General features: G+C 36.3%; 1 pseudogene; it reads right to left on the bottom strand.

Moving 5' to 3' along the window:
• Positions 1-40,060: 40,060 nt before the first annotated feature.
• On the bottom strand, positions 40,061-41,828 carry LOC139046415 (tigger transposable element-derived protein 1-like; annotated as a pseudogene).
• Positions 41,829-72,089: the final 30,261 nt, after the last annotated feature.

Here is a 72,089-nt window from a genome sequence, read left to right as displayed (position 1 = left end):
AAAAGACAAGGAGGATGAAAAGACTGGGAGTAAATATTTGTAAATCATACATTCTACAAAGGACTAGCATACAGAACAAACAAAGAAATCTCACAATGCTACAGTAAAAAAACTCAAACAATCCAATTAGAAGCCAGGCAAAAGACAAAATACATTGCACCAAAGAAGATACACAGGTGACAAATAAGCATGTGAAAAAGTGTTCAACACCATTTGCCATGAGGGAAATACAAACACAGCTCCTTTCTGCCAGTTTATCCATTTCTCCTGCATCTGTAGGTCTACACCCACAGTATTTCAGGAATATTTGTTGTCTAAAATAAATCTGAAAATAATTCAATTTTAGAAGAGGAAATTTTATATGATTGGTACATATTTAATCTCACCTGGACTAAGCAATATCCTAACAATAATGAGGTTTTAAAATTATGCCTTAATCTTTCAAAAAGATTTTCTTCCTTGCACCTATCTGAACGTCATGAGAAAAGGATTAGTTTTACAGACTTTAAACACAGCTTTCCTCTCATTTTTTACGTAAAATCAGCCGTGTCCTTTTTACTATAGCTATCCTAGTAAATGTGGTTTTAATTTGCATTTCTCTAATGACTGATGTTGAGTATCTTTGCATATGATTATTTACTATTCGTATATCTTCTTTGAAAAAATGTCTACTCAACTCCTTTGCCCATTTTAAATTGGGTTATTGGTATTTTTATTGCTGAATAGTAAGAGTTCTTTATACATTCTCGATACAAACCCCTTAGCAAATATATAATTTTAAAATATTTTCTTCCATTCTGTGGGTTATCGTGTCATTTTATTCATGGTGTTGTTTGCAGCACAAGAGTTTTTAATTTTGATAATGTCCAATTTATCTATTTTTCTCTTTTGTTGCTAGCTTTTTGGTGTTGTGGCTAAGAAATCATTGTCTAAAGCCTAAATCACAAAGATTGATTTCTACATTTTCTTCCAAGGGTTTCATAGTTTTAGCTCTTACATTTAGGTCTATGATCAATTTTGAGTTAATTTCTGTATATGGTACAAGGAAGGGGTCTAACTTTGTTCTTTTGTGTGCGCACATCTAATTGCCCAAGCACCTTGTGTCGAAAAAACTGCTCTTTCTCCCACTTACTTGTTCTGGGCACCTTTGTTACAAATTAGTTCATCATAAATCTGAGGCTTATTTCTGGATTCTCAATTCTATTCCATTGACCTGTGTCTCTATCCTTATGCCAGGACCACACTGTCTTGAAAATCTTTCAACTTTTAATAACCATTTTTCTCACAAGAGAAATGTGTGAGTGTATGTGAGAAAGAGAAAATGAGAGACACCTTATTAAAACCTCTAGGATGAGCAAGGAGAGCTTTGTTCCTCTTGAGGAAGAGGATTTCCCTAGAAATTCTGACATGTCAAGAACATTTGGAAAATAACATACACCATGTGCCCTAATGGGGCTGGAGTTTGGGGTGAGGGATAAATAATGCACATTAGCTGAATAAAAGTTCTAAGAAGTGTTTGGCTTTATTTGGCCAGAGTTTCCTAAGTTTATTTAGGCAAGGAAATTTTTGCTTTCTTTTTTACGTATAACATGTATTAATATTCCATAGAACAAACTTGCTGAAATTCTGATATAACCCATGCAGAGTGAGAATATACCAAAAATGAAGGCAGAACAAAGGCATCTGGCTTGGAAAGGTTTAAAATCCAGGGGTGGAACCTGTTGGGTCGTTTAATGGGGTAGCCTTGGAACTGAACACTGAATGATTCCTGCATGAAGGATTTTTAGGTATCAGAGATCATGAGAGTTATCTCTTCCTCCATTACGTCTTTGCTTTTATTTTCTTCTATTTATTTATTAAAAGATTTATTTCAAAATCTTTTCCAGAAAACTTTTCTTTATTAAATCCAATTTACTAGGAATGCCTTTTCCTGAATATCTACTGCGTACTGGGTATGATTCTGCATGTATTTTACTCTTTATGGTAATTCAGTAATGTAGGTGTTACGTCCATTTCACAAATGCAGAAATGGAGACTCCATGTGAGAGGCCCCAAGTTGCACAGTTAGAAATTGTTGAAGTTAGTCTTTTCAGATTCCAAAGTCTATATTAACAGCAATGACAAAAAGAAAGTAGTTTGGACAGTAGAAAAGCAATTGGTTTTCTATCATCAAAGAGCACCCAAGAAATTCTACCTGAACTCAGAAGCAAAGAAAAGAGAAGAGTATTACTGCTTTCATCACCAAGGAAATGTAAGAATGGCTTAATTCCACAGACAACATCTCTCACTCTGCCACATTCTATCTACAGCTGCTAGCAACATACCCACCACCCGCTCCTCTCTGCCTACCCAGTTCCTGCAGTTAATTCCTCCACAGCTTATGGTCATTTCCTCAAGAATATCTTCCCTACCTCTAAGTACCCTGCGCTTCCCCTTTACTTATCATGATTGTGATTCAGCTATTAATTATACCCTGCATCTCTGCAACTATGAGGTCACCTCTTTGCCTTGTCTTGCTCACTTCTGTGCCCTCAGTACCTATGGTACTCACTGCCTCAAGAGAAATTGAAGTAAATTTTAACTATGCACGATGATGGATGTGTTAACTAACCTTATTGTGGTAATCATTTTGCAACACACACATATATGAAATCATTCTGTTGCATACCTTAAACTTACCCAATGCTATATGTCAATTATATCTCAATAAATCTGGAAGAAGAAAAGAGAAGTTGAAGTAATTTTTGTTGGATGAATGGAAAAATTCATTTGAATTACACCATCCGCTCAAACATAGAGTTTTATTTATAGCCACTTTTGATTTACTACATTTGTAGTGGGAGGTGCATATAATCTTAAAAGGCAAATAATTATTTGAGCATTTTTACATTTTTATCAAACTTGATTGCAGATATATATTTCTCCCATCTCTTACTGCTTCCCTCCTTCTCTTCCTTTCTCTCTCTCTCTCTCTCCATCTCTCTGCCTACCGTTACTGGTTATAGTTCAGTTATATTATTGCATACTTGAAAGCTAGCTGGGCAAAGGGAAAGAGAATGCCCCTTTAATTCCAAAAGTAGATTAATCCACTCTGTAAACGTTTAAACTATGAATGTGTATCATATGTTCAAAATTCAGAGCTCACTGCGAAAATTTGCTCTGATCTGAGCAGTCATAATAAAGATATATTTTGTGTAATTGTGTATGCAGTACAGGAAAATATCTCTTCTGCTCTTTACCTCTTGCCCCACTTTCCAGTCTCCCACTCTAGGCAGGAGAGGAGCAAAGACACAGAAGCAACAGGATCCAATGTCATGTCATTGTTGTGCATAAAAGTCTGTCTGAGTATAAAGTATGGATTTTATTGTCCACAAAGTCTCAACCTTAGTTTTGAGATTGAGTTCTGTATATTTGAACATGCCATGTATGGATGAGTATGACTTCTTTCCTAGACCAGCTCACCATTGCTTAATGTGAACCTTAAATCAAGCCTTGTGGTACAGGTTGGTTATTTGCAGTATATTACAGACCTGCATTGATTAATTTCCTATCTGGGGCTCAATTCGACCAGTTCAATCTTACACACACTGTATAACATGACTACCGCAGCCAGGCTTAAAACATGCAATCTTCTTTTCAATTCTAATTTTAATCTTTTGTAATAGGCTATATGCATCTCATTTGTATTTATAAATGAGATCTGTGTGAGTTGGAAATAAAACTGCAAGCACATGTTAATCACATATGAAGGACTCCAGTACTGGGCATAAAAATATACCCACCTATGTTTGTAAGCCAAAAAAGAAAAAAAATACAAGGAAATGGGGGATCAGAGGTTCCGGCTACTCTCTTCTCCCCTGATTTGAACTGAGATTAAATATACTTAGGATAATTTACAGTAGGTGGCTTCTAAAATCTAAACCACATAAGCAAGTTTTACCATTGGTGAATAAATTATTTTTAACCCAGGGACAAGTGTATTTTTATTTTAAACAGAGAAAGATTGCAAATTGTTTCTACTTAACAGGCAAATATATACTCCCTCTTTAGGCTCCTAGGTCACAAAAGGTGGTTATCCTGTCACTACGGCTGATTTCTGAAAAGTGTGACATGCATTTAGTTGTCAGCTCCTATCAGCAGCGTTCAGGAATCAACATTACATCAGCAGCAAGACACAGCATTTTATGCTCTTTTTGAAGATAATTAGAGTTCCCTTTTGTTGCAAATAAGATGTAAAACAGCTATAACTGTGGCAGAACGTGATTAAAGTAACCTCTATAGAACCCCATTATTCTAGACAGATTCCTTCAGATGCATAATTTTCCCATTTTAAGAAAACATAATGCATGCATATAAAATTCAAATTGTCGAGACACCTCTAACAAAAATTAGTACTCTATTAAGGCATTCTTAGTAGCTGGTTAACATGTAAAACTCTTTAAGAGTATTTTAACATAATCATGAAATAATAGTATGTGTCACAAAAGGTAAACATTTTACGGTGAGAGGATTCTTCAGACAAGATCCATATATTTAACTTCCTTTTTTTACCTACAAAACTTTTGACAGATAACGTGTAAGAAGTTGTATCCCAAACATCCCAAACCCACAGAAATATGCATGCAGATTTTCATCATTGTGTGCTTTAATTCTAAGGTAGGTGGTTGGACACACACATAGACACACACGTGCATACCCATGTGCACAAACATACACACATACACACACCTTATTTGTTTAGGCACTTGTGTCATTTAATTTGAAACATTAGTTCTCCATATATCATTTTTAGCAGGTACTCTACAAAAGCCAAATATATCTAATTCAAATAAAACAGAAGATGTGCGCCAATATCTTATGTATCACAGGTTTTTTCTTAATAATTGCTTTTTAAAATACACAATTTTCCAATCCCTATAGTAAAACCTGGTTGTCAAATAGATATTTAAAATAACTCTCATCTCTCATTGCAGGTCTTGTCCCTTTCCTAACACAACCTGGGACACACACAGCCACCTACCAGACCCAGGGTCCTACAAAATAACTCAGGGCCTACTTGGCCATGGGCTGTTCCATTTATTTAACAAAATATAAATGCTGCTTGAAAAAGACACGTAAAGTGGTGATTAGTAAATTCCACCAAGATTGCCCATGCACTGACCATAACTTTTGCAGAATGGTTGTAATCATAAAATCAAATTCTTGGTTGACTCTGCTGGGAACCTCAACATCTACCGAAAATGTTATTAAAGAAGCTTAGAAATGAATAATCATTCTCAAGAACTCACAGCAGCCTTCACAGCATGTGAGTGGGAAAAATGGAGAAAGTTTTAAGGTGGGGGACTGATTGGGAGGCCAACAATCTCTGTCAAGAGAATGTATCATGCAAGGCTTCTCAGGAGAAAAAAATTTTCACCTGAAAAGAGAGAGCATTATGAACACTGTATAACTGCGGATTGCAGGACTATGATCTTATTAAGAACTAATGCTAATTGCACACTGTCTCCTGCTGAACTGGAGGCAAGTTTACCACTGGGTTTGTTAATTTACTCAGGACACCATTATCTTTGGTTAGACTTAATGTATCAGAGTAGAGGTCATTAACTGCTGAGCTCATGATTATCCAGCTTGAATTACCGACAGGATAACCAAAATAGATTTGTACTTTGACTTCATTTTTCTGGATGCAATTTTTTATTCAGCCGTTTTTAAATTTCTACTTTGAAACACTAATTAATATATTAGATGCATGTATATGTGTATATTCATGAGGTTTTAGTAGAGAATAGAGTCTAGCACAATGTTCGCAATGAAGATTGCCATTTTGGTTTGGTTTCTAGCGTTTCTGAATTGTAATGCAGTCACTCTATAAATAAAGGATCCAGCTTTCTCTTGCTGAGGTTGCAAATAAAGAAAGGTATGGGCATGTGGGAATTTTTAATCATAATAAAAATATATAATTATTATGGGAGCTGTCCATCGTCCATTAGCGTTCACATTGACTTGGACTGTTACATATTCAGAGTGAAGCCGCCCTGAATCTGTTTTCTCTGCTTTTGCAGACATTTTATTTCAACCGTCTATCAATCATAGCTCTAAAACTTATGTTCAATCCCAAGTAAACACTTTGTTGGAAAAGAAAAACCCCTACAAAATCCCACTGGTACATTTATTTTAGCTTACAGTTCAATAAAATCACTATGAGCATTCATAAAAAGAAATCTTGGAATTAAAAGTTAAACAGAAAAGTGCATTCTTAAAAATATTTGTGGTTTCTGGTTAAATAAACACATTTTCATAAAGCTGCATGTTCAATCTATTTTATATAAATGGAACAAATCAACCAAAAATTCATTTACAATTTTTATAGTCTGTACAAGCCAATTTCTAATAGCAGGGAACGCTTTTGTGTCTCTGCATGATATCTGCAGAAAGAGGTGAATTTTCATTTATTTAATGCAAATATCCATACAAGATAAACTCTTCAGGCATATGTGAAGTATGCCTCATGGCAGCTTTGTGGCAATAGGAAAATAACATGACATAATTGTACAATAAATTGAGTGCCACCACCTCAAAATTACCTGCAGCATAGTGTCGAGAATATAGAAAATACAGGAAGACTGAGGTGGTTTTTTTTTTTTTTTCCGCTAGTTTCTAAGCTCCTCTTCTTCCAAATGATTTAATTCTGATCTTATACAGCTGGACATTTATGACAATCTCATCTTTAGAACTGCAAAATTATTAAGGAGATCTTTTCTTAAAGCTTTGAATAATGAAAAGTGCATTGTTAGTTGATGGGCTAAAGCTTTCAACTACACAACACACTTTTAGCTAACAAAGTAAGAAGGGAAGAGGGGTAAAGATGTTCCTTTCCGACTTACTGCGTATGAAGAGTTGAGCTTTTATATCTTTTGCCTGAGGAGGCATTGTCTGGACTCATACTTTAATTACATTATTTTCCAGGCAAACTTAAATACCAACCTTTAAAGCGTAAGTATAATTTTAGATTTTCCATTGAAAATTCGTGTTGACACAATGACCCAGAAATCACTCCATATATAACAAAATATTCTGTCACCTGCTTTTACAATGCCTTTTGATGATGGGATTTTCAGCATAACAGGGTTTCTCTATCATAGGAGAGGATGTTAAGCAGTTTTACTGATTGAGTATATACAAATATTTATTAGGAAATTATGTTTTCAAGCTGGTGGAATCATATGTTTTCGTTTATTCCAGAGCTTGTTCTATTTAAGCACACACAGAGTGCAGACTGATAGCCCCAAGTCTAAACTGAGTTTCACTTATATCTTATACCTTTTCCAAGCCCAGCTTTTGATATTTTCAAACAAATTACATTTGTGGCTTCATCGGACAGGAATCCATCACGTTTAAAATAATGTGGAAATAGAGTGGCCCAGCCCACAATTAAGCCAACCTCTAAAATGCGCTCTGGATACACTCAAGTATTTGCAAAAAAAACAAAGTTTGAAATTATTCATTTAGAAAGGCTACCTCTGTTACACTAGCTAGCGGGGAATCGGTGAAAATAACCAGATTTTAAGAGACTAACCATTCTCCTAAGTTGGAAGAGTTATTGCTATTATTTATATATAATTGATTGATTAAAAATATCATTGGAATAATTTTATTAATTATTCCTTACAAAGATATTCAGAAATCCAAGCATACTGTTCTTGAAAATCAAATCTCAAATGAGCATTTTAATTAAAAAAGAATATTATGTTACATATGTGTCGGTAAGACTATAATTGATCTGAATTAAATCCTGGTGGGATGAAACTTCAGAAACGGAACTAATCTCTCATTCTCTTTCCCCCCACAGAGAACTTCACTATTTAAGTGTACCTTACTTCAGATGTTCAAATAGCGATAACGCCTCACCTGGACAATCTTCTCCTCACTGGTCTTCGGTGTAAAAACACTGAACTGATGCCAGAGTAATTATTTTAAAACACAAATTTGATCTTCTTACTCTGGTTTAAATCCTTCGCAGCTTTCAGGACAAAGTTGAAGCTTCAGAGCGCAGCACATGGACCCATCACCACAGGGCTGCTGCCAACCTTGTTAACCTCATGCTTTGATACTCCAAGTGGTCCTCTTAAACAGCGCATCTTTTCATATTTCTGATTTTCACAAATAGAACTTTCATCTGGCCAAATCTCACTTGTCCTCAAAACTCCAGAGATGTTGCCACCATCCATTGAAGTATCTTTCTCTCTCGAAGATACAAGCCTTTAGGGGCAGTGACCTTGAATTCCATGTCAAGAACAGATCCTAGAACACACCATATGGTCAATATTTGTTCGTTGAATAAACGAATGACGTATAAATATTCTCTATTGCCTTAAAGACTGCATAGCAAATATAGCAGAGGCCTTTTTATCTTACAAAACTGAAATCAGTGATTCTGTGGCTAAAGAAAAATGTCAGTTCTCCACTATTGCCAGTTTGAACTGAATTAAGAACTTAATGACAATTGTACATTAATCTCCGGGAAGAATCTAGGCTGGAAAACTATTTCTCCTCTCCATCCTTTAGAGTTGTTTTGCCCTCACATATTTTGATAGTAATTTTTTAGTGACTTTCTTTGTTGAATCTTCAAAGCATTCAACTTAGAAACAACAGCTCTCTTCTCTTATTCTTCGTTCACTAGTTTACTTAATATTTAATTAAATTATGTGATTACAAGAACAAGCGCAACTGACATAATCAGATTTGGGAGCAAACACAACTAACTGGCTCTTGGCAAACATACAATTCAACCAGTGGGAGAAGAAGTGTGTCAACATACTTGCCACAAGAGCTCGGAAGAAGATGCTATCAGTCAGTGGGTTTTGCAAAAGATGTGGAGAAAATCAGTTAATCCAGAGGTGATTATGGGGAATTAGGATAAAAGAACTTCTTCTTTAATAGAAGTGTTTGTTACTGATTTTAACATCCTGCCGTGTTTTGAAGTCAGTATTCTGAACATGAATTTCCATGTACAGAAGCAAAGTTCTAGCTGTGACAGGCAGAAGAGATGGAGCTGAACTGATTTTGACTCCAGAATATAGCCTGAACATCTCTGCTTTTTAATGTCTGATATTTACTAATTCTCCCCTCCAACTAGCAAATAAAGGAAAAATAGGGAACTTAGTTTCTCATAGAGTTTTTATTTTATTTTTCTTCCTAGTTCCTTCAATTTGAATAGACTGTAATAATGAAGATTAATATTCAAGAACAAACTCAGTTTCTGACTTCTGCATTATGGCAAACCAAAGGACTCAGGAAATAATGTTGTTTTCACTTAGGAGAAAATGGGGATGCCTTTTAAAATCTTTGTGTTAATCTGAACCATTTTTAACCAGGATGACTTAATTACATAGCCCAAAACAAGAAGGATGCAGAAGTCAGAGAATCAATTACAACTATAAAATACTGAGAATATACCTTATAGGTGGGAAACACTTTTTTTTTGTCATAGGGTCATCTCACATTCATGAAAAACTTAACCTCCCAGAAACGCAAGGATAGGGGTTGGTAGTGGGGGATGGGAGAGACCCAGCATTCTCTCTGGCAGAGGAAATAGTTATAGGAAATGGATGTGTGGCAGCCAGATGTTTCTAGTAAGTTCAACAATGCCCTAAGTACGCAGTTCCCTAAGTAATCTATAGAGACTGATTTTTAAAAATTGGTGTACTCCTTTTGAAATAATAAGCTTATCTCTTATTACTGTCACTTGATCTCAAAGCAATGGACACTTAGACATTTTCTTTTATTGTCGCTTATTTTCTGTCCACAAGTAACAGCTCTCCTGAAGTACCTACGTCAGAGATTCATGAAGGCTAAGTTTTGGTTTTGTTTATTTTTCTGTAATGTATACAAATGGTTGTATTAGAGTACATAAATTTCTTATATATGTATCATATATATCATATCACATACACTATAACATCTTTTATCTCAGAAAGCAAAATTATCCCAAAATTGAGCAACATATCAGATGTCATCAATATTCCTGAATTACTTGGCATTCCTAGACTACTCCGCCAATACCATCAAACAAATTTATTGTCACTCTCTACTCTGGAATTTTTCACTGATGGCCTAATATCCTTTTTTTCCATGATTCCACAAAACTACTAAATCGGGACTCATTTACTTCTTGAAACAAATGTCTTCAAATTTTCCTTTTGCCTTTGTCACTTTGTGATGAAGAACAGAGTGTCTTCCCCATGAAGAAAGTGTCTTGCTTACAGACTAAACTCTGCAATTATATTTACAGAGCATGCCAAGAATGGCTTTTAGTTTATTCCTGTATTGCATGCAGGGAATTGTGGCTGGGTATTTTTAGCCAGTAGCTGGCACTTGGGGTACAGTTTTCTCAAACCTCAGTGAGATGGGTATCTGGAGGGTATCTGAAGACTTCTTTGACATCACAGTCATTGGTCTTAGCAATGCTGTGCCTACCGCATGCTGTTAGACTGTGGACACTGATGCAAACAGAGGTTTCCCACCACTTCCCTCTTTTCTCTGCTGAAAGATTGCTGTTTCATGAAACCTCACTTTTGACTCGAAGGCTTAGGTATTTGACCCCTCACTGTTTCCTCTCTTACCCATTATGTTAGTCCCAGTCTTACAGTGGGAAACACCTGGAAGGTATTAGCATGGTTGTTAACAATAGAGAGGCAGGTGAAAAGCTGATTCCAGACAGGATCAGAAACACGAGTTTGAAGGGAAAAAAAGGAGTGTGCAGAGGACAAAAGAAGAGATGGGAGGAAAGAAAGGAAAGATCTGAACAATAGTGCTCTTTACCCCCCTTCCTCCTACAACTTCCCCATTTGTTGTCTCTCCTCTCCTCTCACCTCTTCCCACTCCCCACCACTCTCTATCTCCAAAAAACAGGGCTTCCAGGGTAGGTGTGGAGTCATAGCTTCTCTAGCCAGCTCCCCTGACAGCTTGCTTCAAAAGCTGGCACTTGGCATCAGAAATCACAACCAGTAGGATGGGGACTAAACACTACATACGTTCCTGGAAATCCCTCTCCCTTCCAATTACCCACCACAGAAGCAGCTGCACTGGATAGAGAAAGCAGGGGAAACATGGACCCAGCTAGGCACTGGCCTCAAACTATAGGCCAAGAAACCACCACAGAAAGCTGAAATAGACCTCCAATACCACAAACACCAGGATGCGTCTGCCATACATGACAGCACCCTAGCAACGGGTCTGATAGGGTTCGATTCCAATCTCTTTGTGGTCATTGGCAAGGTGAAGCATCAACCCAACTTGGCTGTCATTTCTTATAAGCTGCCAAGCCACCCAAATTTGTCTGGTTTTGAGTCACTGACCTGGTAAGAATTGGAAATGCTAACTTGACTTTCTCTGTTTTCAAAGAAATGATGTATCCCAGATGTGTGTGTAAAGAATGACCAGAAAAAGGGATAGTTAAGAACTTAAACCAAAATAAACAAACAAAATATATTACTGTGACAATGAAGGATTAGGAAGGTGGGAATATTATGAAATGTACACCCAGTTCGATAGGCACACTGGGAGTCTCCTGTAGTCTATGAGATTTGGCACTAAAAGTGACAGAAACCTTGTCACTGCTCATCATGGACAAATGTCAGAACTCCAGCCAAGCGACGCATGTGTGGATTGCTGCACACGTCAGTGATGGCACCCCCTCCAGCGGGAGGTGTCTACTACCTGCAGAGGAAGCCCTAGCCACTCACAGAATGTTTGTCCAAGAGGACAATAAAAAAGGATAGGGGCTATTTTGAAGTCAGAGGAGGGTGAACACAAAGGAAATCGCATCAACCTTGCCCCCAACACACATGCATGCACACACACCCCCTTTCTATCTCTTATTTAGTTTTTTCCTGTTGAGCTGTTCTCAACCTCCCCTTTTCCCTCTCTGCGCTTTCTGCCACCCTCCCTGGAGAAATTCCACCATACACAAACAAGGAGATATTAAACAAACGAATTGGTTCCAGGCGCCGTCACTAAATTGGGTATAAGTACCCACTTTTCTGACCCCATTCTGCATTTACCTAAGGAAGAACAGGCTTAATTGCCCCAATCCCACGGCTATGTTGACATATTTCCAAATGATTACATAACTTCCCTACATCCTTCGCTAGGAAGGAGTGTTTATCAAAAGCGTGGAAGCTGACAGGATGGCATTATTAGCACGGCTCTGAGCTGATAGCATTGCCGATTTGTTGAGGATGATTTTAGCTCTAGTCACTTACAGACGGGATGCTTCCTGACACATTGCCCTCACGAAGGTAGACTACATAATACGGGCAGGCAAATGGAATGATGGAGAGATTACAGTGACAAGAGCTATGGTGGGGGAGTCGGGACACATTCTGAAATTATTGGAGGGCTAATGATGAAAACATAACTTGGGGTTCACCTCTATTTGGGATTGTCTATTTATTTAAGATGCATATGTGAAAATGATGCATCAGGAGACTGAATTCCAATGACATTTCCTCTGGAGGCAGGAAAAATAATTTCAGTGTAACCAAACAGTTGTGGAGGAAGGAGAGGCAGGCTTCCTGTGATCGCCAATGCTGACACAGCCAAAGAGTAGGAAGCCTTAGCAAGGGAGTCTGCATCCTTCATAAGCACAGAGGCACAAAAGGCTTCGTGTCCGTCCCGTGATGTGTCCTGCATCCCAGCCTAAGCGCTTCAGTAATGTTGGATCAGTGTATATAGACATAATCAGAAATAGTTCTCAAAAAGAGCTCTAATAAAATACCTAATTAGTCCAGGTAAGACTGGACCACATAGAATGCGTCTTTATTTGGCAGATGAAGAATCAGTTTTTCTTTCACTGCCTTCTTTTGTCTTTTTTTTTTTTTTTCTGCTTTATCTCCCCAAACCCCCCTGTACACAGTCGTATATCTTAGTTGCATGTCCTTCTAGTTGTGGGATGTGGTACACCACCTCAACGTGGCCCGACGAGCGGCGCCATGTCCGCGCCCGGGATCCAAACCCTGGGCCGCCGCAGCGGAGCGCGCGAACCCAACCACTCGGCCACGGAGCCAGCCCCTTTCACTGCCTTCTTAACGACTGATTTGGCCAAATCTAAAGAGCTCCTTCCTAGCACCCCAGCAATGCTTTGGGTGGAGGATTGAGGGTGTGAGGCCAGCATTGTGGGGTTGGGATGCGTTTGAGTCAGTACCACCTCCCTGACCATCAGATGTATCATGTCAGTGGTGGCGGGGAGGTTGCCTAAGGGAGCGATGCCTGAAACAACCCTGCTTCTCGCTCTCGGTTACAGCGGCTGCAAACAGATTTGCCTGAATCTGCTGTAAGTTTCTGGAGAGGCCTCTACGGATCCCGCAGCAGTGTTGGCATTGGCGCTAGTGCATTCCACCGCACTGTCCCAGCCAACTCCCCTGCAGAACTGCAACGCACCCATTTTCCAAGTTTCCCTCTGTTCTAGGTCGTCTTTAGCTTCGGATTCCTTTGCTAGAAAGTCTGTGTTTATTGCCCGTTTCTTCCTCACCTCTTCCTCCCGTTTGTCCTCTCCAATTCTACCTTCTTAGGAGGAAGAGACGCAAAAGAGAAAGACTTTCAGAGCCTTCGATTTAAGAATATGCTTCTAAAGAAAAAGATTGTGCTGCTCTGTAATCCACAGCCCAGGCAGCCTAGAACAGCGCAGGCGGTCTCCAGGCTGCCTAAGGAACAACCAGGTCTGAATGGCAACTGTCCTGGTGTCATCTCGGTCATTTTTCACTACGTAGTGCTAATTGCTTCTTTTATTTCAGATTTGCATCAAGATTTTTTCTAAAAGACCCAAAGTACCTTTTAAAAATTTTTTTAAGATTTTTTTTTAATGATTGTCAACTCTAAAAACCACACAGTTGTCAAAGAACGTGAATAGGCTGTTATAAAAAGAAGTATAAACAGCTTATAGACATAGGAAAAGACGCTTTGGCTTTCATAATAAATTAAAGATATGCAAATTAAAACAGTAATGAGATACTATTTTCACATATTGGAATGGTAAATACATATAGCAAAACCAACAGTACACAGAGTTGATGTGGGGGTAGGGAAACTGACACTTTCATATAATGTTAATAAAAGAATAAATTGGTAGCATTTCTTGGAGGTTGACTGGGCAATGCAGATCAACACTTTAGTGCATATCCCATTTTCTCTTTAATAAACTTTACTTTTAGGGTAGTTTTAAGTTCACAGCAAAATTGAGCAGAAACTACAAAAAGTTCTCATATACCTCCTGGCCCCTGCCTCACTATCATCATCCTGCACCACCGTGCTACATTTGTTGCAATCCACGAAACTGTGGCGACACATCATTGTTATGCAAAGTTTATGGTTTATATTAGAGTTCTCTCTTGATTTTGCACATTCATGAGTTTTTGCAGATGTATAATGACACGTCTTCACCGTTGTAGTGTCGTGCAGAAGAGTTTCACGGCCCTAAAAATCTTTTGTGCTCTTCCCATACATCCCTCCACCCTAACCCCTGGCAACCACTGATTCTTTTACTGTCTCCATAGTTGTGCCTTTCTAGAACATCATGTAATTGGAATCACATAATATGGAGCCCTTCCTATTGATTTCCTTCATTTGCATATTCTTTTAGCAATATGCATTTAAGTTTCCTCCATGTCTTTTCGTGACTTGATAGGTCATTTTTTTTTAGCATAGAATAATATTGCATTGTCTGGATGTACCATAATTTATCCATTCACTTACCAAAGGACATCTTGATTACTTCCAAGCTTTGGCACTTATGAGTAAAGCTGCTATAAACTTCTGTGTGCAGGCTTTCGTGTGGACATGTTTTCAACTCATTTGAGTAACTATCAAGGAGCACAATTGCTGGATTATATGGTAAGAATACATTTAGTTTTGTAAGAAACTGCCAAACTGTCTTCCAAAATGGTTGTACCAGTTTGAATCGCACCAGCAATGAATGAGAGTTCCTGTTGCTCCACATCCTCACCAGAACTCAACGTTGTCAGAGTTTTGGATTCTGATCATTCTAAAGGTGTGTAGTAATATCTCATTGTTGTTTTAATTTGCAATTCTCTGGTGACATATGATGTTGAACCAAAGCACTTTTTACATGCATTCATTAATCAAGTGATACCTTTGAGTGAAAAATTAACTCTGGAAATATGATGAGCTGAAAAATAACATGGACACATTTTGAAATAAACCATCTTCCCATAAGGAATAGACACTGTTACAACATCCCAAAGAACATGAAATATACATATCCTGGTAAGTTTTTGTTCAATACCACCCAGATCAGTGTTTTTCAAACATTTTTGACCATCACATGTAACAAGAAAAGCATTTTACTTTGATGGCAAATATATACACACAAGCCAGCACTATTGGTTTAATGGTTAGGATTCAGTGCTCTCATTTCCACGGCCCGGGTTTGTTTCCAGTCAGGGAGCCATACCACCCATCTGTCAGTTGTCATACTGTGGCAGCTGCAAGTTGCTGAAAGCTATGCTACCAATATTTCAAATACCAGCAGGTTACCCATGGTGGACAGGTTTCAGCGGAGCTTCCAGACTCAGACAGACTTGGAAGAAGAATCTAACCACCCACTTCTTAAAAAGTTGGCCAGGAAAACCCAAGAACAGCAGTGGAGTACTGTCTGATATAATGTCAGAAGATGAGAGGATGCCCCAAAGACCAAACAGTGTTCCGCTGTACTGAACAACATAGGTTACTAGGAGTCAGAATGGACTCCATTGCGTTAACAACAAATATACACAGACATACGCACATAACTGAAACAAATCTTCAGAAATCAGTATTTACTGTTTGTACACACGCTGCACTCAGTTTTACATTTCAATTCTAAGCCAACTTAATATACTCTCATTTATTCTATTTTTTTAAAATAGTAGTTGCTATCCACTAAATCAATTTCATGACTCATTAACGAGTTGCCACCCAAATTTTAAAATAATCAAATGAAGGAACCATATTTTTAAATGTGTAAATTAATAATTTATAGGAAACGTCTTGGAAATTGATTATGAGAGCAGAGTTATCAAAGCACTTAGGGCTAAACTTTCACACTGCTCTTTGATCAAGATTTCCCTTTTGAACAATTAAGACATGAAGCCAGTGCTCAGAATCTTAGCTTCAAATTATTTACTTTTTATTTTACAAGGTGACTGAGATGTCCGCCTGTCGTCTTCTATATCCAGATCTTCACCAGACTTAAAAAGAAAAGTCCACCCTAACTACTTTATCGTATGAAATATTACTATATTCATATTTGAACTTTAACTTCAAAGTCTCTAAAAACAAGTTCCCATCTGGGACTTCCTCCTCTTTTTACTGACTTTTATCTTCTTGAAATGCACCTGTATTTTCTTCTTTCTTTCTACCCCCATTCTTTGCTTAATTGCTTCTTTCTTTTCCTTTCTTTCTGTCCACCCTCTCCTTTTCTTCTCTCTCTTCCTTCTTTCTTTTTTGCCTCTCTTTTCTCTTTCTCTGGCTCTCTCTGCCCCTCTTCTCTCTTTCATTCCTTCCCTCTTCCCCACTTTTTCTCTTTCCCCATATCCATATCTTGCCTACAATGTCCATAGCTAGTATTTTTGCTTTCAATTCACTCTTAGAATTTTCATTCTATTTTACCACTCTTTATCATTCTCTTTATCACCCAAGTCTACTTTTCAACTGACATTCCCAAGCTACTGATTATAGGTGAGGAATTATTGCTTTGTTTATACTATTGGAGAGAAGGACAATAAAAATCTGCCACACTTAAAGTTTGTATGAATATGTGTGTGTACAAAATATAACCTGAATTCTCAGACTGTCAGAGAATGCTACCAATTTATTTCCTGAAATTCAGTTTTGATAGGGAGAAAGAGGAGCAAGCATAGAGCAACAGAAGGAAAGAAACATTCCAAAGGTCCCTGATTGCCAGAAAAGGGGAAGTGAGGATACTGTTTCATTTGGGTCTAGCTCTGGTTAAAGAGTTGTATAGTTTTTTTTTTTTTACAGATTTTATTTTTCCTTTTTCTCCCCAAAGCCCCCTCGTACATAGTTGTATATTTTTAGTTGTGGGTCCTTCTAGTTGTGGCATGTGGGACGCCGCCTTAGCATGGCTTGATGAGTGGTGCCATGTCCACGCCCAAGATCCGAACCAGCGAAACACTGGGCCACTAAAGTGGAGCACGCGAACTTAACCACTCGGCCATGGGGCCGGCCCCTGAGTTGTATATTCTTTTTATGAAGCTCAGCATCCTTATCTGGAAAAACAACAACAAAAACTAAGAGCAAAGAAGAAAGAGGCCGTTACAAGTTGACGACATTTTATCACAAGGTATCTCCAAAAGAGCCAATTCCTTTGCTGTGCCTCCCTGGAAAACCTTTATAGCCCATCTTAAGCCAAGGGTCCTGGTTTCCAAGAATTTAAAGATGAAATACACTCAAGTGAGATCACATCACTACTTTTCATTTCAAGTAAAATCTGTGTCTACTTGGGTTCTACCGTGAGGTAGAAGAGACAGCATTCCCCTTCTGGTGATCACAGTACCTCCAACTTGGGATAAATCATTTAACCCTCCTCCTCTGTCAGTTACGTAAAGTACCAATTCATCTAACTGGCACCTGGGGAAGCTGGAGGGTTAAGTAAGATACAAATTTGAAATGCTTTGAAAAGGTTAACACAGCTTTATAAATACACAATTTTTTATAAACTCATAAAAATACCTATTCTGGAAATATAATTATATTCTACCTCTATGGTTTGTTACCCAGCAACAAATTGGGTATGTAAAAACTTAACAACCTGAAATATTTCATATGCAAGATCAAAACCTCCAAGTTTTCTGCCCACCACCTGTATCCTACAACACCCACAGAAGAGATCACTTAGAAAGGAAGCGGAAATATTATCATTTTAAATTAATTTAGCACCATGAAGGTGCTAAGTGCTGTTCAGAATAATGTATTCAAAATAACACATGGAAATAATAAAAATCCTCTCTTGCTTATTCCTCCCCGAGGCAAAAGTTAGGTTTGCTTTTTTCTTCCTCAGTGTCTGTGCGCCCCAGTTTTACTAGGTATTTGCAATGTATGATGTGCAGACAACTTTTTTCAATCTTTCGAAATTATAAAACAATGACATCAAAACCCTTTTTTTTAAACTTGGTTTTATTTCCCCCTCTGGTGTCAGGGATGTGATGCTGTTCTGTTGGACAGCTGGAGACAAGCTAAAATAGCCTACCAAAGGGAGAGGAAATCATAGGACAGAAGGGGTAGATTCTGAGGCGAGGAAAACCTCTCAATAAGATTAACATCCGGGGCCAGAGGGGACAGGTAATCTGACCCCGGGTAGAAGCTGTGTCAGTTGCAACACGCCTTCTTTTCCATCACAGAAGTGATGAAACTTCCCCCTAGTCCAATCGAGTCTCTGTTTTACTTTTAGATTTCAAACTTAAATCAAAGTTACTAACCAATAAACAAGCAAAATATATAATAGGAAAAGGCTCTGAATTCGGTCCTGCAGTAGGATGCTGGAAATCAGTCTTAAGATTCAGCACCTCATTGTTTATAAAGGAAGGGAACCGACAGGAGCAAATATACGTGACATTTGTACACTACAGGCAGGTGCGTATAGAAGTCATTCATTTCTCCTTCCACCTTTTCCCCCAAATACGAATCGACGAAGTCAGTTTGTGGCCTGAAAATCATATCTAGAAACTACCTTTAATGAATGCAAGTTTCTCCTGAACCAAATTCTCAACCTCCTCATCTTTTCCCCACTCCCCAGTTTCCCAATATCGTGTCAAAAGGAGACTAGATTTATCCCTAAGAAACTGTAACAAATTCCAACAAAAGGCAGTAGCTTACCAAGGCACTTAGAGCTTTCCTGACATATAGAATTTTTAGCTTAAAAATATATCTTTACATTTTTCAGGACAAAAGAAAAATATTTTTAGATAAAAAGCCTTAAGTAGCTACATGCATAATGAATATACCCTTCCTTCCCTGTGAATGAAATAGCAGCTCCAGTCAGCCATTCTATTCTTAACACCTCTGAAGACTTATTTGTAAATGTAATGAGTTACATTCAAAAAGGCATGTCAAATCATACACTGATAATGAAATTTTGGATGCTTTGTAATGGTATCCAGTAGATATGTATTCGTGTTCACCTGGCTTTATTTTCTTGATTTTGTGTGTGTACTTTTAATATGTTTGTTTTGAGTATAATTGCTACAGGAATCACTGATGCTTCATTCTCATTGGAAGTCTTTATTGTACTTCTATATTCTGTACCAGAGTGATGGGAAGATGGGGTTGGAGGGATAGGAAATAAAATGCCAGTCGTTAAATGTTGCTTTGCAACTGTTTTCTTAGCCACCAAAGGTTGGGGTGTCTGTCAAGCAGAGGTTGTCTGCTGCCTGTGTCTACCGGCTGCTACAGCAGTGATTTTATATCATGGCCATCTTTGTTGGAAGACAGGTACATGTTGCTATGAGATACTCTATCTGAGGGGGTTTCCTGCAGAAAAGTGAAGAAAGGACATTAGGAGCACACACAGCTCCTGCACCAAACGAACAACACTTTGGATAATGACACTTGTCATCAGCTTAAAGTAACAATGAGTAATTCAGTTCCCACATGTTTATATAAAATTTCTCATATAACAGCCTGTTTCCCAGCCTGGGTTCATTTAACTTTACAAAACACAGCTACTTCCAACTGGCGGCTCTTGAAAACAGCCCTACCACCAATCAAACAAAAGGAGTGAACTTAGCAGGGAGGTGAGCAGGAAGGTGGGCTTATGTCTATAGACACATGTAAATGTTCACGTGCGTGTTAATATTTAACTATTTCTGATGCATGGTGTCAAATGACAAACGCAGCTACAATTTGACGTATTATTTTACTCATTCTGCACCTCTCATTCTCTAGTTTAGCCTGTAAAGGTTAATTCAAGGGGCAGCCGAATGTTTCCTCAGCACTAATGGAGCCCTGTGTGAAGCGCTAAGGCCACCAGCCAGGATGCGCAATGGCCCAGTGGCAGGTGGAGGCCATTCTACAGGGGACCACAGGGCACCCAATAGCGGCTGGATTTCCCTCCTATTTACGAAATGACTCCCTTCTCCTGAAAAAAGAAGAGGAAACAATTGCCTGCCCCTCCTTCCTGCTCTCCTGTTATGTCTTTGAGTTGGTCTTCATAGGGATATTTTTTGGTGAAGAAACCCAGTTCTGTTGCTTTGAATAGATGTTTGATATGCCCTTACAAAATAACATTTCTGAGTTTTAGGGTTCCTTTCTTTGTAAAGGCTCCAGCACTTACCCTTAATCCTATAGATAACGATAATAAAATATTAGATAGGAAAAGGCCTCAGAGAACATCTAAAGAGTTTAACTTCTTCATTTTGCAAACGAGGAAATTGAGCTCCAGAGAAGGAAGTGATGAGCCCAAGGTGACACAGTCAATTCCTGGCAGAATAACAAGAAAGACAGCTAGTTCTCCTGATTCAAAAGTCTGGAGAGGGTTTTTCTGAACATGCTTCTGGGGTGCCCCACATAAAGCAATCATACTATTGTTCTGATTCTGTGGTTCTTTCGTGATTTTTAAGGGCAAACTCATGTTTCATGTTGATATCATATGTGTCTTGAACCAGGGTATATACACCCAGCACGTATTTAAGAAACGTTTGATGAAATGAAGAAGCATCTAATATCCTCTGTGAAAGTGTTTTTGTTTTCATATGATGAAAAAAATACAAAAGATTCAAGGAAAGGAAAGTGGCAAAGCCATCCTCTGTAAAATAACCCTCTCCAAGCCTTGATGTTGTGAATTTATGGTTGGCCCTTCTAGCTTCGAGCTTCCCCTCTCGAGCTTGATATCCTCTCTCTCTACTTATCTCTGGGGTGTCAAATTTCAGCATCCCATTGGCAGAAGTGGAAGAGTTAAGAATAAACATTGTTCTCTAGATGACACAGCAGGTCCCTGTGACCACTGCGAGTGTGGCAAGACGGTGCCGCTCTTACTCTCTAGAACACACAACCGCTTCAGTTTATAAACATCTGTACGACCGCAGGGTGTTGCTTTCCCTCTATTTATGAATGTTTGATGCAACAGCAAAGCACTTCTAATCCTGCTGCTTTCGTGTGAAACTGTGCAGAAAGATTGCCTAGGATGTGTGGAATACAAGAGAAATTTTTAATACAGCATGGCCATCAGAAGCGTTTATTTTGTTTAGTCTGTGTGGCATTTGGGGGACATTCTCATCAGGGAGACACCATTTAAATGCAGTTTGCAATGCAGAATATTTCCTTGAATTAGGAGCGAATGTTCATCCTACAAAATGATAGAGTAAAAACTCTGGAGGCTTACTTTTAAGGATTTTATTTAAGATACACAAACCAGGAAAAATACTATGTAAATAATCAGAGTGTAAGGGCAATTATTTTATGAATAAGATGTAAGATATTTTTCTGGGCAGATAATTCCATAAAATTAAAAGCAGTATTTGAGAATCATGACAATTTAAAAAGGCCCGCATATGATGTTTTATTTTTTTGTACTTTTTGTTCAAACGCCAGATTTTGTTTCTTTTTCCTTTTAAGAAACTCCAGTCATTACCAAGTAAAAGTTGCAGGGGCAGTTAATGACAAACATTTTAACTTCAAAGCCAAAAAGTAGACCAAAATAGAAAATAAATTGGGTTTGAATGAATCATTGCACCCTCTGGAACAGACTCTGCAAGGATGCGTCAGACCTCTGCTTGATGAAGGAAAACTTTGAAATAATCATTGTGACTGACACTCAAGGGAAAGAAATGCTTCATTTTTGATATAATTGAGAATTTTTTGATCGTCAAAAGAACACATTTTATGTGTTTCTAAAAATAACATGCAATACCTTATGTAACACCCAGGAAGCTTATTTCATTTTTATATGCTGTATGTGTTATTAATTATATTATTAATATTAAAAATGCAATAAAACACTAATCAAGGCTCCATTCCCAACAAGTCATAATTAAATAAATGCCACATTCCTGATTGTGCTAAGGCCAATTAAATCTAATTTCTCTTCTGTTTCCATACATAGGCTGCAGCTGTATGTGCTATCCAGGGGTAATTAATTGCCACCAACTGCCTTCCTCTAAAAGGAGAATGTCTGAAATTGGTCACACAACATGTGCCCCTGAGCCCAAACATAGCCTAATGCTGTTTAGGATGTTCCTGGTTCTTTAATGACCCAGGGTCAATTTTTTCTCTCCACAAACTGCCATCCGTTTTGTCTGTCTCTTGTGAAAAGAACTATTCAGGATTCTTGGCATCATAAACAAATTCAGACTGCATAGAAAGCCACAGGCAATATGAAAAGGGTTCCCCCTTGCCCCCCAAAAGAAATAACCACTGCCTTTCAGTGGGTTTCAGCTCCAGGAGTGGCCACCTTACCTCAGAAGGTCTATGCCAGGACATAAAATTCCAAATGGGTTGAGTTTAAGTGAAAAATTTTTCAACTTTATTAGAACATATCCTACCATTCATAGAAGGTATTTGGGAAAGGAGAGTTACAGTTTTTTATTATTTAGAATTAAACTTCAAAAGAAGCTTCAATTGGTCCAATGATTGTTTATATATACTCTCAGTGGAAATGTCGGAAACTGTGTGCAGGGACAAACACTTGGCCATGCCAAGATTTATAGATTCTTTTTTGAAGAAGAAGATTAGCCCTGAGCTAACTGTTGCCACTCCTCCTCTTTTTGCTGAGGAAGACTGGCCAACATTGTGCCCATCTTTCTCTACTTTATATGTGGGACTCCTACCACATCATGGCGTGCCGAGGAGTGCCATGTCCACACCTGGGATCCGAACCAGCGAACACTGGGCCACCGAAGTGGAATGTGCAGACTTAACTGCTATGCCACTGGGCCGGCCCCAGATGTGTAGATTCTTAAAGCTGGGAGAAAACTCAAGGGGTTAAACCACCGCTCTCCTTCTCTTAAGGACAGGCCGCTTCTAGCCTATTCCTAACAAATGGAGGTCAAATCTATTTTTAAAATCTCAGCAGCAGAATACATCTCTCTTGCTACTTGCTCTGAGATTTAATGATCCCATAGTAAAAAAAAAAATAATGCATTTAATTTTTATTCATCCTGCTGGATCAGTTTACTGAGGAAGAAGGAAAACCATTTGTTCCCCATCTCTAGATAAGAACCCTTTAAAAGTAAAGATTGTTATTCAACCTCACCATTCTCTTCTGCATATCTCAAGAAGCTACATATCTCAATCCCTTAACCTTTTCTGTCCAAATTCTCTACACCACTCTTTATTTGTAGAAGCTAGATTGAAAACAGCTCAGAAGATGAGCAGTATTGAACACAACGATTGTTTTAGCTTGCCTGATTTTTAGATACTCATTCTGTTTTGCTATCATGTGCTTTCGTCATCCACAATGAAAGCGTCTTGCCACACTTGCAAAGACTTAGGCGTCCTCTGTCTCATTTGTGCAAGCTTAGCTTTTTCACTCAGGGGACCTCCGCTTTCTGAGTCTCCCTCTGTTTATCTCTGAGTACACTTCACAATTTCCAAAAGTCACCCTTAATTTGGATGCTAGCTTTCAGGGTCATCTTCAAGCTTGGGTTCAGTTTCTCTCCATGCCATCATCTTGGATATTTATTAAAGTATTAGACAATAAAGGTTCATGAGAGGCCCCTAAAGAACTTCCCTAGCTTGAAGCTGATCCACTGATAACCACTCTTCTGATAGACTCTGCACTTAACCTCTTCATGCTGATATTTTCTATTTCATCTGAATTTTCACATTACATGTACCCGTACCCTCGGTGAAACCCTATGAGGACATATTCATTACAAAATGCCTGTGTGGATGTTTCTCTGTGGGAATATATAGTAAATTAAGATGTCCTTCTGAGATCGGTAAAGCTGTGGCCTGGAATGCTATAGCATTTAACCACAGGTTTGATCCAACTTCCTTTGTAAATCACCTTGGGCATGTGCTTTCTGAAATATGTACGTGAATTATTGCCTTATTTTCATACTGTGGGTATTGTTTATTATGGAAGGGCCATTAACCGTGTAAGATGCAGATAATCTTCCACTTGCTTGTCTACAGCAGAAGATCATTTACTGTCACACTGATTAAATATATTATGACAGCAAAGCTAGTAATGCGCAAGGTATGGGCACAGGGAGAACATGCCTCATGTACTTTCTCTGCCGGCTCTCTGCAGAACGGTTTCTGTGTCTAATTTGATACTTTTCAAATAAAGAACATCGCATTACCAGGAGCCATTTTACCCTCATATGCTCACATCCATTGGTCTCCAGAGAAAACCCAGATAACGGATTTCTATAAAAATTGTACTTACAAAGTAACACTCCTGATTAAGTTTATTATGTGTACTCTTGATGCCTCAAACACTGGACTCAAGGTTCTCCTTTAGTACAAGCTATAAAACAAACCTCAGGCTGACCTTCCCCAAGACAAGCACAAAAATAATGGTATCCCCGACTTACGTCTAAGCTTAAGCCTACACTGGAAGCTTGCACGTGATACACAAGGATATACAAGGACGCATCTCAAACACCCATGTACATAAAGATACATTATAAATTACATTTTCCACATCCTGTCTCTATACACACACATAAGCTGCTATAATTTAGTTATTTACTATGTACTACCAGTGGTGTAAAATGTCATTTTCTAAGAATACATCCGAGGCTTAAGTCAGCATTTTTATGATATCATCTGCACTGGGAAAACATTAAAGGCTCAATATTTAATAAACATAATAAACATCCCCATGAAACAAATTGTTCATAAACTACCTGTTTAATTTTTCAGGGTTCCTGAACCACATATTTTCTTATTAGTTGTGAGCCTGCTGGGTTGGAGGATAGATAGGGCCTGTCAGGAATAGAATATAATGTAGCGGTTTTATGAATTATTTCTGTGAGGAAAAGCCTATTACAGCTGACAAGAGGGTGATGATATTAGCCCATCATCATTCAGATGGCACCACCCGTCCCCCTTTCATCCGTCAGGCCTCTTGTATGGGGGCTGGAAGCCACACCGTCTTTGCACAGCCAACACAAAGACAAATTCTACTCTTTTTCTGAGTCCATGAAACATTTAGTATTTCATTTTGAATCATGGCAGATGACAGAAACAAATGGCCTAATGAATCTCGCTTATTGTCCCTTGCAAATCTGAAGATGAGCTAAAAGGAAAATCTCTGTTTCTTTTCTTTTTTTTCTTTCTTTATCCTTTTTTTTGCTTTTTTGTTGCATTTTTCCCCCCAGAATGATCTCTGCTATTTTCTAAATAAATGTTGAGGTTAGAGGATTATTTTCATAAATAGACCGTTTGATCTGGAAATCAATTGCACGGCTCCTCGACAGCCCTTTTCTCTACCATCTCTTTAGAAGTAACCTTCGGGACAACATACATTTTCACCCATTTTGCTGCTTTATAAAATGTAAATACAACAGGAGGCAGGATCAGAAGAAAAAATAACAAGTAAATACTTAATGTGTTTGGGGAAAATGGCACCATTCATCAAATGGCAATAAGAATTATATGCCTTTTTGGATTTTATTTAAAGGAAAATTAATTGTCTGCCCACATCCTCTGCAGGCCGTATTTATAAGTTGTTTGGTTCAACTTATAAAGCTTTTATGGTTGCCTTTTCTAGGTGTGTTTACTTTAAATTGAGCACTGAGGTTTGTAAGGGATTTGTTGGGTGGAGTTGATTGGGAAAGTAATGGAAAAGACTCTTGAGAAATGACTCCACTTGCCAATGGCATCATTCCCTCATTTGTTGTTTGAAAGGTTCTGGACAGAACTGAATGCAAGGCAGTGCTGCTCCATGGCCTGAAAAACACCACCTATTAGGAGATTTCCTTCATGCTCTTCGCTGCTCTGTTTAAAGGAAAGTCTTGTCCCTGGTGTTTACTAGCTCCTTCAGCTACATGCGACGGCCATTGATTGCCATGTGTCCCCTGTGACCCTTTGTTCCAAGGCCATCCTCCTGTACCGTATATGCACATTTTCAACAAAACACAAAGACATGGACATTGAGAAACATGCATTTAACTTCGTAAAAAAGGACAAGGAAAAATTCAGAGTTGGGGCTAGAAAGAGGGAGAATGACAGGAGTTAGTAAGAAAACAAGAGAAAAATTCCTCCTCTGGTTCTTTGGCATGCGTTGGCCTTTTTCTCCCCTTTCTCTGTGACTCTGTAATGGCTTTTTCACAGACATCAGAGTTGTCAAGTAAATTTTTCTTAGTACAAGTATGTACAATTGATCCTGATAGATGTTAATAGCTCCCAAACTAAGGCAGAGTCTGCAGTCAACATACAGGAATAACAGTTCTGCGGTTAAAAAGAGAAAAGAAAGTTTGACAATTGATACCATAATATAGGCCAGGCATTGCAAGTCAAATTTCCTGAATTTTTGGAGTAAAATTTCATCAGAGATGCTCCTAAGTCGTACAACGTTAGTTATATTGTGACTTAATTCATTAAGATTTAGGTTTAGGTAATTTTATAATAATTTTTTTCCCAGAACATAAAATTTGGCAAGCTATTTTTGAAAAACTGAAATGTAAGTATCTTGGTTTTCTTTGATTTTCTAATCTTCTTTCAAAAAGAAAGCACTACATGAAAGTTTGATTTTAGTATTAGTGTTGCAAATTTTTCTAATTGCATTTTTGCTGGTTGTCAAGATTGTGACATTAGGAAATACCATATCAATGTACTTCTCTTGCTTTTATTATGCTCTTGAGTTACTAATTTCAAAAACAATATTTGTTTTTTCCAAACTAAAACATTTTATAACTAATGGCCATTTATTCCATAAATATATGAACAAGAAGAAATTTTTACAATCCAAATACACCAAAAATTGAAATCAAGTGAAGAAAGTCAATTGTACAAATAGAACATTTGAAAATGTCTGGGTCTAATAGTTTAGCACTGTCCATTTCTTCATTATCTAATGACCTTTGTGACTTCTCTTTGTCAGTCTCTGAGCCCAGCCTAAGTACCAAGTAGAATTAAAATTTTTTTAATTGAAAGAATTAATGACTATCTTATATTTCTTTCTAACTCCTGCATATTATTAGGCTAAGAAAAAAAAAGGATTGATTTACTACAGAAAATGTCTACCATTTACTTTCAAACATAGAACAAACCAAGCTGAAAAAGGAACTAAAGAGAAGTAAAATACATTTGTCCCCATAGACCTACCTGTTTCTTAGAAGACTGAACATATAAAGCAATGCTCAACAGTATCATGGTGAAAGAATCTCCCAGGAACTAAGGCAGTATCTTGTCTTCTGGTTTCCATCTTCCTACCATCAAGGCGAATATGTTTGCTTCTGACTTTGACGTACTTTCTAGTTAATCAGTTCAGATCAATTTTCTAATGTTAGTAAAGAGCTTCCCTTTAAATTTCATAGAAACACATGTTCAGGAAAATGCTGGAATATTTTTATTAAAAATAGATATAATATTGTAAAATTATCAAGCAACTGAAGTTGGACTGAGGGAAATGAGAAGGGGGGCATGATATTGGTGTATCCTTATTAAAGTGGAAAGGAACATTGGCCAGGTAACACTGGGTGGAAACATATGAAACTGTTGTTTTTGTAGAGCAGAAATGGTTGAATATCAGCGATTTCATATGGTTCAACCTAATTAAATACAGCATTTGTAATAAGCTTAAGTTGCACATTTCTTTTAGAAAAAGAAGTACATAAAGTTGCTTGGTGATATCTCGGAGCCTGATGAGGGCATAGTTGTTACTTCCAAGGTCAATATAAAATTTCCTGAAAAGAATTAAATATTAAGAGTTTGAGGGAAACCTCCCGGTGTTTACTTATATTTCTGGCAGCATTATTTCATCTCTTCTATTCCTTAGAGGAGGATCCTTTCTCTCTCTGCCTTGTACTCCCCACCCTGCCTCCCTTTACCCCCACCAGAGTAGATAGGGTTCTTTTATTCCTTTCTCACATTCTTGGGTCCACAGAAATTGTCAAGAAAAACTTAAAAATAACAATATGGCAGCACTAAACTAGGACGGGGCCTCACTCTTAATTGCATGGGTCTGCGACCAGTGCAAGTGCACAGAGGTCCCCACTCAAAGGCTCACTTCTCCTTGGGGTTTAATGCACTGTAGTCACTGTCTTCAAATTACTAATAATTTTATCTTCATTAATAACTTTATCTTTGATTTTGTGTCTTGTAAGTGAAGTCCGATGGGCTGCTGGAGGATGCCCTTGGAGCTTGGAGACTCAATGTGTATACAAGTCCCTCTTCCTGCCACCTCCTGGGACCAGTCCTCCCGCCACCCTGCCATCCTTTCCCCTCTCCAGTGCAGCGACTACCTCAGCCCTTCACCCCAGTGGGGACCTGGGCACAGATGCAGTACGGGCTGGACTGGGTGTGCACACCCCATGCACACTGCATCCCAGGGCACGGTGTTCACTTGCCTGCAAGTGTACCCATGGCTGAGGAAGCACAACATTAAATAGCAAATAAAAAAACCCTTGGCAGGTCCAGAGAGACCACAGGAAGAAAGGAAAAGGCTTTATCTTTTCTTGCTTTTGAAACAAGGAGGCCTACATTTTCATTTTTCACTGGGCACCGCAAATGGTGTAGCCAGCCCTATTTAAATGCATTTGTAACACACATCCCAGAAAGTAGAACTGCTAGAGAAACTTCAAAAAGACGATTTGGAATCTGGTAAGGGTGTGTGTGCGTGTGTGTGTGTGTGTGTGTGTGTGTGTGTGTGTTGAGGGAAAAGGAAGTAGGAAGAAGGAGGAAGAGTGAGCAAGAAATCTATTTGAAGGAAAGCAGTCCAAAGCACAGAGGACAACTTACTGTTTCTACCTCTAGTGAATGGATTCAAATACAATATCAGAAAGAAAACAAAAAAGGAAGAAGGTGTTAATATCATATGAAAGCTCAATTTTCTCTCTTTTCTACCATGACTATGACTCTGAATGCAGAGGATTTCAGAATGTCAGAAGTAGTAGAACAGTCTTTAGGTTGCAAAAAAGTTCCCTGGGAAAAGCTGAGAAAGTAGGAGGGGACCCTGAATTCTAGAACGTGAAAATTCTGTACAATTTTAGGTCCTTTAAGTGAGATGGAAACTCAAAAGATTGGGCTTTTGCCAACGTTGGAACATTCCATCCAATATGCATATTCTGCTACAATACTTTCTCACGTTATCTTCTGTGAAATACTTTGATTTTCCCATAACTATGTACTGAGAATGATAACTGGGCATTCCAAGCGTGTTTCACATGGCAGATAATTCCAGGAGTGTGGAAGAATGAATATGCACATAAAGGTAACTTGAGGTTCTTCTTGGAAGGGTGTTTCTGACAAGAGGTCCTGTATTTATTTGGTGCTAAGGTGAGATTCAACTCTCTCTATGTACATGTAGCGCCTGAATGTACTGCTTAATTTCAAATATATACTGTCTTCTGATTTTAGATTTATTTTCCTATGCCATTATTTCATCCCTTGCACTGCTAAGTTCCTTGAGGACATAATCTCTTGAGCACAGTGATTTGCTCATAGTCACTCAATCAAGCTGTTAATTGATAAATTAATTAGAATTAAAGTCAACACCCAAGAGCTCTTTATCTATGATCTAATTTTTAATCTCTAAACAGTCACTGTGCTATTTTGTGTGTGACTTATTCCATCTACTTAGGACATGCACCCTCTCTTTCTGTCTGTTTCAAATCTCTCCAGTTGCCAAGATCCAGATCGAATGGAACTTCCTTCATGATGCTTTTCCCAGTCTCCCAGTGGAAATCCATCAGCCTCTTTGTGCTCTTCCAGCAGATTGAGCTTCCGTTAGAACAGCAATTATCCTGTGCTACATTTTGTCCTGGCAAATCCAACACTGAATAAAGCCAGTTCCACAAACCCTAAACCAACTGAACTCATCTCTCTTTCTCGCCTTAAATTATAAACTACTTCATTTTCTAATACAGAAACAACAGTTTTATTATTTCCCAGAAGTCAGAACTATAAAATAGATGGATAAAATTTACAGGACACAGTAGTATTGTTTAGTATATGCTCATTTGTGAACCAGATAAAATTATTATTCCCAGAGTAGTTAATTACTGTTTTGGTAGGAAACTGACTAAGAATGTATTTAAATTCCATAATTAAAACAAAGTGAGCAATAAGTGATAGTGCCCAGAAAACGTACTGAAAATTATGTGGGATTAGAATAATATGCAGAATTATAACAATAGTTTGTTAGAGCTGAGAAAGGAATATTATCTTCCTCAAGACAGAGCCAGTGTTTGGATAATCTTTAGAAAATCCAAAACTCTGAAACAGTTAATACTTCACCCACAACTTCACCTTTACATATATTGTTCCCTGTATCTGGAATGCCTGACACTGACACTCATACTTCATGACCCAGTTCATTAATTCCTTTTACATGTCACTTTGCATTTTACACTATAATTATTCACAGGCTAATCTTCTTCACTGAACTGCTAGATCCCCAAGAGGAGGGTTGCTATCAATTTTTATTTTTTCCCTTCTAATAGTGGGTACAGTACATCACAGAGAGTAGATGGTCAATATATGGTTGTTGGGCAGCTAAATATTTTTAAAAGTTTTAAAATAAAAGTTACGACTATTGTTACCAATTTTTTATGTTTTGAATTATGTAGAACTGAGATGGGCTGATATAAATTAGCAGTTGAAGAAAAGTTGAGCTAAATAGTATATTCTAATCAACTGGAAATTTGTGAAGTAAAAAAACTGAATATGTATTCTGTAAGGCATATCAGATATCCAAATGTCATGACAAATATCATAATGTACATTGACATACTAAGTTTTAGAAATGAAACATTAGACACACGTTGAACATCTCTGTGTAATCCCATGTATCCCATTCTTCTCTCCCTTGGCCTCCTGAGTAATCACTATGTTAAGTTTGGTTAATATTTCCATGCATGTCTTTATACATTCACTAAATGTTTGCACACCTAAATGATAACTTTTGGGAGGCAAATTTTTTTAATGTTTTTCAGTTTTACTGATATATAATTGACATACAACACTGTGTAAGTTATACAACGTGATCATTTGATACATATAGATATTGTGAAAGGATTACCACAATAAGGTTAGTTAACACATCCATTTCCTCATATAATTACCTTCTTTTTTCTGGTGAGAACATTTAAGGTCTACGTACTTAGCAACTTTCAAGTGGGTAACACAGTATTGTTAACTATAGTCACCATGATGATCATTAGATTCCCCAGAACTTAGTCATCTTATAGCTATAAATCTGCACACTTTGACCAACATTTCCCCATTTCCTCCAGCCTCCAGCTCCCTGCAACCACCATTCTACTCTCTAAGAGTTCAGCTTTTTAGATTCCACATACAAGTGAGATCATATACTATTTGTCTTTCTTTGTCTGATTTATTTCACTCAGCATAATGCCTTCAAGGTCCATTCATGTTGTCATGGCAACATTTCTTTCTTTTTTTTAAGCTGAATAATATTCCATTATATATACATACATATAAACATGTCTTAGCTATTGGAATAATGCTGCAATGAACATGGGGGTGCAGATATCTCTTTGTGATAGTGATTTCATTTCTTTCAACATATATCCAGAAGTGGGATTGCTAGATCATAACAAAAAGTTCTATTTTTAATTTTTTGAAGAACCTCCCAACTGTTTTCCATAGTGGCTGCACCAATTTACGTTCCCACCAACAGTGCAGAAGGGTTCCCTTTTCTCCACATCCTTACCAACACTTATCTCCTGTATTTTGATACTAGCCATTCTAACAGATGTGAGTTGATATCTCAGGGTAGTTTTCATTTGCATTTCCCTGATAGTGATATTGAGCATTTTTTCATGTAGCTGTTGGCCATTTGTATGTCTTCTTTGGAAAAATGTCTATTCAGGCCCTCTGTTCATTATTTAATCAGATCATTTGTAGTTTTGCTATTGAGTTGTATATGCTCCTTAAATATTTTGGATATTAACTTCTTATCTGGTATATAGTTTGAAAATATTTTATCCCATTCTGTAGGTTGCCTTTGGATTTTATTGATAGTCTCTTTTGCTGTGCAGAAGCTTTTTAGTTCGATGTAGTCCCACTTGTTAATTTTTGCTTTTACTGCCTGTGCTTTTGGTGTCATATCCAAAAACATCTCTGCCAAGACCAATGTCAAGGAGCTTTTCCCTATATTTTCTTCTAGGAGTTTTATAGTTTCAGGTTTTACATTTAAGTCTTCAATCCATGTTGAGTTAATTTTTGTAAGTAGTATAAGGTAAGGGCCCAATTTCATTCTCTTGCATGTGAATATCCAGTTTTCCCAGCACCGTTTATTGAAGAGACTATCATTTCCCCCATTAACTATTCTTGGCTCCCTTGTCAAATATTAATTGATCTTATATGCATGGGTCTATTTCTGGGCTCTTGAATCTGTTCCATTGGTCTACATGTCTCCCTTAATGCCGGTACCATACTGTTTTGATTACTATAGCTTTGTAATATAGTATGACATCAGGAAATGTGATGCCTCCAGCTTTGTTCTTCTTTCTTAGGATTGCTTTGGCTATTCAGGGTCTTTTGAGGTTCCATCCAATCGTAAAATTGCTTTTTCCATTTCTGTGAAAAAAATGCCATTGGTATTTTGATAGAGATTACATTGAATCTATAGATGCCTTTGGGTATTATGGACATTTTAACAATATTAATTCTTCCAATCCATAAATATGACATATCTTTCCATTTATTTGTGCCTTCTTCAATTTCTTTCCTCAGTGTTTTATAGTGTTCAGCGTACAGATCTTTCACCTCTTTGATTACATTTATTCTTAAGTATTTTATTCTCTTTGATACTATTGCAGTTTTCTTAATTTCTTTTTCAGATAATTCATTGTTATTGCAGAGAAATGCAACTGACTTTTGTATGTTGATTTTGTATCCTGCAACTTTACTGAATTTATTAGTTTTAGCACTTTTTTGATGAGTCTTTAGGGTTTTCTATATATAAGATCACGTCACCTGCAAACAGACAATTTCACTTCTACTTTTCTGATTTGAATTCCTTTATTTCTTTTTCTTGCCTAATTGCTCTGGCTAGAACTTCTGGTACTATGTTGAATAGAATTGGTGAGAATGGGCACCCTTGTTTTGTTCCTGGTCTTAGAGAAAAAGCTTTCAATCTTTCACCATTGAGGATTATGTTATCTGCAAGTTTGACATATATGGCCTTTATTATGTGAGGTACTTTCCTTCCATACCCAATTAATTGAGAGTTTTTATCATGAAAAAATGTTGTATTTTGTCAAATGCTTTTTCTGTGTCTCTGGAGAAGATCACATGATTTTTATCTTTTATTTTATTACCATGGTGTATCACATTTAGTAAGTTGCATATGTTGAACCATCCTTGCATCCCAGGGATAAATTCCACCTGTTCATGATGTATGATCCTTTTATGTACTGCTGAATTTGGTTTGCTTGTATTTTCTTGAGAATGTTTGCATGTGTATTCATCAGGGATATTGACCTGTAGTTTTCTTTTCTTGTAGTGTCCTTCTCTGTCCATCAGGGTGATGCTGGCCTCATAAAATGAGTTTGAGAGTTTTCCCTCCTCCTTAAATTTTTTGGAAGAGTTTGAGAAGGATTGGCATAATTCTTCTTTAAATGTTTGGTAGAATTCACCAGTGAAACCATCTGGTCTTGGGCTTTTCTTTGTTGGGAAGACTTTGATTGCTGATTCAATCATCTGACTTGCTATTGGTCTGATCAGATTTTCTATTTCTTCATGATTCAGTCTTGGTAGGTTGTATGTTTCTAGGAATTTACCCATTTCTTCTATGTTATCCAATTTGTTATTCATAGTAGTATCTTATGAAAGTTTTGTTTCTGTGGTATCAGTTGCAATGTCATTTCTGATTTTATTTCAGTCTTCTCTCTTTTTTTCTTAATCTAGCTAAAGAAGTGTCAATTTTGTGTATCTTTTTAAAAAACAGCTCTTAGTTTCATTGATCTTTTCCATTGTTTTTCTGGTGTCAATTTCATTTATTGCTGATCTGATCTGTTATTTCCTTCTTTCTGCTAACTTTAGTCTTAGTTTGTTCTTTTTCTAGTTCCTTGAAGAGTAAAGTTAGGTTATTTATTTGAGATCTTTCTTAACATAGGTGTTTATCACCAAAAAAACTCTTTTAGAACTGCTTTTACTGTATCCCATAAGTTTTGGTATGTTGTGTTTCCATTTTAATTTGTCTTAAGATATTTTTTTATCTCTCTTTTGATTTCTTCTTTGACATACTGGTTGTTCAGAAGTGCATTGTTTAATGTCCACATAACTGTGAATTTTCCAGTTTTCTTCCTGTAATTAATTTCTAGTTTCATATCATTGTGGTTGGAAAAGATACTTCATATGATTTTAATCTTCCTAAATTTGCTAAGGCTTGTTTTGTGAACTAACATGTGATCTATCCTTGAGAATGACCTGTGTAAACTTGTGAATAATATGTATTCTGCTGCTATTGGATGGAATGTTCTGTATATAAATGTCTGTTAGGTCCATCTGTCCTAAAGTAGAGTACAAGTCTAATGTTTCCTTCTTGGTTTTTCTGTATGAATGATCTATCTTATTGAAAGTGAGGTATTGAAGTCCCCTTCTATTATTATGTTGTCTATTTCTCCCTTCAGATCTGCAAATAATTTGCTTAATGTATTTAGGTGCTCTCATGTTGATGCTATTTCTTTTTGGGTTTTTTTTTCTCCTTATTAAATCAATGTTACTTTTAACATTCTTGTATTTATCTTCATGTATAAGGGTTTTTGTTGGGTATGTACCTGAGATTCTTAATGTTAATGTAGTCAAATTTGTTAATTTTTCCTTTATAACTTTTACTTTTTCTTTTGTGTTTAAGATATCATTCTCTACCCTGAGGTGAACATAATAGATTATCTTCTGAAAGTTTAAAAATGTCCCTTTAACATTTAAGTTCTTGATTCATTGGGATTGATTCTTGTGTATGGTATGAGATAGTATATATTTTTTCCATATGAAAAATATTTGTCCCAGTAACATTTACTAAATATATTTCCTTTCTTCATTGATCTCAATGGAAGCTGTGTTCATAAATGCATGTGTTTTTATACATGTATGGGTTTCTTGGCTCTTTGTTTTGTTCCTTTTATTTATCTTCCATCACAACACCAAAACTACTACACTTTGTTAATAATTTTTTAATAAGTTTTGGTATTTAATAGGACTAGTCTTCTTGCTGATGCTTCTTCTGTAAAGTGTCTTGAGAAGTCTTAGTTTTTTATCCTTCATAATAAATTTTAATGAGTTTGTTATTTATATTAATGAATAAACTTATTAGGATTTGAAATAAGATTGTTTTGAATTAATAGATTAGTTTTTGAAGAACTGACCTTTCTGTGAATATTGAGTATTCTATTAATGAACATGGTATATCTACCCATTTTTTATCTGTTAATCAATTAAATGTTATAATTTTCTCTCAAATAGTTTTAGCACTTCCCTTTTTAGATAGCTTATATTTTTAACATGTTAAACGGCATTTATTTAAGAGTACATTTTTATAATCGGTTGCTGTTTGTATACAAAACTGTAATTGACTTTTGTATATTGAAATTGCATCTATCAACCTGTGAATAATTTTTTAAATAGCAAGAGAATAATGAGCATTCAGGTTCTGGCAATATGGCTGACATGGAGCACCAAGGGACCTATTCACTACAAAGCAATTGAAGTCTGAAAAGCTACACTATTTGAGACATCTCTGGCTCCCAAATAGCATAGGTGGCCTCCAAGAATCCCTCTATTCCCAACAATAAACAAGAAAAACAGAAAAAAAAGTCAAAGCTGAAAATAATTGAGACTACTTTATGGCATTATTGGCTAGGATATGGCAGTGGGAATTCTCATATACTGCTGCTGGGAGGGCAAGCTGCTAATTTAAATGTTCAAATCACCTTGAAAAAATACACATTTCCTCTCAAAACTGATCCATTGAATACTCTACAATTCCAAAGCACCATTTCTTAAGTGTATGCCTCTGGTAAGGTCTTATGCATATGACCCAGGAGATATACATGAATGTTGATCTCAACATTCTTTATAACAGTAAAAAACTGGAAAAAATAAAAATAAAAACTTTCCATCTGATAATATAGCTACACGATGGATAGTTATCTAGCAGTAAATGAAAGAAATGTTATACATGCAATGCAAGGATAAATCTTGAAAGCATAATGTTGAATAGAAAGCAAGTCTAAGAAAATAACATATAGTATAATACCATTTTATAGAACCCCAAAACAGTAAAACCAAACAATATATTCTTAAACATTCAATATATTTGCTAAAACATATATTAACATAATAAAAATAAAATGAATAAAGATAGAAAAGAACATAAAACATTCATCCATTCATTAAGCAAATAATTATTAAACACCTATTAGTGTCAGATACCATTCTATGTACCAGGAATTAAACAATACCAAAAGCCAGTATTAAACAAAACAGAAAACAAAATACCTGTACTCATGGAGCACACATTCTAGTATATTCAACTGAATTGACTTTATGAAATAGGACTTATCAAAATTAAAATACTCATAAAGTTACCTGAAGGAGAAATAAAAGAGAGACAATATTTTCACTTCAAACAATGAAGTATTTTAAAATGACCAACAATCTGGACAAAAGGAGAATGACTAAAATCCACTTAAAGAATCAAAACCCTCAACGAATTCAAGTTATTTTCATCTGAGAACAACAGCTTCAGAGATGGCGAGAAGGTTTGATTTCAAAGACAAACTGAGTAAATTATAGTTTTAGCTGCTTGAAGAATTTATTTTCTATTTAATGACTTACAGAACGTGAAGACCAACTGAATATTCTCCCCTAAATGTCAAATACCCATGTGCTAAAGATTCAAAATAATTGTCTTTCCAATTCAGGTGCAGATCTGGGCCAACTACATCTTGGTTATAAATACTGAATCTTTGCCTATTCCTTGAGAAACTCTGTGTGAGCCTCCAACCAAATAATCGCTTGTTACTATTCTCCATAGACTACCCACAGTAGAGAATCTGGAGGTCATCATGTTCAGGGTGTTAATGAACAAGCACTCTGTCAGCTAAGAACTGCAGAGAGTTTTCCTACCAATCAGAAAAATTAGTAATTTTGCTACAAAATGTTCTACTCCCAGTTTGCCATACGAATGAAGTTTCTACATACAAAGTCCATCCTTCTGTTATATAAATAGGAGTCACCAGCAGGAGAAAGACAAGAATGTAATCTAGCATAAAAATTTCAAATGAGCTTTGAACTTGAAATGTGAAAACGAAAAATTAGTATTTACTGCCACCTGAGTGAAGATTTATAATTTAATATTGGTCTGAATTACAGCATTTATTAAGCTAGATTTAAAAGTTTGGAGCATTAATTCAGGACAGGGTGTTTGGCACTACATTTTCTAAGATATTGTTAAAAAACAATGGGCTTCTGCTAAAAGCAAAAGACACCTTGAAAATAGCAAAATGAACTTTAAAAATCAGTGGAGATGCTATCTTAATGTAATATTGGCAAAGCTTAATAAATATCCATTGATTTTAACCTCAATTAATAAGTAGAATGATATCATTTTGGGATGAGTCTAAGCAGGTTTCTGAAAATAACTGAACTTAGATAGACTGAGATCAAGAAATCCTGACAAAGAGAGAACACAGCTTTTTTCATTCATAAAAATTGATAAAGAAGCAGAATGCACTGAAAGGAACGGTGCTGAAATATACAAAAAATGAAAGAAGATTGTTATTTTGGCCAAAAACGTACAAACTGTAAAAATTGAGGCATAGTCCAAGGCAAAGTCAGTTATCCCTCACGGTAGGCACTTCAAAATTAGATGGTTACCAAGAGTCAAGGAACAAAAATGGACTTCAAAGCCAGAATTAAATAAAATACTATATGCCTAGCATAGCATTTGGTCCATAGTAATCACTCAATGAATGGATTTAGCATAGAGGCAGCAGTGCTGTTGTCACTGGTTGATTTAGAATTGATGATCTTCAAGGTTCCCTTCTGGACGCTTCTGAAATCATCAATATGCAGATTCCATTTGACCAGTGCAGCCTCACTTGCTATAATGAGTTCAGAATGGATTAATCTGAATAACAGAGAAAAATAACGCAAGTAAAACCTACATTTGCGCATCATTGTCAAATGAATATTTCAATGAGGAAAAGAGACGTTTTGGTAGTAGTCTCAGAAAGCCCCTTTCTGAGGAAAAAATTAAGGGGCAAAGACATGCTGAAGTTTTCTAAAAGTAATCTACCTTTTATGATACTCTCCTCAGATACCTAAAAATTCCCATCATACTCCCATATGTTAATATCTTCTTTGAATATAAAATTCAAATTAAAAACTAATTCTTAATAGAAAGCTTTTGTTAAAAGCAACATTTTGAAATCCTGTCAGTAACTATCATAAATATTTGAGAAGTTAATATTTTAATCTTCAACTATAGCACAGAAAACACTTTTAGTGACAGACAGTGTTTCATTAATGGAGTTCTGTGTGTCTAATTGCTTTAGGCACTGCGAGTTGCATTATTTTGACACATGACATGCAATTAGTACATGGTCACACGGCTAACGGGAGATTTTACACCTTTTTTCCTTCTACATTCAGAGTGAATAATTAGCATATTTTTTCTGCTCAGAATAATAATCAGAGCCTTAGATCCAGAAATTGCCTAATGAGGTAAAATTCCAGTTGTTGACATTAATACATGTGACACATTTTTTCAGTTGTTAAAGTAAACCTTGTGCTACCATTTCATTTACCCTTTTCAAAGTGCCCTTACGAGTCAGGAGTTATGTTGTTCTTAGCATAAAATTGTTGAGAAGAAAGACCCCAATAGATGTTTTATACCATTATTTCAGTGCTCCTCACAGGGAAATACCAGATCAACATGGCTGACAAATTTTGAAAGGGTGCCTTTTGGTATCTTCTGTTGTCATTAAATGATTATCAGGAATCAAAGGAGAAATAAACTATGAAACTACTATCTGTTATTTTGGACAGCTGTTAGAACAAAAAAGTGGATTATTTTACAATGCAAAATTAGATCCAAACAGTTGAAGTTTTCATCAAAATGCTCTTAATTTTATTTAAAAACATTTAACGGCAATGAAAAAGTCATCTAATATTCCCCTAGAGCAGAGGCAGATGTTATGTGAAGATAATAAAAAATTAAGTTTCAGGGTCCATCAATTAAATGGCCCCATCCAAGGCAAATGATGTATTCCTAATAATGTTATCTTCATAATTTTTGTATTCCTTTCCTTAAAGAGTCCTCCACCCTAGTCACACATGTTTCAGGCCCCACAAAGCCTAGACCTGCCCTTTGTAAAAATCATCATGCCACATAAATATCAGCTCTTGTATTCCTCAGAGAGAATTATTTTCTCCTTTGAAAATACCACCCTTTTTCATTTTTCTTTTTTTAATGAAAATCATAGTGATTTTGAGAAGTTCTATCAGTGATACTATTAATTATTCAAAGTACCAGACTTCAAGACTTTAAAGTCCCTATCCCTGCAAAATTCAAAGGATTTAACTTTACATGTCCCCTTCACGTATTACTTAATATGACCCTGTAAAATTATTAAGCATTCACAACTTAAACTCAGTGATCAAAGTACTAACGATATTATGAGATGTGAGGTACAGACATAGCTGGGAGATTTTGCAAGTTCAGTTGCTGACCACCGCAGCAAAGCTAATACCACAATAAAATGAGTCACACAAAGTTTTTGGTTTCCCAGTGCATGTAAAAATTATGTTTACACTACACTGTAGTCTATTAAGTGTGCAATAGCATATGTCTAAAAAAAGTACACATTATCTTAATTTAAAAATACTTTATTGCTAAAAAATGCTAACCATCATCTGAGCCTTCAGAGAGTCATAATCTTTTTGCTGGTGGAGGATCTTGCCTTGATGTTGACGGCTGCTGACTGATCAGGATGATGGTTACTGAAGCTTGGGTTGGGTGTGGCAATTTCTTAAAATAAGACAACAGTGAAGTTTGCTGCATCAGTTGACTTCCTTTCATGAATGATTTCTCTGTAGCGTGAGATGCTGTTTGATAGCATTTTACCCACAGAAGAACTTCTTTCAAAGTTGGAGTCAATCCTCTGGAACCCTGTTGCTGCTTTATCAACTAAGTTTATGTAATATTCTAAATCTTTTGTTGTGATTTCAACAACCTTCACAGCATCTTCACCAGGAGTAGATTCCATCTCAAGAAACCACTTTCTTTGCTCATCTGTAAAAAGCAGCTTATCATCCATTAAAGTTTTATCATGAGATTGCAGCAAGTGAGTTACATCTTCCAGCTCCACTTATAATTCTAGTTCTCTTGCTATTTCCACCCCTGCAGTTACTTCCTCCACTGAAGTCTTGAACCCTCAAAGTCATCCATGAGGGCTAGAATTAACTTATTCCAAATTCCTATTAATGTTGATATTTTGACCACTTCTCCTGAATCGTGAATGTCCCTCATGGCATCTAGAATGGTAAATCCTTTCCAGAAGGTTTTCAATTTACTTTTTGCCCAGACTCTTCAGCAAAATCACTATTTATGGCAGCTATAGCCTTACGAGATGGATTTCTTAAATAATAAGACTCAGAATTCAAAATCACTCATTGATTTATAGACTGAAGAATGGATGTTGTGTTGGTATGGAAACAACATTAATCTCACTGTACATCTCCATCAGAGCTCTCGGGTGACTAGGTAAATTGTCAATGAGCAGTAATATTTTGAAATGAATCTTTTTTTCTGAGCAGTAGGTCTCAACAGTGGGCTTAAAATAGCCAGTAAACTATATTGTAAACAGATGTGCTGTCATTCATGTTTTGCTGTTGCACTTACAGAGCACAAGCAGAGTAGATTTAGTGTCATTCTTAAGGGCCCTGGGATTTTCAAAATAGTAAATGGTCATTGACTTCGGCTTAAACTCACCAGCTGCATTAGCCCCTAACAAGAGAGTCAGCCTGTCATTTGAAGCTTTGAAGCCAGGCATTGACTTCTCCTCTCCAGCTATGAAAGTCCTAGATGGCATCGTTTTCCAATATAAGGCTGTTTCATCTACATTGAAAATCTGTTGTTATCGTAGCCACCTTCGCTAACTATCTTAGCTTCATCTTCTGGATAACCTGCTGCAGCTTCTACATCAGCACTTGCTGCTTCACCTTGCTCTTTTATGTTATGGAGACGGCTTCTTTCCTTAAACCTCATGGACCAACCTCTGCTAGCTTCACACTTTCCTTCCGCAGCTTCCTCCCCTCTCTCAGCCTTCATAGAATTGAAGAGAGTGAGGGCCTTGCTCTGGATTAGCCTTTGGCTTAAGGGAATGTTGTGGCTGGTTTGATCTTCTATCCAGACTCAAACTTCCTCCATATCAGCAATAAGGCTGTTACGTTCTTATCATTTGTGTGCTCACTGGAGTAGCACTTTTAATTTCCTTCAAGAACTTTTCCTTTGCATTCACAATTTGGCTAACTGTTTGGCACAAGAGGCCTAGCTTTTGGCCTGTCTTGGCTTTCGAGATGCCTTCCTCACTAAGCTTAATCATTTCTAGCTTTTGATTTTAAGTGAGAGACGTGCAATTCTTCCTTTCACTTGCACACTTAGGGGCCATTGTAGGGTTATTAATTGGCCCTAAATTCAATATTGTTGTGTCTCAGGGGAGAGGAAGACCTAAAGCAAGGGAAAGAGATGAGGGAACAGCTGGTTGGTGGAACAGACGGAACACAGACAACATTCATTCATTAAATTCACCATCTTGTACCGGCGTGATTCGTGATGCACCAAGATAAATACAATAGTAACATCGAAGATCACAGACCACGGATCACCACAACAAATATAATAATGAAAAATTTTAAATTATTGAGAGAATTACCAAAATGTGACACAGAGACATGAAGTGAACAAATGTTATTGGGAGAATGGTGCAACAGACTTGCTCAATGCAGGATTGCCACCGACCTCCACTTCGTAAAAAGACGCACTATCCGTGAGGTGCTATAAAGCAGAGTGCAATAAAATGAGGCATGCCTGTATATTACATATCCTGAAGACAAAGACTGAAAACAGAGAGAGTGCCATCCACAGAATAAAAAAAAGAACTAAAGAATCATGGATCAGACTTTAATCTCTTCTTTAAAGTAAATTTGTTTAGGCCAAAATGTTTTCAAGGTGCCCTTAAGGAAATAGGAAAGAATTTCATTATTGACCATTAATTGATGGTCAATTAAGAGTGTTGGTTAATCAAGGAAGCTACAATTTTCAAATGTTACTATTAACATGTGAGAGAATATATGAAGTCTGTAAACTTAGGGTTATTATTATTATGGGCTATAGTGAATAACTTACTATTGTTCTCATTGTTCTACATGCATACAAATGCCAGGCAAAGAATCTGTCATGTAATCTAAAAACTATGACAACTCTCATTCAGTACCAGATTACTTGTAAAATATGAAAAGATATGCGCCTATCCTATTACCATGACTCCAAGCCAAATTAATGAAGCAATAGGTAAGGTGAATTTTCAGTTTGTAAAGTAGCCATATCAATGTTTGAACTGGTATCCACACAATATCCTTATGATATCTACTCTTTTTCTACCAAAATGAAAATATCATTATGTCAGAGAGAGAAATAGGTAAAAGATGGTCCAGCGTTGGGAAGTTACATAAAAAATAATGTAGCTGGTGTGTGTTGACAATAAGTAAAGCAGATGTCAAAGGAAGGTAGCACAAAGTGTATGATTCACAGGCAAAAGTAAATGATAGCAGCAAGTACATACAGGCAATATTAGGAAACCTATTGGTATAATCCGTAGTAGTAATGGACATCATTAACTGAGCCTATATTACATCCATTTGGTTTATATGACTTATCTCTAATATTCATGACGCCATGCTAAATGCATATTATTAGTCCCATTTTATAGATAAATAATCTTGGTGATTTTGTACTCTTCTACCTTAGCCAAGTTGGGAATACATCTACCAGAATTCCCTTCCCTGTCTGGCTCCAGGCTCAGCCTGGCCACAGGAGCAGTTTGCATGCTATTTGGAAGACCAAAGTGAAGCAGCAGCCACTTGGCTCAGAGGTCAGCATAGGGCCCCAGGTGCCACTAATCTCACGCAGGCCACTGCTGACCTGCTGCCTCACTCTGCGGTTCCTCCAGCTCCCGCTGAGTCTCATCCTTCGGCTTCTCTGAGTCCTGGCCTGGTACACGTGTACCTCGTGATGAAGGGGACTGATTTCCTCTGCAGGTCACCCACATTGTCAGAGCGGGAAGTAGGGAGACAGATGCAGGTCTGTTCGTGCTTACAGGTTCCAGTTTGTCCTTGCTTCCCTTGTTTCACACCCAGCTTTTGTCCCCACGCGTGGCCCTGCTGACTGTAACACCTTCAGGCCCGCCCTCCAATGCAGGGGGTCCTTTGCTGGCTCTCACAATTGTCTCGACCCCATGACAAATCTCTTATTCCACATATTCATGCGTCTCTGAGAAAACTATTACTGGTCTAGAAAGTAAACTTCAAAGAGAAAAACAGGACACTAATTTCCAATATTAAGATTATGCTACATAATACAGTGTATTTACAGATTGCGTAAGAAAGACGAAAAGAGATTTGATGAGTGATTACGTGTCCCCCCCCAAAACACTACAAATAGGCATAAAAGAATACATCCTAATTAAGATAAAAATATCTATTTCAACCTGTAGTGAAATACAAAACTTTATCTTATAAAAATTGGGATCAAACCGGAAATGTCTTGAATCATTGCCTTTAATTATTACTGTCCCAACAGCACTAGCCAGTGCAAGTAGAAATGAGGGTTATAAATTTTGGTAATGAAGAGAAAAAAATACCTATTTATATGATCTTATTGTATAATCAGAAAGTCCATAAAAATCAACTGAAAAAATAATAGAATTCACTTTTCTAGTTAAGCAACTGAAAAGTTCATTATTTTAGTAAGTGACAGAGGAAGGTGTGAACTAGGTCTGACTGACTTTACAACGCTCTGTCAACTCGGAAGCAATCTGAGCAACGCATGCGTATGTGACCTACATAAAATAATTATACACATTCCACACACTTTTAAAACATAAGGAAATATTTGATGGTGTAGAGAAATACAACATAATCCATAAAGGGAAAAGTAAATGTCAAATTCTTGAATAGATCAAATTCTCCTCATATTAACATAGAAGTTTATTGTGCTATTAATGAAAATAGTAAAGGGGTTTTGAAACCTGGAAGTTGACTTTAACTCCTGTCTAAGAAAACAAAGAGACAAGCATATCAAAGACGATTATGACAAATGGTAATGCTAGGTAACTAGCCGTACCAGATGTTAAAATGCTTCATTAAGCTACAATAATTAAAAGAATGTGGCAGAGACTAAGGTATATATACACATCACAAATCAATGAAATAAAAATAATCCACATATAAACCCTATCACCTTATCTCTTTTCTTAATAAAAAGAAAAAGAGTAGTAGAGTAGGGAACTTTTTTTTACTAAATATTAGGACAGCTGAGTACGAATATTGAAGAAAACAATCTGTTTGGACTCTACTTTACTTTAAATGCCAGAACAAAGTAAATCACTTACAAATTAAGTCATTTTATATAACTAAAAACATAAGTAGATAATCAAACTATGAGAAAATAATAAAAATAGAAGAGAATATTTATAAAACTCCTGTAAGAGAGGGGACTTGCTGAGCTTAGAAACAATGGAAGAAATTGCAAAGAAAAAAGAGTGACAGATTTTACACTATGAAAGGTACTGTTTATATTTTTCTTTGGTAGAAAAAAGAATGAGTAAAAGGTGTATAATAGACTAATGCAAATATTTACAACAAATATAGCAATAGGGTTGCTTTTATTACATAAATCACACAAATAAATTCATAAGACAATCATTAAGAGCTCATAACTAAATGAACAAGGAATATTATCAGATAATTCACAAAAGAAGAATTACAATGAATGAGTAAACGTGATGCAAATGTTAACTCTCACCAGCAATCCCATATATGCAAATTGAAACAATAATGAAACCGCCTTCCCACTTATCAAATGAGTCATGTGTGGCTGTGTATTTTAACATTTTGATCAAATAATCCTAATTCCAGAAATACGTCATTAACAAAACCCCGAATACTGAAGCTCTCTGTGTAAAGATGTTCATCTCATCAATATTTATGACAGCAAAATAAACCTAAATATTCAATTAATTGTGATACATTTGATGTATCAGATACACTTTATGAAATAGTATGTAGTTATTGAAAAGAGTGGCTATGAAGATTATATAGTCACATGAAAAACATTTTAATCACATTCGTTTTAAACAGCAAAACAAAACATATCACATATAATATTACACTGCAATACTTTTTTTTAAATTAAAAAATATAACATGGGAAAAGAAGACTAGAGGGAAATATAACAAAATAGCAATAGAGAGGAAGAAAAATAATCAACAATTAGTAATTGAGTTCTAAAGTTCTTTATGTGTTTTATGTATCATATTTATGCTGTAGATCCCAGAAATGCTACAATCCTTTATCAGGATTCTGTTCAGGCTTAGAATTTGATGAGATTAATCTAGCGTTTCCCATAGATATGCCATTCCTTTTGTGGGTATTTTTTGGACTACTAAGTTCTACGTGTTTTAGTGTTTGACACATACTTAGCAAATTATCCCTCATTGTGTAGCTGGGCAGCTTGTTTTCTCTTCCTCTCAAGTATTCCCTTTCCAATTCTTACGCCATAATCAAGTACTCGTTCAAAAATTACTCTAATAGATATTCAAAATCATATTTTGAATTGCAGTCCCTTTATTATTATTTCACCTGTTTCTTTTCATTGCAAAATGCTGGAAATTGGTTAGAATAGATATATAATCAGAACATAAGAAAAGGTGTGTATTATCTATGAATAAAAGAATTATTTCTATCTCCTCTCTGAACTGTGTTATGCAAAAACAGGTATTCATTAATTTAGTGGCTTTCAGGTCTGTTTTCTTGCCGCTCTTACACTCTTTGCTTACATTACTTGAGACAAATCATTTTCTCTAATTTAAACATTTGAAATAGCATAATATCAAAGCCTCTTTCATATTTTAATAAATTTTATTCCCAACATAAATCTGTAAAACATTCATCTGAAAGTTTAGATTCTACTCATTATTTTGACTACATAGAGATCAACAACTGCCACAAATTTTAATTTACAAATTTTAATTGAGTGAATTAATCTATTTAGAATATAGAGATTGCCAAATCCCCTGTTGTGTAATTTAAACTTATTTTTTAACATCATACTAATTTTTTATTTCTGTTACTCACTTAAATGTTACTCAAAGAGTGAACAGTTCTCATATTAAGCAGTGTGGTTGAGCATATCATTTTCATTGTTTTGAATACCTTCCAAGAAAGGAAAAAACTAAAGTTTTGTTTTAATTCAAATGCTCTATTATTTTTGAACCAACACACTCAGGTTGTAAAGAAGACTCACTGAATATTCACCCAGTTTGTACTCTCTCCACTATATGAAATCACATCTCCAAATTACCTGCTTCCACAAGGCACTCACCAGAGAGAACGTCCCAGGCTAACAGAAACCAAGCTTTCAGTCACTGTAAATACATCACGTGCTCTATCAGGGTCTCTTAGTTTGTCAGTTCTGTCTCCTTGAAGATGCAGTTTCATTTATTCAACACATTTTATTGAGTGTCCACATACCAGGCTCTGTTTGCTTTCTGAATGGAATTCTGCTGAATAGGTTCCAGATACTATCAACAGCCTTGAAAAAATTCTTTTCTTCATATTTATTTACATATTTTTCAAATTTTTTATTGCAAAATATACAATACAAAATGTGCCATCTTAACCAATGTTAAAGGTACAGTTCAGTGGTATTAGATACATTCATGTCGTTGTGCAACCATCACCCCCATTCATCTCTAGAACTCTTTTCATCTTGCACAATGAACATCTATACCCATTAAACAGTAACTTTCTATTCTCCTCTCCCCTCAGCTCCTGGAAAGCACCATTCTATTTTCCATCTCTATGATTTTGATTACTCTAGGTATCTCACGTAAGAGGAGTCATACAGTATTTGTCTTTTGGGGACTGCTTTATATCACTTAGCATACCGTTTTCAAGGCTCATCCATGTTGTAACATGTGTCAGAATTTCCCTCCTTTTAAAGCTGAATAATATTTCAATGTATGTACATACCACGTTCAGCTTATCCATCTGTCTGTCGATGGACACTTGAGTTGTTTTCATGTTTTAGTTATTGCGAATGATGCTGCTATGAACATGGCTGTAAAAATATCTCTTCAAGACCCTGCTTTCAATTCTTTTGAATACATAACCAGAAGTGTAAATATTGGATCGTATGGTAATTCTATTTTTAATTTTTTGAGAAACTGTCATACTGTTTCTATAGCAGCTGTACCATTTTAAATTTCCACTAAGAATGCACAAGAGTTCCAATGTTCTATGTATTTGTCAACACTTATTATAGTCTGGTTTTCTGATAGTAGCTATCACAATAGGTACGAGGTGATATCTCATTGTGGTTTTTATTTGCATCTCCTTAATGATTAGTAATGTTGAGCATCTTTTCATGTGCCTATTGGACATTCGTATAACTTCTTTGGAGAAATGTCTATTCAAGTCCTTTGCCTACTTTTCAATCAGTTGTCTGTTTTTCTGTTGTTAACAATAGACTTTTAAAATTAAATCTCCCTTTAGAAGTCTATTTCCTCCTAATTAGTCCCCAAAAGACAACACAACATTGACTTTCATATAAAAATTCATACCTTTCAAAGTGCATTCACAGAAGTTACCTCATTTGAATGTCACAACTACCCTGTCCCCTGTAAGAGAGCAGATAAAGTCATTTTATTATATCTATTTGGGAGGATTCCAAAAATGCCTCAGAAAATGCATAGCCAGAACCCTGGACACCTAAATAAGTGTTCATCTAACAAAATTATGTCATTTGTTCTTAACTGTTCTGAGTTTTCTCTCATTCAATACTTTGCTTCTTTGGGAATAAAATTAGGGGAGTGACTAAAACATTTCACTCTCTATCCTATCTCCTTTGTTTCATGCACATCCTTAGTATAAAGGGCTTCTGATGAGCTCATTTTATATTTTACCTCCTGTCAGTGATGACCTCTGTTGGCTTCTAAGAAACCTCGTTATGCTGTTTTTCTTCTGGATTCATTGATTATTTCCTCTCAGTCTCCTTTGCTGATTTTTGCTCTGCTGCTCAATCTCTAAATATTTGAGCATCTCTAAAGTTCTATCCTAAGGTCTCTTCTCTTCTTACCTGCTCACTTTTCCTAGATATACTCATCCCCTTCCGTGGCTTTAAGTAGCTACTTGCCAGTGATTTCCTAAGTCATATCTCCAGCCCCAAACTTGCACCAGAACTCCACACTCATTTATATAACTGTACTCCTGACATTTTCACATGACTGTCTTATAGGCATCTTAACATGGTCAATTTAACATGGAGAATAAACAGAGCTCTTTTGAATCTTGCTGTCCAGAAAACTGGATCCTTCCTCTAGAATCCCCATCTCATAGATGGCAGTTCCATCCGCCCAATTGCTTAAATCAACAGTCTTGGAGGCTATTGATGATTTTACCCTTTACTGGACCCACGACCTCCTTGCCCACCTCACATCCATCAACAAATGTACTTAGTCTATTCCTCTGTCTTTCCTGCCACCACCATGACGTCTCACCTGGGTTACTACCATCACCTGCTCACTGGTCTCACCACCTCCATGCTTGGCCTCTACAATCCATTTCCCAAACAGCAGATATTTACCACTGTAGAATTTAAATCAGATCATGTTACTCTTGTGCTTAAAATCTTCCATTTACTTCCTTCTGCCCTTAAAACAAAATCCAATCTACTTAGACTGGATTGCAAAACTGTAGAATAATAGGCTCCCTGTTTATTTCATCTTTTACTCTCTGTCTTGTTGCAATCTCAATGGGATTCTCCCAAATTCTTGAGCACACTGAGCTGTTTCCCTTCTTAGGACCTTTGCATAAATTGATTCCTCTACCTAGATTGCTCCTCACCATGGTCTTTAATGTCTGGCTCTTTTTTGTCATTCAGATCTTGGCTTAAACACCATATCAGAGAGATCTTCTCTTACTAACCATCCAATCTAAAACAGCCAACTAATTTCTATAACATCATCTTACACTATTTCTCTAAAGAGAATTTATCTAGCTATTTTCTTGTTTATTTGTTTATTTTATCTCCAACCTGAAGGAAAATATAAATTCCACTAAGACATTATCAGCTATGGTCACCACTGTATCGTCCGCATACAGCACATAATAAGTACTCAACAATTAGATGAATAAACAAATTGAATTCTTCAAAAGAATCCTCTGGAATCTGATTGATTTCTTTGAGTTCTTCACTAGCCTCTTTCATGACTTTCTTTCAAGATGCAATGCAAGTTATTAAAAAGATAAAGTCTTGCAAATTTACATTAACAACTTGAAATATTTGCTTAAAAAAAAGTCCCCACAAACCCAAATAGTATAATTTGGCCACAAAGAGCTGAACTCAATAAACTATCCCAAAGTCAGAAATCACATTTACTCTCCTATTAAAAAGGAATTGATGCTTTTAAAAAATACTAATTTTAGTTTCTCAGTAATAGGCTGCTAACCTATTACTAGCCCATTACAAGCAAGAGGAGCCAGCTTAGGACAATAGACAACTGTTTTGGCTCAATGTCTTACTTGTTGTGTAAACTTGATTTTGGTTCTTTATCACACCTAGCTTCTAAATCATTAAAATGTGACAAAATAGTTCAAGAAAGAGATGATCATACTTAATACATAAAATAAAACTATTAATACATGAGACATAATGAGATAATTTTTGCAAACTAAATTAAATTTTTTACAAGTAAGAAATCCTACAAAGTGCTGTTTAACTTTAAATTGTGAGAAATTTACAACCAAGGATATTAAATTAGATTCTTCCTCTTATGTTAGTTTCAGGAGAAACCTAGAGGCCAAAACAATCAGGATGAAATATCCCACATCCTATAAGAAGGTGTGACCATCATTACAAAACTTGGAAAGAAGTGGCTCAAATGATTCTGCCAGCATCAATTCATCACTAACCTCTAAGCTTTAAGAAAAGGAGAATTCATCAAAGTGTGAATTTGTCTATTTCATCTTGTAATTCTGTGATTTTTGCTTCATATATTTTGACATTGTGCTATCGGATGCATACAAATTTGGAATTTTTAATCTCTGAAGCATAGCACTCTCCTCTATTTCTCTCTTTTTTTTTTAAAGATTGGCACCTGAGCTAACATCTGTTGCCAATCTTCTTTTTTCTTCTTCTTCTCCCCAAAGCACCCCAGTACATAGTTGTATAGTCTAGTTGTAGGTCCTTCTGGTTGTGCTGTGTGGGACGCCACCTCAGCATGGCTCAGTGAGCTACGCCATGTCCACAGCCAGAATCCGAACCGGCAAAACCCTGCTCTGCTGAAGCAGAGCGCATGAACTTAAGACTCGGCCACAGGGGCAGCCCCTCCCCTCTATCTCTAGTAATGCTTTTGCCTTAAAATCAACCTCATGTGACTTTACTATTATAGATCCATATTTTTAAATTCTTAAGTTACAGAAGACATAAACAGTGATTATTTAAAAACTCAAAGGATATAGGTGTTTATAATGCAATCTAGTTTTCAAAGCCTTTGCTGTGTTTCTTTTATGTTCCATACATGTACAACTTATATGTGACCTCAGCATTTGTGCCAGTTCAAATAAAAAAATAGGGATGACTTTCTCTAACGTTTTCTACCACACTTTCCAGTTCTCAAGAGTCCCTTTTCTCAGCTCCTCCAGCCAGAAAAATTGGATTCTCTCAGAGTTTAGCCTCTTGCTCTCTTGTACAATTCCAAGCTACCGGGGGCCAGTAGCAAGGGAAGAAGAGAGGGAAACAGTAATGGGGATTTCCCCCACATTCTTCTAGGACAGGAGTCCCTTTTCTCAGGTCCTCTACCCAAGATCTCCTCTCAGGGTCTTAGATGCCTGTGTCACAACTGGTCATTTGGAGCTGGTTTAGGGGAAGGCAGGAAGAATAAACAGGAAAAAAAAAAGGATTATGTAGTAGAACGTTTCACAAAGGGAATTCATCAAAAGTCATCAAGATGTGAATCAATTTTACCCTGTCCACCCAATGTTGACCAATTTACACTCAGGAGTAAATAGAACCTCTTCAAATTTGTGGTGACTCTCACCAGTGTCATGGACTCCCATTTTGTCTCCATGAAAGGTCATCCTCTACTATATTCCTGGAGAGCTTGAGTTAACGATAATGAATGAATGATAGTGAGAGGGAGAAAGAAATCAAAATATTTCTTCAACAATAACAAAATATAAACATTGCTTGCTGGCATTATATGATTAACATGCACAAAAAGGCCTGTGGACATCCTGTTTATTTCTGACATCATCCTTGGCAATTTAGAGGTGGAAATTAACAACACTTTTCAGAGGACAGTTATGAGCAATAACAAAAACCCACCAGAAATGAGATGCCTTTTTGCTTCTGTTTACCAAGAAGATATCGTCTCAACCTAGGAGTCAAAGAGTCTTTTACTGAAATTCATCCAAGATATACCCATCACCTCCAATAGATTGGATATCTGTCTATAAAAAATGTAGGTTTCTGAGAGTAATAGAATCACATTGTCATTTTATAGACGTATCATTATGGAGTGAGTTTTCTTTAAGAGGACTTTATTATTTCTATCGTCTTCATAATTGGAATCAAAGTATCATAAGTTTTCAAGAGACCTTGGTGGTCTTTTAAATATTTGAGAGCTGAGCATACTGATTTCTTTTGATTATCAAAAAGTTCATCTGGGAGCCCTGAATCCAATTTGTCTATTACTGTTGGTAAGATAAGGTGAAGCTGAGCTGTTACACCCTGAAGAAGAAATAATGAAATGTCTCTCATATTTTCAGTTGCATATCCCTGTCAGTGTATTTTGGAATTACATTAGTCTATTCTTGGAAAATGTGAAGGTTCTGATAAGCAAAACCTTTTTTTTGATAAATTTATAGTTACAACGAGACTATGATATTGGAATTTGACAGCAAGATACAGTCCTTTAAGCCAAGTCAATAGATTGCAAATATACACCGATTATATTATGATAGCTCAATCTATCACCACATTTCTAAGCTGTTGCTGGGAAGGCAAATACTTAAAAATAATAACAAATTAAATCAAGAAATTTAGCCATACTAACTGGTATACTGTAGAGTAACAGAATATTTATTGTCATTACTGACTTTGTATGTCTTGGCTGGGTGACAATTTTTGCTGGAATTAGAAAGCCATGACTAAATTTCCTAAAGCCAGAAATATTTCAGTGTTCTAAGCCTGCACTATCCAAATACATGTGGCTTTTCAGCCCTTGAAATGTGGCTAGTCCAAATTGAGAAATGCTGTAAGTGTAAAATACACATCAGATCTCAAAGGCTTAGTTAGAAATAAAGTAAAATATCTCAACAACAATTTTTTAACTAATTACATGTTGAAATAATAATATTTTGGATATATTAGGTTAAGTAAACTATATAATTGAAATTAATTCCATTTCTTTTACTCCTTAAGTGTGACTACTAGAAAATAAAAAATACTTATATGTCTCACATTTGTGGGTCACGTTATATTTCTATTGGACAGTGCTTCTCTATATCATAGATAAAAAATATTAATATTGTTGGGTAGAACATCCTACTTTTTATACTTAGAACTCATCTCTCCATGAATTTTTTAGCAAAATGTTCCCAGTAATCCTTAGCAATCACGCATGGTTCCCTTGGTTTAGCTATAATTTTTTTATTCTTGTTTTCTTGTGGTGAGGGCCTTGTTATATCCATTATGCATGTGTGGGTGTTTCAGCTATTTATTTTCAGGTGTTCCTTTTTTTTATTAAACTGTGAGCTCCTTCAGGAAAAGAAGACTTATGACATATGAACACAGTATATTGTCAATAAAATTTATAGACTAGATTTTAAAAAAGGAAGAAATTAACATCTTTCGTTATTCATTTCTATTTCCATTCCCATTCATATCCATTTCTAGGAAGACTACCTTAATAGACACTAAATAAATGATGTTGTCTGACTTATTTGACTAATTAGATTAGTTAGGAACTGTTGAACTAATTACAGTTAAAGAGCAGCCCCCCCATCCAGTCTAGAAATTCTTTTACAGAAATTCTTTTAAATCAATCAGAGGGAAAATACAGACAGTACCTCTGTACTTAGAATCACAGATATACATTATTTCAGGAGCTTTTATTAATTTATTCAACATATGTTTACTTAGGTCCTGTAATGTGTCTGACATGGGGATACAGATTAATGAACATTATTCCTATATTTATGTAGTTCACAGCCTAGATGAGAGACAGACAAACATTCAAAATATTCTGAACTATGACTGAAGAATGTGCTTGTTATAGTGATGGAGAAAGCTATCAGTTGTATTTGGTCTTATAGCAGAATTTAGGATTTAGCTGAGGCTGTGAAAGGTGGGTAGGTGTTTGTGTATACAATCATGCTGGTCAGATGGAAGGAGGGTAGTGTTCTAGGGTAATCCACAAAGAGAAGGAAATAGAAATGGCAGCACTGAGGCACGAAAGAGAAAGTAACTCCATATTTTAGAGTTAGGGGATAGTGGGTTGGAAGTGGTAACAGGATCAGGTAATGCATTTATTCAATCTATTTCAGTAATATTTATTGAAGAAGTTCTGTGTATGTCTTAGGAGCGTTAACTCTAGATTCAAATTGTCTGGGTTCAAATTCTCTACTACTGACCAATCATGTGATCTTGGGTAAATTTTTATTAACATCTTTAAGCCTCAGTTTGCTTACTTGTACACTGGGAAAGATAATGATAATAGCCATGATAATTTATAGAGTTGTTATAAGGATTAAATAAAATAATCCACTTAAAATGCTTAGCATTGTCGATGCTTTCTGGTCAAAGACCATCAAGAAGTTACTGGTAGTTGAACAAGCTGGGTTTATTACTTAATACAGAAAAATAGAACAAATAATATGGGGAGCCATGGATCTCTCAGTAAAAGATGTTAAGGAGGATCTATTACAGGATTTGGGCTTTGGTTGGGTGATTTGGGGAGCATCCAAGAAAGCAGAGTTTTTCTCTAGATTAGATGCCATCAAAAGTAGGAGCAATTCTACTATTGGGCTTTTCAATAAAGTGTATCCTTAGAGAAGGCAGACTAGAGCCAGGCTTAAGGCTGTAATTGGTAAATAAGTATCAGTCACTCCTATTAACCAGGAGAGAGGAGTGTTAGCTATTTTGCACAGTGATCTTGTTTTTGTCTGTCCTTAGACAAAGTTATGAATTGGTCTTGTGTTGTCACATAGTCTCCTAGTGACCCTGTCTGACGTTAGTGAGAATATTTATATTCAACAGGAGAATAGCATTGCCTAGCAAAAGTGTTAGACCAGTCCCTAGATGTTAAGGGCTGTTTTTTTTTATTTCTCAGCACTGTGCTTAATCCATAGTAAGCATTCAATAAATATTTGTAGTTACTTTCAGATGTCAAGTGGAGATGTCAAGTAAATAGGGAGTTTAGGACTGTGCTTTGAGGAACTCTTATCATTTAATGCCCAGGTTAAGAAGAAAGAGGGTGCGATGGAAAATAAAAAATAATCAAAGAGACGGAAGGAAAACAAGGAGAGTGTGATGTCACAGAAGCAGAAGGAAGGGAATCTTTCAAGGAAGAAAAAAGTAGTGGACAGTTGTCAGATATTGCTAAGAAGCCAAAGAAGATGAGTTCTGAACATCGAAATTAGCAACGTGGAAGTCACTGGCATCCTTGGTGAGAAGAGTTTCAGTGAAGTTGGAGAAAGTCAGGCTGGGGTAGGAGGCAGACAATTGCTTACAAAGGGGGAAGTAAAGTTAGGTTTGCTGAGGGGTCATGGTGGTTCAAAGAGGATTTAAATTACTTTTTAGCATAGAAATTAGTTTCATATTTTAATGCTGATGGGGTGATTCCAGTCAAGCAGAAGAGGATAAATATATAGGAAAGACAAAAATTGATAATGAAAGAAAAATTGATAATGAGAGGTTTTAGAAAAAGCTGGCAGGAAAAGAATTCAAAATAAATGTTAATAATCCTGGGATCAATTGTAGTGTGTTATGTTGCTGTTGTCTGGTTTTTTTTTTTTTTGTTTTTTTGTTTTGATTCATTCAAGGTATTAGCCTTAATTGTCTAGATAAGGTTAAACCACTGAATGGTTCTAAGCTGATAAATAACACAATTAGATTTGTATTTCAGAAAGATAACAGCATAAAGTGGAAGATGGGTTAGAGGATCCCAAAACTGGAGGCACAGGCAAGATTTAGGAAGCTAGTCCAACAGTCTTTGAAAGGAAGGCATGGATTTGAACGACAGCAATAACAGGTGGGATAGAGAAGACGGGGAGTACGAGAGTCCACAAGGAAAGAGAAGCAACGTGATATGTTCATCAGCTACAATTGGGCATCAAAGGGTAAATGAAATAGAATGTAGAGGATAATTCCTAGACTTTAGACTCGAGTTACCAGGAAGAAGGTGGTGCCTTCCATTTTGTAAGAAATCCAAGAGGAAAAGCAGATTTGGACAGGACTCTCAGAAGATGGGGAAGATTATGAGTCTATTAACTCATTTATTCGTTCAACAAATTTCTTAAAAATCTGCTTTATGTCAGGAACCACTAAACTCAAAGGAAAGAGTCATGAACAAGAGAGCTGTATTTCCTGCCCTGTTGGAGCTTACTTTGGGGTGATTGTTTTTAAGTTTGAGATACTTCTAAGATTTCTAAATAGATATGTTAAATAAATCAGTTAGATAAACTAATGTAGGGTTCAGAAGAAAGGTCTGTACTAAAAGTTTTATGCATATATAGATATAGTCAGATAGAGAGGGATACAGAGAGACAGAGAATATTGACATTGACAATAGTTCCCTTAAAATACGTATCTCCCATCCGTAGACAGCCTGAGCAAAGTAGAGTAGAATTAAGGAAGGCACACTTCTTAAAAGTAGCCTAAGATCTATGGCTATTTTTGTGGTCAGATCACGTTAACTATCAGTCTAACTTTTATATACAACATACAACTTTATACTTATCCACATGGCATAATTGATTTGCATATCCTCTGGGATTAGATAGACCTGGGTTTTAAATTCTAGCTGTGCCCCTCTCGGTGTGAGAACACAAGTCATCCAATATTTATTGAGCACCTGTTATGTCCTAGCCCTTGTGTAAGGTCCTGAAGCGTGTGGTTAATAACCCATTTTCTTTGCCTTGGAGAAGCTTCTAGATTCACGAAGCAGGTTGATTTTCATCCTTGCCGACATGAGGAAAATATCTTTCTCATGGGGTTGTAAAGAGTAAGTGAGGCAAGTATGCAGAGTGCCTTATGTGTGACACATATGTCTCCAGATCATGCTAAGGAGTTAGCTGAATAGCAACATCATCTTTTAAGGTCACAATGTCACTGAAAGTACATTCTTCCAAAAATGAGTTGCTACTTTTGCTCCTTGAATTGCTATTAAGTGTTCTCAATAGAGTGTTACATTTATTGGCTTGTTTTTAAGGAATCTTAGCGATAGGTGATACTTTCATAGGCTGATTCTACAAGCCAGAGGCAATATTTTCTTTGCAGGATATAGCTATGCCAAAGCGCCCATTTGGTGTAAATAATGAAGGGCGCATATATCCTGTGGGGTCATGCACCACTGAGTTTTAATGGATTCGCTTTTTAGCAAATTTCTGTATATCTGCTTTACACAATGCCTTTTCTAAAAGGATCAGGATGACTTAGAAAAGAAATAATTAAGGAAAGAATTCAAAAAGAAGAATTCAAAAAGAAGAGAATCATGGAAAGGAAGTATCTGCTGTTCATTTTCCCTAGTGTTTGATAGTGCATTGCAGTGCCTAACGAAGTTTTTGTACAACAATATTTGTCAGCAATTGCTTATCAATTCCCAGCCCTTTCAATTCATCTGTTGAGAAGCTGAAGATCCTTTGACTAGTCATAGTACCTTAGGTGCCCTTGGCCAAAGTCCTTGTTGACTTTCTGGAGTCAGTGCACTTGCACAGAAGGCCTAGAAAGTTTTCACTGTTACTCTCTTAATGGACCTATATGGTCTGCTGCTCACAAATCCTCCATGAAATATTGCACGGAATGTATTTAATAATTCTTAACCAGGAGTATATTAAAATCTTCTGGGAGGCCTGATTTCTACAAGGAGAGATTCTGAAAAGGAAATTTTTTCCCTAAAGTGAGCAATGTCTAAGAAACCTAACTAGACTTCTTATAGAATAAATACATAGGAGAAGGCAGGGGGGGTGCTGTAACTCACACATCCTAGTGAATTTAGCTTTCTTTAGAAAGAAGACATTCTCAAACTTCACTGTGCATTAACAAAGTGATTGACTCTGGGGAATATTCTAGAAGTCGTTAGAGCATTTTTTGTTCAAGTGGAACAATGGAGAAAATCACATTAAACTGCAATAACGCATACAGGGATTTTAACTCTTTTTCCATCTGTCTTCCACCACATCTCTGAAAGTAGCGTAATCTATTACCTTTTCAATGCTTGACACCAATGATGCAATGAAACCCACACATCTTTCTTTCTGGTTATACATTTAAATCCTTTGGATACCAAATCCCAAGGTTCTAGGGGAAATTGTGGTAAGTGAGATATGGCTACACGTTGGTCTTTGGGGCTCAGTGGATATTTTAGATGGACTGTGTCAACCTTTCCTAATTCATGTGGTTTTTCAATACAGTAAAAAAGGAGAAAACACAGACTCTAGAATTACCTAATTCACATAAATCCTCTGCATTAGTCAGGGTTCTCCAGAGAAACAGAACCAATAGGATATACAGATATATACAAGAGGAAATTTATTATAGTAATTGATTCATATGGTTACGGAGGCTGAGGGGTCCCACAATCCGCTGTCTGCAAGCTAGAGAACCAGGAATGCCAGTGGTTTAATTCAGTCTCATCCAAAGACCTGAGAATCAGGGGAGCCGATGGTGATGGCATAAGTCCCAGAGACTAAAGGTCTGAGAACCAGGAGCTCCGATGTGCAAAGGCGGCAAAAGATGGCCTCAGGAAGAGAGAAGGAATTTGTTCTTCTTCCTCCTTTTGCTCTATTTGACCCCCAATGGACTGGATGATGCCCGCCCACATTGGTAAGGTCAAATCCTCGTTACTTATCTACTGAATCACATGTGAATCTATTCCAGAAACATCCTCACAGACACCCCCAGAAATAATGTTTTAGTGTTATTTACCAAGGGATCTGGGCACTCCTTAGCTTGGTCAAGTGAACATATAAAATTAACCAGCACATCCTCTATTCCTACAATGTTTGTGATGCTCAGAAAATAATGTAAACTTCTTGGCCTTTGGTTTCTTCATCTATAAAATAGTAATACCAATATATATGTGGAGTTTTTTTAAGAATTAAAAAGTATTTATCAGCCTAATACATAGTTGATGTTCAATATGTTGAAGTCATTATTTTTAATTATAAATATTATGGATTTTCAACCAAAGCAACCTCTGAGATGCAATGGGTATAGAAAACAGCAGCATTTCTAGTGCACTCACATTAAAGAGGTGACTTGAGTTCAGCCCTTTCTGTGTGTCACGACAAAGAAACAAAAGCAGGATGGACAGGGGAATATAATTTCTGTATGATAGAAAAAAAAATATCTACCACTTCCATTGGTTTAACCTTTTCCCCTCAATCTGCAGCGTCCTAAACTACCTGAAATCCAAATTTCTAGTAGGTAGAATTTTAAGACGACCCTACCATCTCCACCTCTGTTTTATGCCCATGATGCAGTTCCCTTATGGCAAGGGTAAAGCGGCCTTACAGTGGTAATGAAAGTCTCAGGTCAATTGACTTTAAATTAATCAAAAGGGTGTTATCCTGAGTGGGCCTGACTTAATCAGGTGAAGCCATTTAAAACAGGGTTTAGGCCTTCTCTGAGGTCAGAGAGATTCTCCTGCTGGCCTTGAAAAGTCACTTCTACATTGTGAGAGGTGTATGGGTAGGTCGCTGGGCAAGGAACAGGGAGTGGCTTCTAGGACCTGAGAGTGCCCCTGGCTGCAGGCAGCAAGAAAAAGGAGATCTTAGCTCTACACCCGCAAAGATCAGAATTCTGCCAAAAATCACGTGAGCTTGAAAGAGAGCCCTGAGCTCTGGAAAGGGACCCGGCCTCACCAACCCCTTGATTGCAGTCTGTGAGGTTCCTGATGCACAGAAACAGTGAGAGAACAAACGTGTGCTTTGTAAAGCTGCTAAATTGGCGGTAATTTGTTATACAGCAGTAAAAAACAAATACAAGATTCACCTTTGTCTAGTCTTCCAATAAGCTATTTATGTGGTGGTTCAGGAGAAGATACTGTCCAATGATTTGAGAATCAGAGAAGGATGTGACTGGAATAGAATGGTTTCAGCAAACAGGTCATTTGAACTTGCTCAAAATTTTCAAACATTTAGGCAGAGTTAGTCTGTATGTAGTAGAGGGGCAGAAGAAGAAACTTCACTTCCATTTCCATTACCAAACAACTCAACTTTCCCAATAACTAAACTAGCCCAAATTATACTAGTTCTTAATTAAACATACAGTAACTTGACCACTATTCTAATAATGAAGTTGAAGTGTTAGCAGACAATTTAATTGGAAGAAATTATTCTATTTACCAACATGAATAAGGTAAACAATCTCATAGAACTAGTTATAAGAGATTAGAAACCCTTAGGAAGGTTAATAATAGATTTAAATGTGAATCCTGGAGTTTGAGAAGCTATTTTAACGTTATATAACTTATTCAAGAGTCAGTCCCAGACATGTATGGGTTCCAAATATGACCTAAAAACTTAATATTTAGATATTAGGAAGTCACAAGCTCTGGAAAGAGGAAAATGAGGTTGAAAATTACCATAAAGCCCTCTTATTTGAAACTTATGTATGTTGAAATGAATTAAATGAAATTGACACATAATTACACGATTTTTAGGTGTGAACCCATGATAAAGAATAGGGTTCCGCATCAAACAGCAAAGCAAGGTGCAGTGCACTGAATTTGTGATCATCCTTGAAGAAATATACTGGGCTCACAACTGTGAAGAAAGAGGGGTTAAAGACTCAGAGGCAAAAATGACTTCTGGAAAACCGACAAGAAATGAGAAAGCACCAGTGAGCCACACACACTTCATTTCTTGTGAGCCAAGAACACATTAGTCACTTCAGAGGGCTTATGTAAATAGCTTCAGTTCTTGAGGATTCACAAGTTTAAATCTGAATGTCTGTATGTGTGAGTGTGTGAATGTGTGTTTGAGTATTTGCGTGTGTGTGTGTGTGTGTGTGTACAAATATAAATGGAAAAATAGAAAGGACATACAAAGAAAATTACCCAAGATTCTTTGCCTCTTACCTAAATGGATTTAAAAGCTATGCCAACTACATTCTTACCAACACAAAGAAAAATTGATTTGCGGTTATACATAAGTAGGTCATTTAGTTTGAACGTTATATTTCAAAGTCTCCTGACTATTCTACCTTATTCCCAAACCAGGTTGACTTTATAAAAAAAAAGTGTTTAATGCTTATTAACGCTTAGACAGGGAAGATCCGAATCTAACAGATAATAAGGGAACTCCATTTCTGACTCTATCCAAAGTTCAAGAGCTCGTCCATTCCATCCACAGTGTGATGGGCAGTGTGAATATCTTGATGGTACTCTCATGAGTCTGTCATCATTCTGAACTTTTGTATTTGGAGGACCATGAAAAAATAATTTCCATAAGTGCTGAGCAAATAATATACATGGCTTCTCTGGCTGATCAAAGGAATGTTAAACTTCTCCCTCGCTAAAGGAATATCTAATTTTCCTGTTGCAAAGATGGTTGTGTGAACACGAAAAGAACATTAGCACTGGTTTCAGCACCACTTTTTTCTATTCAACAATAACTAGCTTAATTAAGTTTTTTTCACTATGCAAGAATACACGTACGTTTTAGAAAAATTTAAAAATATGGGAAAGTGAAAAGAACATAATTAAAAGCATCCATAACTTTCTACCCATTTTAGTAGGATATCCCTCCCTTTTATCTAAGAAATATATACCTATATGTATATACCTAATTCTTTAAAACTACAATAGCTAACAAAAATTACATGAAAAGTCCTCTGGGTAGCTAAACCACTCTGGATTTTATGACAATGTAAGTTGGAGGGTGCAGCCAAGAGACCCCACGGGGCCTCTGAATTATGAGGGCAAGCCCATGATATAGAGTAGGATATGGTGACATTTGTCGACAACAATGTCTATATTTTCAGGACTCCTAATAATTGTCACATATTTAGTAGGTTAAATTCATATTATAATACATTGACACCATGCTTATATACAAGACTTGCTTCAGGGTGCAACTGCATTCAGCATCAAATAGCAGGCTAATAAAATCTATAGCAGAAAGAGTTTTATGACCCTCCCTTGACTTGTGTTTTACATGGTATTATCTTATTGCAGACATCTGAATTAAAGGTTAACAAACACTATTTAATGGGTTGTCTGAATACATGTACAATGCATGAATACATATTTCTTGCAATTTTTATCAGTTTTGATACCGCACATGCTTTGTGATTTGGGTTACGACATGACTGTAAGTGGGTGATGGCTCTTGACTGACTCTCTTAAGGAATCTGAAACAGCACATTTTGCTAGACTTCCTCCAATTAAGTGCCTATCCACCATTAAAGCAATCTGTCATCATTTTAACAATGTCATTAACATCCACAATATAACTCACACAGGCTTTGTTCTTCTTTCAAAATTAGTATCACATACATTTATATATAAAGCTTGAAATACAAAAACAAATTTAAGAAGCCTTCAACTCTAAGCTATACAAATATTTTTAAATGGCTTACATAGAAGGTATGACTTTACTAAGAAAGAAAAGCCCACAGAAATTATATATCCATTAAAATGGATTAATGATATGAAATACAAATTACTTTTCTTTCTAATGTAGCAATCAAGAAATATGCTTTACTGTACTACTAAATGTACCTGAGCTAATGAAAACAATTTAAATTATTGGGCTACTGAAAGTAAAAATCAGTATATAAAATTTATGATTTTATATATAAAAATGACTATTATCAGTCTTTAGAAATATTTTGGAAATTTTTAATGCACAAAAATAATAAATTAAGTGCCTAATAAAAAGATAAAATTTTATTAGCAAATTTAGATGGTAATATCCAACTTTAAATTGCTAAAATACATCTTATTTACTACTGTGGCTTCAGTAAATAGGTTGAGATTCAGTTAATAACAAATGTAGGGAGAAGGTTTAAGTTTACAAAATCGAGTTGGAGGATCTGCTCCAAGAAGAGTATTTCTTTGTGTATTCACACAAAAGTATACACTATTGTATAAATATCAGTTAGAAACTGAAATGTATTTGTTTACCGTGACCTAAGATTGTTAATATGTATAAAAGCTCTCTTAGTTTAGTGAAATTTTCCTTATTGATAGGTTACAAAGAAAATATCAGACGAAACCCAGCTGGCAGGATAGAGACATTACAATAATTTTTCAGATCATAGACATCTCTTTTCTCTGGACTTGACTTGCTTTCTCTTGCAACGGCTCTTAGAATAATCTGCTAAATACCATTTTTAGTTGGAATCTGGTCTTTTCTTCTGTAACAGAATATAAATTCTATAAAGTAAAGATTAATATTCTGTGTCTCTCTAAAACTCTTACAGAGCTTAGCCCACCACCTTGCACATATAAAAACTAAATAAATTCTCTGTAATTATATTAACTACAACATGTCCAAAATTAATCCGCTATCGCCCCCTCAATAGCCCTTCTTCCTCTCGCTTCTTCATCTCAGTCAGGTTTCCAGTCATCTACTCTCCAAAGCAAAAAATGAGGAGTCCTCCATGACTATTCCTGGTTCATGCGCTGTAGTCTCGAGTTCAGTCAAAATCCTGTCTCAATTTGAAAATCCTCATATTTCTCAAATCTGGCTTCTCTTCTCTATCCCCACTGCTACCATCTCTTGCTAGGCCCTCTTTTTCTTGGCGTGCATCCCAGTAGTTACTCAATACCGTTCTGATTTCAACACTGGGAGTATATTCGAGTTCTATTTCCCACGTCCAAAAAGATGATCCTCTGTGGGACTGAGGTAAATTCTGTATTGTCTATTCAGCGTTTGTATTTCCCAAATTTGCTCCATAGCAACCACTCTGCAGCTTCTTTTCTTTCTCATTTCTTCTCAGAGTTTTCCTTTTTCCCTAATTATCCCCATCAGGAGTGACTCACCATTCATTTGTGGTAGAACCAAAATTCTTAATGTTGTTTATAAAATAAATCCAAGACATTAACATATATTAGATTAGGGCCAACAAGAATTTAAATTGGGGGATAAAATGCTACATAAATACACAAAGACAATTCGTTTTAGATTTAAAGGAATACCAACAAAGATAAAATTTGCGATTTTTCTTCAGTGGGAGTTTTTAAGACAGTAATGAATTCCTGGAAAGTGTTGTTTCTAAAAGTTTAGTGGTCCTCAACTGAAACGAAGTCAAATATTTTACTTCATCCTCTATACAAAATCTTTTCCCCCTAAAATAACCACCTTAGCAAAGAAAAATACTCTCACAATGGTGAATTATTACAGTGTACCAAACTGAGTTCACTGTTTCTGAAACTCTTTTGTATTACATCCAGACAATCAAAATCATATGAGAAGTAAGTGCATCTTGAATTGCCTCTTCCTTTGGAGAAAGATATAGTACATGCCACCAGAAGTGTTACCTTAAAAATCTATTGATAAACAAATTCCCAATTCATTCATTCCTTCAACACACGTTTTCTAAGCAATTACTTGGTGCAAACCAATAGACCAGACTTGGCTTACTTACTCACTCTTGATTCTCTGTGCCTCATCAGGAGACAGAATCAGGTTCTCGAACAAGAATAAAGGCAACCACTATGTGGCATTTAGTGACCATTTTGACAATACCTAGGGTTCATGTGGACATTCCTGGATAACAAGATGGCTGTAAAGGAAATATCATACAGTTTGGCATCAGAAGACCACAGTCTAAACCATGTGTTAGACTCACACTATTTGATCTTTTTAAAGTCACAAACTCTCTGGCCTTAGGTTTTTTCATTGAGTAAGCACTAAGCATTTCATTGAGTAGGCAGTAAATAAAATGATTACAGCTAACATTTACTAAGTATTTCATACCTGCATGATACTCTGACAATTGTTGCATTAATACTCCAACGATTCTGTAAGGCACACACTATTTTTTCCATTTTATGGATGGGGAATCAGAAGCACAGGGAGGAGAGGGAGGCACCGAAGCACAGTAGTGAATAAGAAGGAGAACCTGCATGTAAATCAACATGGTCTGACTTTAGAATTAACACACTTTACTAGGTACCATGATACCTATTTCATCAGATCTCTGTGAAGAGTAAATAAGATAATTGTGAAAACGTGTCTTAGAAACCCTCACATGCTCTATAAATTTTCATTGTCTTATTGCTATTATTAATCTATTACAAATCTATTATGGTAAAGTTCTAATGTATTTCAGAGATTGCCTCAAACCCACTTATATTAGTGACCCAGAGAAGTGGGAGAGTTCCTCTCACATGGCTCTTGATTAAGAGAAGAAAAGGTGGAAGGAAGAAAGGAAAACACTGTTACTATTCTCTAGGTACTCTCACATAGTATCTCATTGAATCCCACATAGCACTCTCATGACTTAGGTATTGTTTCTCCACTATTTAGATAAGGAATCTGAGGCTCTGAGAAATAAGAAACTTCCTAAGTTTCCAGTACACAGTAGGGTGGAATTTAAGCTCAGATTCATCTGATTCAAGAGCCAGTTTCTTTCTACTGCCACACTGCCTTATAGGCAGCAGAAGAGGTATCCCCACTATCTCCAAGGTAAACATCCAGCCCAGGATGTCTGAAATTTACTAGAAATAAATGTGTGAACAATGCGTACACATGCTCAACAAAGAAAATGTCCTTATCTGGGGTTAAATCATGGATCTCCTCTTCACGTATAGTGTTTGGGAAACAATGGAATCTTGTACCCTATTAAAATCAAATTAGAGTCTAAAACATTTATCAAATAGCTATAGGAAAAATTATGATGAACAGAATTCATTTATAAATCTATCTGAAGGCCATATATAAAGTGGACCATACAACTGCATGAGATACTTTGCTGACTTAAGATCAGTAAGTTTCTTATTTTCAGATTAAAGTTTATAGAGAGAAACTGGCTCCATTCACAATTTTTTAATGCCATTGAGTTGAATTAAAAATTTAAATATATGCATAATTTTTTTCCTGTTACAAAACCACCTAGACAGCTTTATTAGGTTGTTTTCATTAATTTACTGACTTTGAACCCAAATCTATGGGCTTGAAAAAATTAACTTCCAACTTTAGCCTTAAATGACATTTTTCTTTCCATTTAGACAGGTTGTACCTGCTAATTTGTACAATCACTTACTCACTCATTTACTTAATCATTCAAAATCATTTTTGAACATTTGACATGGGCTGACCCCCCTGACAGAGGTTTAAGAGCTATAGATGGATGTAGTAAGCCAGGTCCCTGCCTTCTGAGACCCAATGTCTAGTGTTGGGGATTGAGCTGGGAGGAGAAGAGAATTATATGAGTAATATCAACATCATGTAATGAATATTTTCATAGGAGAAATACAGGTTGCTATGTGAGAACTTAATAAGGCGCTTAACCTAATCTAAGGAGTCAGTTAAGTTTTCTGGAAGTAGGAATATAATGTCTTAGGGCTCAAAAATGAATACAGTGGCCAATAGAGGTGAGGAAAAATGATGTGGAACAGGTGATACTCCAGAGAGAATAACCAAACTGCATGTGATCTGGTTTCCCATAGTGGCCTTGATAGATATCACTCATTAGGCCCTACCACTTGAAGAATAACCTTTAAATGCAGAAAAATATTTTGTGGATTCTCAATAGAATTACCGTTGTGAATACAGAAGCCATGCTTGAACAGCATTCTGAACTTTGATTCTATGATATATGGTCTTCAAACTGAGATTGAGCATAATTCTCAATATTAAGTGATTTATGATCACCTTTAGATAATCAGGCATCATGTTCTATTGATTGACATGCCAAGTACTTGATAGCACCAGGTATTATAGCTAATGCAAATAATTATTTTTCCTGTGAGTTTAATTAAAGATCTTCATATTGATGTAATTAAAACTGCAGTGGCATTTGAAATGCATCATCTAAATAAAGTCCCCTAAGATTTACCCTATCAAGATTTTTAAGGGATCTGAGTAATTGCAATTTGCATTATTTTATTCCACACATGTTACTTCCCTGAAGAAATCGGTCTCTGCATATAAATATATGGCCGTATTATCATCAAGTATTTCATTGTTTCCATGGACAAAATTGTTCACTAACGACACATCAGCATCATATGTAGAAGCAAGTGCTTGTTCAATATTTAAATTTAGGAGTTCTCATTGCCCATTACCTATCTATTAAGAATTACAAGTTCCAATTTAACCGAGAATTCCATGTTAATCGCATGCTTTATAATGAGATTGTTTATTATCCGTTGCCTTCAACAGCACAGATTACACTCCTCAGTTTACTCACTCAGTTAATATTTTTACCTACTGCCTTCACACCTGGGACAGTGTGATTTTTAAAAAGCAAATTGAGGACGACTATGATTTACTGTTAACTTTGTCCTTTAGATATCCTCTGCTTATAACTCTCTGACATGCAGAACTATCCCACAGAGGGTAAAGCAAATATTAGCCACAGCAAAGGAGCCTTTTACCTCTCTGAAATCCAAGTCAGGTTCTGCCTCCGCGCCACCCTAGAGCAAGTGAATGACTGTTAGCTAACAGATTGCTGTATGTTATTAGACTATCAAACTCGTTTCAAAACTATCAGTTTTATATAATTGCGAACTCAGTAAAGGTAGGCAATCTCCATTCTATTTAAGAAACCAAGGCTTAAAATGGTTACATAACGGTGGTATAGGATTCGAACCCAAAAAATTATCCAAAGTCTGCAGTAATAATCTACTCCCTACTACCTCTCAGGAGTTACAAACAGTAGAAAAAGAGTTTCTTTAACGAGAGGTTATTTGATTTTTAAAAATGAATGACCAAAAAAATGAATAAATCAAACTAAGCCCTCCAAATACTGTTTTGAGTCCTTTAGGTTCTGACCGACTCCCACCTACATTTCTAGAGATCAAAAGAAAAGGAAACGCAAATAGTAACTTAGAATCATTGCATTTTACCTCTGCTTACTAAAACTGTAGCAGTAAAGAAATATTTGCATCATAATATTATGGAACTCTAGTAAACTCATCATAAGGTCGTTTTATTGAAGAAGTAGCTTTTTCAAAGTAAATAGAGATGAAAGAACAGATGTACAACAAAAAGAAGCCACACATTTTATTTGTTGCTATTCTGATTGCCCACATGGTCTGCTACAAGAAGATGTAACTACTTCCTGTTCTGGTTACCTCTGAGCAGGCCACTAACCAAAATTATTATATCCAGTGGCAATTTTTAATGTAGAGAATAAATACTTTATTCACAGGGAGCAGTGGAAGATTTCTGTCCTGAACTCATAATATTTTCGCTGCAATATTTGTGACTACTCGAAAGCTCAATCAGAATTTCTAATGCATACAACATTCACTGCCAAATCTTTTTCACATCTATGAACTAAGTTTCTCTTCATGCCCCTGCGAAGTAATTAAGATCATCCCCACCTTACAAATAGGGAAATAGAGTCACAGGGCAACGTAACCCATTTAAGTAAACAGACTCGCAGACAAGATAGTAGCTTAGAAACGTTTAACTGCCTCAGTCTGCTTTTGAAATTGTCATTGAAATGATTACTCAGGTATAAAAATAGAAAGACTATATCAGCACTGGAAATGGTCCATGGGGACATCACACATCAGACTCCTGAGTTGTCTGCGATTGCAGACATTACTAGAATGAAGAGCCAACTCAGTCCGTAACCACAGTGGAACATCTGAAAAGTGAGTAGATGGAATCCCAGCAGAAATCCACAAACATCTAATTCGATTGGGTGAGGATGACTGGCACCTTTAGGATATAGACTAGAAACTACTGCAACTAGGGATCATGCAGCAAGGCTTTTTCTCCTGCCATACCCATCCCATAATGAAAGCATTGCCCGTGGCTGGCTTCTGCAGAGGGTAGCAATAGCGAGTTTAAAATATAGCCTCTAGGGGCCGGCCCCATGGCCAAGCGTTAATGTTCTGCGAGCTCCACTTCAGCGGCCTGGGTTTGTGGGTTTGGATCCCAAGCACAGACCTACTCCACTCATCAGCCATGCTGTGGAGTCATCCCACAAACAAAATAGAAGGAGATTGGCACGGATGTTAGCTCAGGGCCAATCTTCCTCACCAAAAAAAAAAAAAAAAAGCCTCTCATTCTCTGACACTCCTCCCATCACTTTGCAATTGCTCTGTTTCAATGATGACACATGCTTTACCCCTTCATACTGATCCACTTTTCAGAACATCAGTATATTTTCATATGCTCCTTATTGGCGGGGGGTGGGGGAGTCCTATGTTTGCTAATATTTGGATATTGGGTGAATTTTGTCTGAGAAAATATGATTCCCTGTTTAAACTCTCGCATTTTCAGATGAAGGAATAAAGGAGAAAGTTCATAGTTGGCTATAATTTTAACTTATCAATTCAGAAATTCAGTAATCCATGTTGGGAACATCCTAGAATTGAGGGTGGGGCATTGCCCCCATTTTTTCTTGGGTTGGTTGCTGTTGCGGTTACCTTCTGCTAGGTGAAGGATATTGAAGGCAGATAAAACACACACCAAAAGAATTCAAAGCAGTAATAAGAATTTCTAAATTTAAGATAAACAGAGTGTAAATAGAGGAGAAAATAAGCAAGAAAGCGGAAGAGGAGGAATAGGACAATTTTCTGAACTGAAGAAAGACTTGTACCCGGGACTGAAGGATACCAAATATACTAGATACCAACACCAAATACTAGAGGTTTGGATGGGAGGATTCCCAATGACAAAGAACACGGAAGAATCAGGTAATGAGAAATGAAAATATCAGCTGGTTAATAAGGCTGACCTGAGAACCCAGCTTAAATCTTAGGCCATGACAGGTTCCTAATAGCTTACTCTTGAATCAGACAGATATACCCACCCAGTCACTAGCACAGCTGAGCAACTGCAGGCCCCCACATAGCGGCTGGCAGCTTCCCACAGGGGTCAGAGAACACCAGACATGTGTGCTCTGAGCAGGCAGGCTGCACTACAAAAGACAGGGAGAAAGGTTCAACAAGAGCTGACCATCATTTGCCAAACACACAAATCGGACAAGAAGCTCCTTCCGGGGACCTGGCTAGAGAACAGGAAGAGGGGCGCTTCAAGGGACCAGGCGAACTACCCAAGACTCCGCACAGAACCACGAGGTGGACTCGCCCAAACATACTCACACCAGGCAAAATAGGTTGGAAGGAACTGTATATTTGGAGGCATCCTTGGAATTGCAATGATGGGGAAAAATTCACACATCCATTCAGGCAGAAAACAAGCAAAAAACACATTACCTCTAAAAGGAAAAGAAAAATCAGGTTGCCTTCAGTTTTTTTCTCTCTATAACATTAACTCTCCAGGACAAAATGGAGCATTAGCTATAGAGTTTTGAGGAAAAAAATCTGACACTAAGCCAAGAAGCAACAGAAACACATTGCCAGGCATATTATGGGTGGTAGAAAAACAGTCCAGAACCACAGAGCTCAGAAACCTACCATCCACAGTATATTCCTTAAAAATTATTCAAGACCATTCTCCAACTGATGGAGAGGTGGATCTAAGACATTTACAAACATGAGCCATTATATTATAAAGGGGCATTTGTAATAATGAAAAATATAGATCACAGTGTTACTTAACTATTTCTTGTAAATATGTCCATCAAATTTAACGCACGTCATAATAAATATTGAAAAAGGAAATATAGGTTCTCAAATTAGTAATAACCTGGGTTTTGAATCCAGTCTTATGGTACCATAAGGCAGAAAGCTCAATATGGGGGAGTGGGGAAGCAATCCAAGGAAATACAATTATCTAAATTTATCATCTTCTTGGAATCACTAGAAATTGCTTTATTTTGCTTTAATAACTAGAAAAATGTGTTTATTATCTTAAAGAACACTAGTATAACATATCTTCCATCCATATTTCAAAGGACCAAAAGTATAAGGAAAATTAAACTACCTGAATATTAAAAAAGGAAAGAAAAAAATTCCTTGAGCTGCGCATTGAAAAGAAATCAAAGCTTAAATGATGAGCAATGTAAAAGTTAATAAAGGTTAAAAATGAGTGTGTATAAATCAGGCAATTTAGACAAAAATATACTTACCATATTACATTTAAGTATTTTTAATATGAAAAGAAGAGAAAAATTAAATAACCTAAGAAAATAAGTGACTGAAAAGTTAAAGAGAAGAATAGCAATTAAATAGCAAACAACAATAAAAAAAGAATCATATGTAAAATAAACATAGGAAACTTTTTTCAAAATAATGTAAAATTAAAAAATTTATGATAAACCCACACAAATATAAAGACAGAATAGAAAAATCAGAAATGAGTTTAAAGCATAAAAGAACACTATATGCAAAATCATGCCTCTCTTTTGAAAAAAATTCAATGAAATGGTCAATTTTCTGGAAAAAGTCACTTACAAAATTGATTCATAAAAGTAGATAACCCTTTCATAAGGAATTTTTGTAAGTTATCAAGGCATTATATTCAAACACGTCTCCGTATGTTGATATATTTACAGATTAGGCTCTCCAAACTTTCAAAGAATAAATAATTTTCATATATAAGCAATTCCAAAAGCTAGAAATAAAGAAAAATTCACAATTCACTTTTATGTAATTAGCATAATGGGAAAATGGCAAAGATTGTATATTAAAAAAAACCAAAGGCTGTGAGCTAAACTTAACCTTCCCCCTGAATATATAAATGCATGCGTGTGTGTGATCAAGAAGTTGATATATATAAAGTTATGTTTTATATATATATATTCCCTCTCTCTCAGTTCTTTATTCCATTCTCTTGATTTATTTGTTTGTTTTAAGCAAGTATAATAATCATAGAATGTATTTGTAAAGATTTTACCCAGAGCTGTGATAGAGCTTCCAATGAATTTATAAATTATTGGTGTGAATATTAATATCTTTATATGTCAAGTTGTCTCATCCAAGAACACGGACTATCTTTGCATTTTCTGAACTTTTTGCATCTTCAAATATAGTTTCAATTATTCCCCACAGAAATCTCAGGACTACTTTGTTTAAATGTAAAATACTTTGTAATTTTTGTTGATATGCTAAATGGAATCCTACGTTTTGTAAAATTTTCTGGATGCTTGTTACTATTGATTTTTTATTGATGAGTTTTTAAATTAATTTTTAATTTTGTTAATTTTTTATTAATGAAAGTCAATCTTATATCTGGGACCAATCTTCCCATCAGCAACATTGATAATTTTAAAAACAAGGATGAAAAACTTTAAAGAACTCAGAAAAACATAATTCTGAATCTATGATCAGACG

The sequence above is a fragment of the Equus asinus genome, chromosome 2 (assembly GCF_041296235.1).
Source record: "Equus asinus isolate D_3611 breed Donkey chromosome 2, EquAss-T2T_v2, whole genome shotgun sequence".
In the NCBI taxonomy this organism is placed as follows: domain Eukaryota; kingdom Metazoa; phylum Chordata; class Mammalia; order Perissodactyla; family Equidae; genus Equus; species Equus asinus.
The sequence above is the reverse complement of the archived record's forward strand: the minus strand, read 5'-3'. Positions and strand labels throughout refer to the sequence as shown.